Below are 72,089 nucleotides of genomic sequence, written 5' to 3' on the forward strand. Positions count from 1 at the left end.
AAGAAAAACAGCCAGAAAATTATATACTGAAGTAAAGATATTCTGAAAGCTTACTCAAGTACAGTAACACAGTATTTCTATGTTATTACCTCACAACACTGAAATTTAGATATAAATGTAACTGTCCTACAAGGAAAAGACATAATCCATTCTGGAAGTATAGAGAAAGGACATCCATTTTCATCTTTTATGTCAAAAAATGGTGACAACAGCTAAAGGGTAAATTGTTTTAGAGTTTTTGTATATTTCAGTCAAGATATTATTTGGCTGGGCTATTTTGGAAGGAGAAGCTTTGTCTCCAGTCACTCCCCACTTTGTCTCTCATGGGCTCATTTCCAAAGATTCCTTCACCTCCTTGCTGTGTATTCTAACTAGGACTGTCTCTGTGGGCATATCATACCCATAACACAATATTCATTGGAACTCATCCTAGGAGTTAGGATTCCTTCTGTATTCTAAAAATCACATGAGGTTGACTGATGTCTCTAAATTGCCTTGGTGAGTGTCCATTTTGGATGGAAGTCTACCCTGTTCCGGTCAGGCTTCTGCCTTGCCCATTTTGCTGATCCTCATGTCTGTATGGGTTTCCTCCCACAGTCCAAACACATGCAGGTTAGGTGGATTGGCATCGCTAAATAACCCATAGAGTGTTTGTGGGGTGTGTGAGTGTGCACAACCTGCGAAGGAGTGGTGATCATTCCAGGGGTTGTCCTTGCTTTGCATCCTATGCTAGCTGGGATAGGTTCCCACTCACCATGCAACCCTGGTCTGCACTAAGCAGGTTAAAAAATGACATGACATGACAGTAGGGTTTACGTTACCACAGATCTGACAAGAACTTCATTAGAGAGTGTGGCACCCGGCTGGGATTCCTACCCGGCTAGGACGCCCGGGGAGACAGGAGGAGGGCTCATGCCTCCTCCAGACCACGAGGGGGCAACCGCCCTGGTTGTATTGGGGGCCACAGGTACAGGGCTTAGAAGCTCAACCCTGTAGGAGCCTGTGGTCACCGCCAGGGGGCGTCCCCGTGCCTGATGGACCCTGGACCCTAGCACTTCCGCCACACCAGGGGAAGAGGAGAGGGAACACCCGGAGTGCTTCCGGGGAGACAGCTGGCACTTCTGCCACACTGGGGTGTGTCGGGTGGACGATTGCCGGTGCACACCTGGAGCACATCTGGGTATGGATAAAAGGGGCCGCCTCCCTTCATTTGAGGCTGGAGTCGGGTGGAAGCAGGACGAGGTTAGAGAGAAAGAAGCGGTCCAAAGAGGAGGCAGTGTGGTTGGCCTGGACTTTGGGGAAGATTGGGGTTTGTGGAGCACTTAAAGACTTTGTAAATAATAGTTGTGTAAATAAACGTGTGGTGGTGCTTAAAAACATGTCTGCCTGTCTGTGTCCCGGGCTCGTTCCAGAAGAGGTAGATGGATATATTTTTAATTAAACAATAAAATACAATACAATTTATTTTCTATAGCCCAAAATCACACAAGAAGTGCCGCAATGGGCTTTAACAGGTCCTGCCTCTTGACATCCCCCAGCCTTGACTCTCTAAGAAGACAAACACCTTGAAAATTATCTTCTAAATATTCTACACTTCCCACCTACAAGCCAGATACTCTGATGCCTGAAAACCAGAACATCAGGAGTTTGTCTTTCTGAAGATCAGAACACCTAACATTTATTTTTATGAAGATGGCCTCCACTGGATCTCTTATGTAGAGGATCTGATTGCTGTTGGGACTTCTACTCACTTGTAAATGTATTACAATACATCTTCACCTGAAACTTACCTGAAAGCTGGCATTTTGACCGATGCAATGGTTAGTTTGTAATCCTTTCTTAAAGCACTACCTTGACGATCATCTTGACAAAATATTGGTTTAAGCTGGGGAGGAGGTGAGACCATGGATGGTTGTTAGGAGTCACAGAGTGTCAAGTGTACAGGAACAGTGCGTCAGAGAGTCAGCAGGCACAGTCCTGCCCCCCTCATCCTCCTGCATGCTGCTCTACAATCATTCGACAGCTGCAGGCTGTCTCCTGAGGTGGCTGCTTGGCAACTGTGGAATACCGTGGCAACGCCTTCCCTCCAGAGAGGGGAGTCATGGGATTGGGAGCGAATGAAGGATCTGGAGCATTGTCCTCGAGTGCCCACAACGTGTTCCAGAAGAAGCAAGTAAGGTAGGTGATGGAGTTACTTGAAAATGGGAATTCTTCCTCCTCTTCCTCTTCCTCCTCTCTTCACCTTTTCTTAAACTCTCCATCCATATCCACTCCATTATCATTCATCTGTTGCTTCCTTAACCTGCCTTTTCAGCCTCTCTTTAACTTCTCCTGTCCCCAACTCCTCTTCTATACCTGCGGAGTGAATTTTGATTCTTAGTTTAAACTTAGAGGAAAAAAAAACTCTTTTTTCTTTCGCCGTTTGAGATGTTGTCCTACAATAAACTATTGTATATTACTTTTTTTAAACAATAGAACTAAAAAAAATGTTTTCTGCCTTGTGCCCTGTGCTGGCTGGGATTGGCTCCTGCAGACCCCTGTGACTCTGTGTTAGGATATAGCGGGTTGGATAATGACTGACTGACTGATTAAAAAAATCAATTTGTTATGGGACTCCAACTTCATACTAAAAGTAGAGGGAGGGAATGTGATTACAAGCGGCTTACAAGTGAATCACTTGAAGTTTATTGTGACGCTCCCTGCCTGCAGAATCAGAACTTGGGCCTAATTATTATTATTATTATTCTGCTTTACTTGGTAGGCATGGTGGCACAGTGGTAGCACTGCTGCCTCACAGTTAGGAGACCCGGGTTCGCTTCCCGGGTCAACCCGGCATGGAGTTTGCATGTTCTCCCTGTGTCTGCGTGGGTTTTCTCCCACAGTCCAAAGGCATGCAGGTTAGGTGCATTGGCGCTCCTAAATTGTCCGGTGTGGTGTGGGCTGGCGCCCTGCCCGGGGTTTGTTTCCTGCTTTGCGCCCTGTGTTGGCTGGGATTGGCTCCAGCAGACCCCTGTAATTAGGATATAGCTGGATGAATGGTAGATATAGTTATCCATGGCAATATACAAAATCAATATGTATACATTTATACTTGTGACGAACTTTTCTTCTGGTGTGAAGAGGTCACTTTTCCTGATGAAAATTTAAAATGGTGTATCTGATTGTAGCAACTCAATTATCAAAATGTGCCTGAACCTGAAGTGGAGGGAGAAGACCACCAAATCCTCCTTTTTCTCACTAAAATGATTATCTGGGTGTGGTCCTGAATTCACTACAATGTCAGCAGTGGTTTAACTGGTGTGATGCTAAATGGTACAGAGCTATATTTATATCTTTATCCATTATGAATACACTGCTCTTGGGACTTCATTGATGCCCTGCTCCCAAACCAGGTCTGAGATGAATTGCATTTAGATTGGGTTAAAATTACTCAAATCAGCCACGAGGGCTGCATACTCTGACTTTTTGTCAAGTCATCTTACTAAATGTAGCACATATTGTGACGTGAGAGTAAGAAGAGTTTATTATGGATATTAAAATGCTGGGCACCTGAGACGGTGCTGCCAGGGTTATGTTGCCATCTTTTAAAGCTCACCCTCAAGGGAGGCTTTGAAGCAGGCAATTATAATTAGAACAACAACAAATATGATGTCATAACCAACTAGCAGAAGACCACTGATTAAACTGACTACTTTGTTTTTGTTTAACCAGAAGGTGCTTGTACAGAGGCGGCACGGTGGCGCAGTGGGTAGCACTGCTGCCTCGCAGTTGGGAGACCTGGGGACCTGGGTTCGCTTCCTGGGTCCTCCCTGCGTGGAGTTTGCATGTTCTCCCCGTGTCAGCGTGGGTTTCCTCCCACAGTCCAAAGACATGCAGGTTAGGTGGATTGGCGGTTCTAAATTGGCCCTAGTGTGTGCTGGGTGTGTTTGTGTGTTTCCTGCGGTGGGTTAGCACCCTGCCTGATATTGGTTCCTGCCTTGTGCCCTGTGTTGGCTGGGATTGGCTCCAGCAGATCCCCGTGACCCTGTGTTAGGATTCAGTGGGTTGGAAAATGGATGGATGTTTGTACAGAGTGCAACTGGATAGGCAGGGGCTACAAAGCCCATGTAAGTTGGGACATCTTTTAATGGTGGTGTCTGGATGGAGACTGTACTTTTTAACGTAGGCTTTTCTGTCGTAGCTTTTGCTTTCCTCTTACAGCAACAGCATTTATCTATATAGTGCCTTCCAATGCAAAATATATTCAAGGTGCTTTACAAATGATAGTAAATGGATAAAAAGAAAAACTATAATCAAATAACCTAAATATACTATACAGTAATATGGTCAGTGGGGTCAAGACAAAATCTTTGGTTCCGCCACCAAAAGCCCACCCAGGCCCTGCTGGGCATTCTGTCATATATCTAAGATACAAAAAAAGGAAGTCAGTCAGTGTAGACGTCAGAACCTCAGTTTTGTTGTTCCTTCCACCACCACAGGGCTGCCACCAGATACTAGGAAGAGAAAACAAATGTGATTAGTCACAAATTTAACAAAAAGCCAGACTTAAAGATGTGTTTTTTAACAATTCTACCATGCTGGCCTGGCGCATCTCCACATTTTTGGAGCCATCTCGCCATTTCTTTTATGTTTTACTCTTGGGATAGCAAGCAAAGCTGATTTTTTGGATCTAAGGTTACGAATGGGAATGTAAGGGGACACACCAAGAAGGTGCAAGGTTATTCAAAGCCTTATAAACACTTAGCAGTATTTTAAAATTGACTCTGAAAGACACAAGCGGCCAGTGTAGAGGCACTACTGTGGTGCAATGTGGTCAGACTGTAGCTGCGTTATGAACCAATTGTAATCAATTGAAATCTTTTTGTTTTTTTGGCAGGCCTGTTAGGAGTGCACCGCCTTAATCTAAATTTCTAAAGACCAAGATTATGTATAGGCATAACGAATGAAACACGTGCTATTATTTTTAAATGAAAGAATCAGTTCTGTTGACATAATTAATAAGAGATTTACTTTAAGTTCTGAATCTAAAATAACTCCCGAGATTTTTTTTTACCTCACAGTTTCTACTTATTTCTAGTTTTTCCATTTTTATTGGAGCGTTATGGGAAGAAGTAGCTCAGTTATCTCCCTATTTAATCTAAGAAAATTACAACTTACGTTTACTTATTGGGTTGACGCCTTTATCCAAGGCAACTTACAACATTTATGATACAATTGCTTATACTTTTTTTTGGTTTTTCAATTGGCATACAGGCAGGTCTAGTGACTTGCTCAGAGTCACAAAGTGTCAGTAGTGGGATTTGAACCCACAACCTCAGGGTTTGAAGTCCACTCACTACACCACACTGCCTATTACCAAGAGACATGGTGGCGCAGTGGTAGCACTGCAGCCTTGCAATACGGAGTTCACATCCTGGGTCCTCCCTGTGTGGAGTTTGCATGTTTTCCCCGTGTCTGCCTGGGTGCTCATGTTTCTTGCCACAGTCCAAAGACATGCAGGTTAGGTGAATTGGCGACACTAAGTTGGTCTTAGTATGAGAATGCATGTGTGTGTGTGTGTATGTTCTGCGAGAGACTGGCACTCTGTCCAGGGTTTGCTCCTGCCTGGCTCCCTATGCTGGCTGGGGTAGGCTCCAGCACCTTGTGTGAGCCTTGTGTGGATTACATTAGACAGTGACATGACAACTGTTACCACAATGCAACAAAATTACATCCTTTGGTTCCTGTCTTACACTCGATGTTGCAAGGCCAGGCTGTCTCCCTGTCACTGTGAATGAACACATGCATTGCTGAGGTAATGGACAAAATGGAGTTGTACTGCATGGCAGGAAATTAAGATCCTGGATATCTGATATACTGATATGAGTAATCCAAGGTGATAAACAGTTATATGTGTTACGTCAGAGAGACAGGCCACATCATTTAAGCACAGCCAGCTGCTGGCTGGATTTTAATTTCGTAGTTATTGTATTTATTTTTCTTTTCTGTTACTTGTACTCTCAACCCTGTTGCCCCAGTGACTTGTCTTGGCTCTTGTTTGTTATCAATGCCTCCCCAATACTGCAATTATCTCTGCGGGGTAAGCTTGCTGCAACGATGATGACCTTCTTGTGAGTGTTAATTAGAAATCCCCAGCTGTTCGCCACGGTGTTAGCTGAGCAGAGGGGTCGTGGTGCCCATCACCTGTTAGTCAATCGGCCATCTGCTTGTCCGACACGTCACCCTCCTTCCTGTCTTCCTCAGTTTAGCTATGGGAGACAACAGAGACCCACCTAAAACGTAAGTGCACTCAGCTTGGGGTAAAACTTGGAGCAAGACACAACACCCAGACAGTAATAATTTCATTAAAAACAAAACGTTACTGAATGTATAACACGTTTAAAAATAATGCAAATAGTTTAACCCTTTCAGACCCAAGATTTCTGTTGCAAGTGAAGGACAAAAGTAGAGCACTGAGCACATATAAGAAAGAGCGCCACATGTAACCTCAGTGCAGAGCAAAGAGTTTAGGCCTGCCTGCAGATGAAAGCTAGGAATTTGCAGCATTTTCATGGATCACATTTATCATACCATTTGGAAGTTAAAATTCTAGGTCATGGCTGGAATAGACTTTGGAATGGAACTCATTTAAAACATTTTTGAAGATTAGTGAAGGTTGTGTTTATTTTAAAGAGTGGTCTGATTTTTTGGAAGTGAAAATATGATTCATGAAAGACTAATTTTTTAAGCACCTGATCCTGAAAGATACTAAAAAAATGTTCTAATAGAGGTTGATAATATTTTAAACAATTAAACAAAGATGAAGCCAGTGTATTTATACATATAAAAGACAAAGACCTCACTGACTCGTCACTAATTCCCCCACTTTCCGTATAGGTGGGAAGCTGAAATTTCGCATGCTCATTCCTGGCAGTGTACTTACAAAAGTTAGGTATGTTTCATGTCCTATTGCAACACCCAAGGGGGGGAAACGGGTGTACCCCTAAACTGTATATATAGATAGGGGAAACCACCTCCTCACTATTTCTGCGAATTCCAGTATACATAGGAAGCCCACATTTCCCATGCTCATTCTTTACACTGTACTTACAAACGTTAAGTATGTTTCATTTCGCGCCGTGCCCCGTAAAAAACTTTCAAAAATAACTTCTTTTTGGCGGTTCTCACCATTATGCCATAAGGAACTTTTGGAACTGACCTCTCCTTTTGGTGCTTTCATTCCTTATTTCCATTAACAGATGTTTTATTTCACGGCAGAGACACACAAGGGCCCCCCTAGTCCCTATTCCTTCTTCCGCACAGCCGCTGTCCGTGCACCTACCACATGGCTGGCTCCCTGCATTAACGACTTCCCCCCTCATGTGCCCCCTCACTCGCTTCCTTACTTTCCTCAGCTGTTCGTCATGCTCACTGCTCCCTTCTTCTTTACTCCACCGCTTCAAGCCTGTTATCGTTCGCCTTGCTTTCCGTCTTCCTGCTGGTGACTCCTGCCTTTTCATTTAGTTTCTTCACACTCTTAATCCTCCGGGCATGCCTCCGCATACTTTACTTTTGAAGGTCGGCACACCAACTATGTTACTACAACCCCCAAAACTTTGTAACGGCACCGAGCTTCAGATCAAATCTCTGCACAAGAACCGCATTGAGGCAACTGTCTTCACTGGAACTGGCTCAGGGGTAATTGCATTTATTCCTCACATCCCTCTCATACTCTCTGACCTCCCATTCCAATTCAAATGCCTCCAATTTCCAGTAAGGGTCTGCTTCGCTATGACGATAAAAAAGTCACAGGGCCAGACTCTAAAAAAGGTCAGCATTGACTTGACACAAGTCACATGGCCAACTGTACGTTGCATGCTCAAGAGTAAGCTCAGCAGACAGCTTGGTCATTTTACAGCCCGAGGGCAGAACTGCAAACGTCGTTTACAAAGAGATCCTTACATCCTAAAAATGTGCATTTCTCATACACAACATTTACAATCATAAATTAAACTCTTTACAATCATCAAATTCACTCTCAATACTAAAATAAGCCTACGACAATTACATTGACAATCATGTTACTGTATGTTATTTTTAAAATGTTTCCTTTTCTTTTTCATAACTTCTTTAACACACTACTTCTCCGCTGCGGAGCGCGGGTATTTTGCTAGTTAGGTTATAAGCAGAATCCACAAGTATCTTTTAAACACATTGAGAGGTTTCAGGAGCCAACATTAGCATCTCAGGCAAAGCATCATTGACACAAAGTGAGCCAGACAGTGAGTGTGAAGAGGACGTTGCTGTAAAGGTTCTTTCCTTAACTGTTCCTTGTTATGTAGGTATGTTACATGACTCCATTTGGTCAGGTGTGGTCAGCGTTCTTGGCTCAGATTGGAGTCATGAGTTTGATTACTGATTTTTACTTCAAAGCAATGGTATTACTCAGTCAAGTGTTAATTTAGTCAAACAAACCCATGTCTGTATGTGGCAGCAGTGGTTAAGATTTATTAGAGTTGATGACACTTTCCTAGACTTCAATTGTACGGTTTTGCTTATCACATGCCTCATCTTCCATTCATTATTTCACCTCTTTTGTAAAAGAGTACTTATTTGAGAATGTGTGGCCTTTCTTTTAGCTTGAACAAGTCTAGCAGTTCTCCTCTGATTGTATGTATTTACATGGTGTGTTTACTTACATTGAATATTTGTCATACCATCCTCTGTAAATTCTAGAAACGAGAGACTGGCAGTTGTTTCTGAGATGTTGGAAACACCATGTCTGGCATCCACAAACTTACCACAATCAAAATTGCTTAGATCATCTTTGTAATGTTGGATCAAACAACAGCTAAACCAGTTGATCATTCCTGCATGTTGAATGTGCTAACTTATAGTCACACGATGGGCTGCTGGGAGGAGCATGCTCCTCATGTTAAGGAATAGGTGTAATGTACCTAATACAGTGGCCACCAAGTATATACAGCTACATGCTGCGCAAACGTTCCATTTGGGCACATCCAATTGCGTATACAGTATGTCCAAGGTCCCACAAGATTATAATGGAGTTCAGAAATCCTGATTGGAGAACAGGACATAGTAGGCATATGTGTATGCTTTGACTTGTAGAAGCAGCACCCACTCTTGCAAATAAATATCCATGGGGTGTTGTAGTGTTATCTCTCTGTATTTGGTCAAAACAGGTACACTACATTATCCCATACTGCTTTGATGTGTACTGTATATACAATGTAATATGGTGCATAACGTCCTATTTCACAGAATGTATTATGGATGTTAAGTGCCACATCCCTGTATATATCTAATGGTATGGAGTGATTTGCAGACTCCCAAGATAGTTGGGGTGCCAGCTGGGCCATCCCATTTAACTGCAAAATAACTGAAACTTTCAAGCATCAAGGAAATAAATGGGTGCCTGGTGGTGCCAAAACACAAAGTATCTCTTGTAGCGAAAAGGAGGGATCTAACTCATAGCTCCATTCTGCAGAAAGTTTGCATCACAGATGAGACCTTCTGGGGAAGACAGGTTTTATGTGTTCTTAACCGGAAGGTATAGGGCTTGTGGATTCAATGGGATACCAAATACCACAAAAATGTAGTAAGTTTCCTGGGGCTTCTTCACAGAACTGTGGAGGAAAGAAACGAGACAGTTAATGGCAGCAACTCCCCACTCTTCGGGGTGGTACGGCATACTGTACCTGAACAAAGTCGACAACATGTGCATGCTTTACAATATGTACCAGAAACATGGGGACTTTTGGTCCTACCAAGATCAAAGTTCCAGCTCCTGTAGTTTGGAAGTAGCAGCAGGTTGCTCTGCCACATGTGCTTGACACTTAGTAGATGCTGGAGATGTGAACCTTCGTCTTCCAATCACATAATTATCCGCTGTAATGTGCCTCACACTCAGCAGCTCTCACTGCTTTTGTTTTTCCTTCTGCCATGTCACCTTCTCGATCAGTTTCCCTGTGCAGTTAGGCGTAAAAAAGACACAAAACCCAATCATTTTGTGGAAGTTGCTGATAGTCACAATTTATGCCACCCTTGGCATTTCACATATTTAGTTATACAGTATATAATGGTTATTTTGAGCGGCTTTTACAACTATACTGAGATTTATCACAACAGGAACTTTATTACTGATCAGTTGATCAAGCGAACACAAGTTGCGCACTAATGACTCCGTGGAGTTCTGGGTCACGAGGCTGGATTTACGCCACAAGTTCACTCAAAATGTGCTGGAAGTGCTATATTGTTTGGCTTACAGCTTTCTGTTTGAACAGGCATTCAGCACTCCAAGCAGAAAATGTCTGTCCACCAACATTTGTATGACATTCCTAAAAATGAATGAGTCCAGGATCAGTGGAGATTTCCTGCTGATCTCAGGGACTAGATGGGTCCCTTGTTTGTCCCTCTCTATTGGTCTCCCTCCAACTCCTACATGCACTGGGGCTTGTGGGGAATAAACCTCAGTGAATTCATGCTTCCTGCTCCCGTTGTTTGCAATAAATTTTGCTGTTCTGATATGAAATTCAATCACTGTTGTCTTAGATGTATCTGTAGCAGGGCAAGCCTTACTGAATTCATGCTTCCCGATTAAAGTTCCAAGTGTCTGCAAAAATTTTTACTGTTCTAATTCTACTAATTTTATCTCAAAGAGGCACAATGGCACAGTGGTTAGCAATGCTGCCTCACAAGCTCAGGTCACATTTATGCCCACAATAAACGACCCAGCATATATAGCGGCTCTCTATTTAAAAGATCATTGCACTTTTATAATCAACTCAAAACTAATTCAGTTCCTCCTTCACCATTGACTTCTCTGCATTTCACCAAGTTCTGTGAAATTCCCAGACTTTTCTGCGACTTCACTGATCTCGTGGCAAAGCATACTGAGCGGCGTTTGCTCATAACTACTCACTAATTGTGATGCCGGAGGGCGGCAATGTGTTGCAGGTTGATTAGCACATGTAAATAAGAATTTCACTGGATTCTATACAAGTGACCATAATGAATGGTTAATGACCATGAATTGGTTAAATCAACTTCCACTGCGTTTAAAGATTTAATCATGAGGTTTATTTATTTATCTTTAGTGTAAATCTTGAATTAACTGGGCACAGTAGCATTTTAAACATTAATAACAATGCTAATGTTATGATAGGTGTATAGGGAATGAAAACATTTTGTCTGGCATCTGTTCAAGTTACCTCAATAAGAAAAGTACAGAGGGATTTTAATTATTCATCTTCTGGCAATACAAAGAAAAAGGAGATTTAAACTACAAAGCTATACAACAATAATAATACCAATAATAATACTAAAAAAATAGTGCTTTACATTTATATAGCACTTTTCCTACAATGTGCAGCATTTACCTGAAGGATGTGGCGGTAGGCATTTTTGCACCAGTACACACACCACACATTAGCTCTTAGGTAGTGAAGGAGAGAGAGACAGTTGGAGATACAGGAGGTGATTAGGGTGCCAGAATGACTACGCCATGGGGAGCAATCTACCCAGGACATTGGGATACACCCTACTCTTTATGAAAAATACCCAGGGATCTTTATCGACTGCAGAGTGTCAGGACATCAATTTTGTGTCTCACCCAAAGGACAGCACCATTTTTACAGCACAGTATCCACGTCACTGCCCTGGATCCACATTCAAACTGTAGGTTAAGTGACCCCATTTGGCCTCGCCAACACCCCTCCTGAAGAAACCCAAGCTTTTTCTAGATGGTCTCTTATCCAAGTACTAGGTAGTCCTGAACTTGAGTTTTAATTTCAGGATATGTTAAAGTAGCTCGGGGCCTTCATTTATAAGATTAATCCTTAAATTTTCTCTCATTCAAGAGAACAACTGTGGATGTCCAGTTTTATGTCACAATGATTTAATATTTGCTTGATATTACGTCTCAATAGATTGTACCATTAGAGTTAACATTCAAGTCACACTGTTTTTTCACATGCAATTAATATTGCAATTGCTATCTGTTTTTGTTGTAGATATAGCACATATAAATATAGAGAAAGTATTGGAAGTGACCCAATTTTGACTTTAATCTGGATGTATACAATTTATTTTGAAGTGTTATCTATCTGTCTGTGTCTAAGGGTACAAGTCTATAGATATAATAACTCAAAAATGAATTACTCTGTCTGAATGAAACTTGACACTTTTTGTGCTGTAAAATGCTGTAATCCAACTGATTTTGAGTAAAAATATTGCAGGTTTTGCAGTACTGATATTACAAGTAGTTTGGTACTATATAGTCAAACTATTATGACAAGACCCACATTTTAATTTTAAACTTTCAAAAGAATTACAAATTTTAGCCATTCTTGCACACAACTCTACAACTTTTGATATGATGGATCTATCTCAGGATGTGAGTCTGTGAATAAAAGGACTCAGGAAAATGGACACGTGAAAGTTGTCACAGCTAATACTAGAAATGTAATGATTTTTGAACAAAACTTTCCCTCTTAAAATAACATTTGCTTCCGCTATATACATTAGCGAGAGTAATGCAAAGGAGTCAAATATCAAAACTACAGTTTTCAGTCTGAAAAAATCACATCAAGTGGACACATCTGAAACATATTTACTACTCCTGTCAGTTTGCGAGATTGTGCACATTTTGGCAAATAACACTTGGGCACAGGATTAGAACCCAGGATACTGGGGCAGTAGTGCTAACCACCTGTATTAATGTGGGGATAAAGGATCTTAGTAAGATCATCTTACCATGTTCATTATGGGCTGGCCTGCTCTTGCACCCTAAGATAAACACACACATTCACAGACACTATCCACTTATCCGCTGATTATGAGTGATGCCTGCACAACCTGTCAATCCTCAGTATTCCGCATAGAGACTCACACTTCTTCAGGCAATGTTCTTCCAAAAAATGACAAATGTGTGAAAACACAAAATATGGAAACATAAAGTAGGGGTTCTATTGTAAATGCCTTTTTTCAGGGAGAGGCCTTCACTTCTGTTACCTAGTCACTTAAAGGCTGACGCACCTTCATTGCGGCCCCTATTATAACCTAGTCCTGAAGGCTACCATGTTCCCTGAGAATAACCTAGACCTATAAAGGCTGACACACTTTGACCAATGCCACTTATAACTAATGATGCCTTACTTCAACTGTGGTGCCCTCTGTTGGAGGTGTCCCCACTCTAACTGCTAACCCTTGTGAGAAAGAAAGCGTCAGTCTCTCCACACCAGATGCTCAGTATCCAGTTTGTTATGTCAGTCAATCAAGATGTGCAGACAAAGTATAGAAACTTAAAAAGCAAAGCAGTACTTATTAAGAATAGAATAACAGCAAAGGAACAAAATGAAATGAATCTCTCTATTATAAAAAAAAATCTTGCGACGGTACGAGACTTTTTTCACGCGACGAGATGTGATCTTTGGAAGAAAGACAGAGACACTTTCACATCCCACGAGACGGATGAGTCACGTCATACTTATTACCTTTGGAAGCAAGTCCTGTGATACACATGCAGAGCAGGTTAGAGATAATGGAAGTAGGAAATTTCGAAAGTCTCAAAAAAATGAGAGTAAAGATTGCATTAGCGCAAACAAACGGAAAATATTACTTGGTGAAATAACAGAACAGCAAAAAAGGATTGCATAGTGTTTGAGGATGTCTGGGGGACAAGAGAGACAAGGCAGTGAGAGAAAAGGACAGCTGCTGTACAGGCTTTTAAACATTCGAAGTGCAGCACGAAATGCAGATCACATGGCATGGCAGCAGCAGCAATTCAGCAGCTGATCGAGCAAAGAAGAGGTTAAAAAAAAAGTGTTTGTTTCCTATTGTATCACCTTTTAAGAGAGGTTTCGGAGGAGTGGCCGCGTCACCATGGGGTGCGTTCCGCCCCCATCTACACAGGCCCCCTAGTTATACAAAATAGTAAGAAATTATTAAACAATACCTTCTCTGAACATAAAGTTCAGTTGTTGGGTGTCTTTTAGACTTAGCAGTTGGACTGATACTTGGACAGCTCCTTTAATTGTCAGGTATGTGGGGGTCTCTCCTTCTCTCTCTGTGGTGTCTCTTTTGATTCTTTCTCTTACCCCAAGATGTTACACACAGATAATTGGCCATCTAATCTGGTGATGGACAGCTCTGCCTAAAGCTTTGATTAAGAAAATGTATACAAAACACTTTATTGTATGTCAAGGGTGCTTAATCTGTGTAGTCTTCACTCCTCTTGACTCCTATCTGACACTGGAGTTATATACTTAGATAACAAAGAAAGGAACAGTAAAAAATGACATATGATTAAATCAGTGCCCCAAACCACTGGTCTTCACAGGGTTTCCCTGTACTGTTCTGTGTAAGACAGTAGTGATTAACGTCCCAGAGTTTATTTGCATGTAATCACAGTCTGTCTAAGCAAAAAACCAGATTGCAGCTCACTTTTATTGTAGCGTCTGCAGTTTCAAAATGATAATTGTCCAATCCAAAGCACTACTGCACTAGTCAAGAATAAGTTGATGGAAATGATTTCTTCTCAACATCCATCCATCACCAAAATTCTCTTAATCCAGTTACGAGTTTGCAGAAGGCTAAGGGGTATTTGCGTTCCTCACTAAATGTTGTGGTGTTTTCCTTCCTCTACTGCTGTCAAGTAATTACTAATTTTTGTATCTGTAGGGGGCAACTTGGACCACTTACAATTTCTTTCCCACAAGGAAAACAATGATAATATTGTCATCTGCATGCATGGATATAATGTGTTACTAAGTATGACTGTGCTCCATCTCCATGAGAGCTAATAACATAGCAGAAACAAAAGAAGCTGAAATAGACGTGCTGAGGAAGAACCAAGATAAAACCAGCTGCGTCTCTGCTTGCCAGGCGTCCTGCCTGCTCACCTCCCCACTCACCCCCTCGTTTGCCTACACTTGCTCTTTTACCTTTCTGCCCACTTAATCGTCCTTTTCTCTGATCTCCTGGATTTTCCAGGCATTCAGTTTAATGCAGTTGATTTTTGTATGTCACTCCTCACTGAGTTCAGGCACAGAAAGCTGTTACAAGTTCTCAGGTATAATCCATCCATCCATTATCCAACCAGCTGAATCCGATACAGGGTTACGGGGGTCTGCTGGAGCCAATCCCAGCCAACACAGGGCACAAGGCAGGAAGCAATCCCGGGCAGGGTGCCAACCCATTGCAGGACACACACAAACACACCCACACACCCAGCACACACTAGGGCCAATTTAGAATCGCCAATCCACCTAACCTGCATGTCTTTGGACTGTGGGAGGAAACCGGAGCGCCCGGAGGAAACCCACGCAGACACGGGGAGAACATGCAAACTCCACGCAGGGAGGACCCGGGAAGCGAACCCAGGTCCCCAGGTCTCCCAACTGCGAGGCAGCAGCACTACCCACTGCGCTACCGTGCTCAGGTATAATGCAAGTATTAATTATACAAATTACTAAATACAGAATAGTACAGGTGAAGGGACAGATTTCTTTAAACACATAGGAAAACAAAATAGTTTGAAACTGATGAACATAAATGACAACATCCATTTAGCAACATCCCTGGAGAAAATAAACCTCGGTTAGGGCCCACAGTCAACTGTAAGAGAGAACGTCAAAGACAAACTCGGACACAGTCCTGGACACCTCAGCCAAATGGCCACCCACCCCCCTCCTGGGCATTCCATAGTGGAGACTGTGCTGGCCATCTGATCTGATGGGAGAAACTTCTCCTGCGATGATTCCATTCATTGCTTATCAAATTCCCTCATCCTCTCACATTGTCTCCCCTCTTAATCTACACAAACATCATCTAGTAACAAAGACACGAGGAGTATAGGGATTACTCTTTATTTAAATCCTGTCATATAGATATGCCAAGGACTGACTGCATCAATCCATCTTTATAGCAACTTGTCAAAGGAAACACCATCAAAGGTGTTTCACAAAGTACAGTATAATTATAAAATCCAACAAGACTAAGCATTATGTGATGAAAGTATTAGTAGTAATGCTAAGTTAGTTTTTAAAATGCAGCAATATTTTATAAAAGTTGGTCATTTACTTTTTTAAAACTCAGAGGCTATCTGGTCATCATCATTTGCAGGCACATCTATCGGTTTCACCTACACAGGGCCAGTTTAGCGGTGCCAAGCACACACTTTCAGAATGTGGCCAGAAAACACCCTGAGCAAACCTCCATGGAGACACAAGGAGAACATTCAAACCCCACACAGATGGTCATCACTGAAGGCAGGGCAGTAGATTTTAAAGCGCCATGGTAAAAGTTAATTCACTTTAAATTATCTGTTCTGTATGTGTTTATTTCTTAATAAATGTGTATACAGCTCATAATCAGACTGACAGGGCAAATGAACAAATCTTGACTTGACCTGACGTGAGCTTACACTGTCAGTAGGTGGCCAGATGAATTCTCTGCTGCTTTTTTGAAAGCTCTGACCTGATATTATATTGTCCTGCACCTCTAGGGTAATACATTTGAAACTATCTTTCTCGATTTTCTAACCTGCTTCTGTGTTTCCAAGGTGCCTATGCTTAACTCAGTGACATTAAGTGCAAAGCAGGAACAGAACTATCAGTGGGCACATTCAAGACCCACAATTACACTCACTTATACTGGGCCGTAAACTTCACGTGCACATCTTAGAGATGTACGTGAAAAACAGATGCAGTGGATTGAGAAAACATTCAGATCCCTTCATTTTCTGCAAAATTTATTATGTTGTAGATATTTTTTTCCTTCACTCCACACTCAATAACCCCTAATGACAAAGTGAAAACATGCCTTCAGAAAGGTTTAAAAAATGATTAAAATCTCAAACACCGAAATATTTTATTCATATAAGCATTCTGACCCTTTATTCAGAACGTAGTAGAAGCCACATTGGCAGCAATTCCAGTTTTGAAGCTTCTTGGGTAAGTCTCTACAAGCTTTGCACACTTGTATTTGTACAGTATACTTCATTTTTCCTAGCAGATCCTCTCATGCACTTTTACATTGGATAGAAAGCGTCCGTAAACTGCCACATTCAAATTTCTCCACAAATGTTTTATGGAGGTGTGTTATGTGGGGGCTTTGGCTGGGCCACATTAGGACAATAAGGGACCTGCTCCAAAGCCATTCCAGCATTGTCTTGGCTGTATGTTTCAGATGATTGTCAGCATGAAAGGTGAATCATCATGCCGTTTGAGGTCACATAAACTCTGGAGCAGGTTTTCTTTAAGGGTCTTTCTGTATTTAGCTGCATTCATCCTTCCCTCAGTTCTGATTAGTCTTCCTGCCCTTGCTGCTGAGATACTACACCCACCACCAATCTTCACAATAAAGATAATATCAGGCAGGTGATGAGCAGTGCCTGATTTTCACCAGACATAGCACTTGGAGTTCTGCCCAAAGTGTTACATTTTTGTCTCATCAGACCAGAGAATCCTTTACCTCATGCTGTCAGAGTCCAGATGGGCTTCCGTCTAGCCTCTCTCTCTACCATGAACACCTGATTGGTGGTGTGTGGATGAGTTGGACATCCTTCTGATAGGCTTGTCCATTTCAGCAGAAGACCTCTGAGGCTCTGTTAGTGTGACCATAAGGTTCTTGGTCAACTCCATGACCAAGGTCCTTCTTGCCTGGTTACTTATTTTGGCCAGATGGCCAACTCTAGGAAGAATACCAGTGGTTCCAAACTCCTTCCACTTCACAGTTATTGAGGTCACTGTACCCATGGGAACACTCAAATCTTTACAAATGGTTTTACAATATTGCCCTGATCTATGTCTTACCAGGGTTTTATTGTGGAGCTCTACAGAGAGTTCCTTGGACTTCATGGTTTGGCTGTTGTCCTGATAAGCTGTTTGAAATGTGGGACCATCTATACACAATGACACGTGTGCCTTTCTAAACAACGTCACAACAATTCAGTATGCCACAGGTGGACCCCAGTCAAGTTCTAGACACATCTCAAGGAGAATTAAAGCAAACCAGATGCACATGAGCACAGTTTGAAGTGACACAGCAAAGGGCCTGAATGTTTCTAAAAATGAAAGATCTCCATTTCTATTTTTTAATACATTTATAAACCTTTCTGAGAACATGTTTTCACTTTGTCATTATGGGTTATTGAGTGCAGATAGAATGGCAATAAAATACAAATGTAGACATTTAAAATTAAATGTACAACACAATAAAGTTTGCAGACAGTGAAGGAGTTTGAAAACTTTCTGAATCCACTGTACATACAATAAGAGAAAACTCCACACTGACAGAGACTGAGCCAGCCTTCGAGTTTGCTTTCCTAGAGCTGAGAGACAACAGCATTAATTAAAGTATCACCATGTCTTCCACTACATATACTCTGCCAATAAACTAATGTAACCTCCCCACCAGTATTCAGTTACACATACTATTTTTGAATTTGTCCATTTAATGTCAAAAATAGAGTACACACCTTTGTATCTTCACTATGTTTTTATTGCTCAAACTTTTGTCAGCTCCACAAAACCTGAAGGAGGCAGTGCAAAGTCACTAATATCGTAAAGTCGATGTTATTGGTGTATAGAAAATGCATTAGCATGTCAGACCAACGACGACGACAAAAGAAGAAAGCAGACCACCTCATATGACGCAAACCACTAAAGTTTAACCTCAAAATTAGTCAGTGATATTTCTGACAGTTCCTCTATAATTTACAAAACCCAAGTTTAAATGTTCTTTCTTAGCTGAAGATACTGGGCTGGTCATTCTCTCCTTGAGGGTGCATGTTTCACTGGAACTTGAACCTTTTGCAACGCTCATTAACAGCTAAAGAAAATGAGCTTCACAATCACAGGAAAAGGCACATGGAATAAGTTACAAAGTAGTGTGGTGGAAAGGAGCACTTTAGGGGCCTTCAGGTTTGACTTGTTATTAGCTTGGAAAAATCAAATGAATCCAAAGGTCATTAGATAGATAGATAGATAGATAGATAGATAGATAGATAGATAGATAGAGTAGCTGTCATAAGTTCCTGCAATGACAACCTAGTGTTGTCAAATACATAGGAATAAGTAAGATTTTAGAGTTAGTGTAGGGCTACGTCATCATGCATCTGCAAAGAAAAAAAAGGTTAAAGGTTATTTCCAAAGTGAGAATGAAAAAAGGTTAAAGAAACAACATTTTGGCTGTAGTCTTCATCAGGGCCGGATTTATATGAAAAGAGGCCCTAGGCTATTCCACTTATGAGGCCCTTTCACCTTCCATTTTTAAGTTTGTAAATTACATGAGAGATAATAAAATTTTGCTAACAATTTGAATGTAGGCCCCTCTTGATCTTGAGGCCCTAGGCTGAAGCCTAATTAGCCTATAGGAAAATCCGGCCCTGGTCTTCATCAAGTGTGCCAATTAAGATTTTGAAAGAATAAGCAAAAACAGGTAAATTTGTTATATATGGAACTGCCGTGGGTAATTTGCAAATTCTGGTCACTCTAACTATAAGCCAGGCTACAACCATTAACTATGTCTTCTCAATTCAACACTTTAGGCTTAGCACGATAATACGTTTAAGATACATAAGATGTTTCATTACAGAATCACAAGAGAATAAGAATTGTTCCACAAGAAAAGAGAGTCGTTAGACTGATACTCAGGTAATGACTCATTCACAAATCAGATGAGTCAAGACTGATTGACAGATGATTCAGGTGGTTCTTGTGCATGTGCTTCAAACATCTATCAGCAACATCACACAGAAAGACACACATACAATGCAGTGCCAGTCTCTAGTGGTGGATGCGCCATGGTACTACTGCACAGCCTGAAGTAAGGATAGGAGGGGGCGCATGCATGACTGATTATACCATAGAGCACGGCTGTTCAATTACCAATTCAGTTGGATTTTCAAACCAAGACATTTTCAGAGGCCGGTAAGCAGCAGGTAATGACCAATTTGAAACCAACACAAATGAATGTATTGAAAAACAAGTAATGTTCATTCATTGTTTCCCTTTTACATTTGGTCACATCTGACACAGGCACATCATACAATATCTACGGTACACTGAGGGGAACATAGGTTCATTTTAAATCACCACATGAGTGTTGATATAGTGACGTGTCTCACTACTGCATGGGCTATGGGGGGAGTGGAGTGTTGGGGGAAAGCACTTTGTGAAGGGCCAGGGCACCATCCTAGAGAGAGCTGAGTGACAGGGTCAGGGTGAGAGGGCAGTGAATGGTAAAAGAGCAGGAAGAGATCCCCCCAGAGAAGTGGCTCCTTTGATAGGTCGTCACAGTGTCATAGACTACTACCACCACTGGTAGTCACACAACAACACGCTGCACTGTGGGTTGAATGTTGCTAAGCTACATGGGGTATTGCATTCATGGTCTGTACTACTGTAGGAATTTCTGAAGGCTCGCAAAATGTGTTTTTCTTGGTTTTTCTCTGCGTTTCTGGTGGGACCACAGGAATGGAAGGCTGCTTTTGGGTCTTCTAGATTGCCATTAGAATAGGCCGGTCCTAAAATATTGTGAAGTTCAGATAATATGTTGAGCTAGGCATTGCTATGAGTTTTTTTTTTTTTTTTTACCTTTTAAGAAGTCCTCGGATCCTTTGCATAACTTGGAAGGAGGAAATGGAAAATGACTGAGATTTTTGGTGTTTTTATTTATTTTATTTTTTTTGGTGGTCCTTTCGTGCAGCCTGAAGGGAGAAGGGGACAGGACTTGGGTCATTATGTTTTTGTAATTTTTATGGAATGTTTTTCTTTTTATTTGTGTTTCATACTTTTTCACATATACGAACTAGGACTTATTGGTGTGCTTTTTCACTTCAATGAATAACTTCAGCTTTTGGAAAAAACTGATATTTTTATATCACCTGTTTTTAATAAAGAACAGTTTATTTTGTAACACCTTGCCCGTGTCTCTTTAACTTTTCCTAGTTTATCCTCGATACAACAGTTGAACCGTTGCCAGGCCCATGGGGCGTATTGAGCATCACACTGACTTGTATTTTGACTTTGTGTTGCAACTGACTGTGGATGCCTCAGAGGTTTATTTTCTCCAGGGATGCTGCTGACTGGAATTTTTATTTTCTTCTCCTGTAATTTTACGCTCCATTGATGTTAATTAGTTGGAATTGCTTTGTTTTGTTGTGTGTTTAAACACATATTTCTGTGTGTATGTATTATGTACTTAGTAATTTGTAAAGATGTAATTGCATTTTACCTCTCCACTTGTTAACAGCACACCAAGCCTGCGCTCAGTGAAGAGGGCTGTGCACAAATTAAATGAATTAAACTGAAATAAGTGTTCCTCTACATTGCCTCCCTCACTTTTCTTTCACTGGATTGAGCCCTAAGTTGTTTATTTCCACATCTGTCCCCAGTTTTGTCTTTCCTTACCCTCTGTTTTTATTTCTTACAGATCTGTTTTGTAGCAGCTGCCTAGCTGTAAAATCAGACGCCTATTTGTTCATGACAATGGACAACGCACCATATACCGAGATGGAGGAGTTGCAGAGACGGGCCAACCAAGTAACAGATGAGGTCGGTGACCAAGCATTATTCTTAGCTCTGTCTAGTGACAACTGAAGAACCAGAAGAATCACGGGTTGTCTTTCTAGTAATGAGGGGAGAGGCAGAAGCCAAGAGGACTTACTGTATCTATAGTCTGAAATGAGGGCAGCCAATCAGTTTAGGCCAATAGGGCACAATAATGGAAGGTAGCTAGTGATGATAGAAGTGGGTCACTGTTGTAGTGGTGTTGGGTGTAGGCCTCAAAATTCCAAAAGAGCCAGACGAGGAACCTAGAAACAGGTCTCAGCTGAGGCAGCCAGACCCCAAGCTCAAGAGGTAGGCTTTCAGGCCTGCATAGACCAAATACGGGGCACTGGATTTAAAGGTTTAAAAAAACTTTTAAACATTCCAAAAAACAAAAATGCTCTTCAAGGGAGAGGAAACTGTAAAACCCTTAGTTCAAGGATAAGTCCAATAAAGTCTCTTTATAAATGAAGATTTTGTTTTTATGAAAAATCAATAAGTAAATAAAAAACTATGAAAAGTCAAGAAAATTTGGAAAAGGGATACCCAAAAGGGTAAAACAAACAAATTCAAAACCATAAACCAATAGCAAAATGCAAAAATCCAAAAATACTCGCAATAGATCTTTACTCCACAAACTTCAATGGCACTCTACTCTCCTCCACCTCAATGTAAAGGTTGAAGGTGGTCTCAAAGAGTGAAATCATGTTGGCCCTACCTCCCACCACAAAACACAAGGGAATAGATTCAAACCACTTAAATACACAGTACATACATCCTAAAACATAACAATAGTAACACAAATTACATAAAAACAAAAAGCACATGAAAATTAATTCAAAACTGACAAAAATAACAATTAAATGGAAAATAAGCATAACCCTGACTGTAACATAACAGCTACTCCAACTGATGTAGTGCAAACAGACAGCAATCACATTTTTAATAAAGTCTCTCTTTCTTTTTTAAAAACAGCCTCAAGATCCACCATTTTATGTCCTGTCATGTATTTTGTTGTTTGTCTGGGCTTCTGTGATTTTTGTTACCGATTTCACATATGGTGCACTCAGAACATTTTCAGACCCCTTCACTTTTTTCACATTTTGCTATGTTACAGCTTTGTTATAAAGTTAACTTTGTCGTACCACATCTAGCAACACTCAATACAAAACAAAAACAGTTTATTTATTAAAAATAACTGAAATATCACAGTGACACAAGTATTCAGACCCTTTGCTTTGACATTTGAAATTTGGCTCAGATGCATCCCATCGTATTGATCATCATTGAGCTGTCTGGAGTCCAGCTGTGGTAAATTCAGTTGATTAGACTGTCTACACCTGTCTATAGGAGGTCTCACAGTTGATAAGGTGTATCAGAGCAAAAAACAAACCATGAGATCAAAGAAATTGCCTGCAGAGTGTGGCCTCCTTAGTGTTTTCTTGAAAAAACATGTAAACAGCGTTGCATTTTTGGCTTGAAAAATGACATATTTATTAAAACTCATCTTTCTATTGTCAAATGTGGGAAAAAAAACTAAAGGTACAAAGTCAGAAGTATACAAAGCATAATAATGATACAAATAATAGCAATAATGAATAATAATAATAATAATAATTATTCCGTATATGCTGTCAAAACGTGTTGTTTGTGTGGTATATCTTGAAGCACAGTGAAATACACAATCCAAAGCCATATTCGTGACAACAGTGGTGTGATTCCTTGCGGATTTTCTTTCCAGACTGATCACAGATTTTGATCAGCACACTGCACGTGTGCGATTGATACGAGCGTCACTTTTGGATTCATCAGAATCACTTTCGATTTTGCTGTCTGTTTCAGTTTCATTACCTGAAGACAGATTGACTTCATATCACTGTCAAGAGTGTGCAACACCTTTTCACATTTCTTACAAGACACAATTATGAGGCTAGGAGTAGACATGTCTACACCACTGCCCAGGTAACACTCGGGCCTGCTGCATATGCAAGGCACGCCAATATCGTGTCCTGAGCAACGCTCGGCACTAACGCTGTTGGCACTTTTACAGCCTGAGTAATCCTCAGGTCTAACGCTTCCACAAGAACTGTCTATACAGTCTATAGAGGACTAATGCTTTTAGCAATGTTTCCACAGCTCAAGTGTTGCTCAGGTCTAACATTAAGGAGGTTAAAGACAAGACTGTGTCAAGGCACAGATTTGGGGAAGGCTAAAAAAACTTTTTCATAGTACTGAAGACTCCCAACAGCATGGTGACCTCTATAGTCCTTACATGGAAGTTTCTAGAGGTGGCCACCTGGCCAAAATGAGCAATTGGGGGAGAAGGCCCATGGTAAATGAGGTGATCAAGAACCCAATGGTCACTAGGTCTGAACTCTACAGAACCGCTGTAGAGATGGTTCCAAAAAGATAACAGTCATTGCAACACTCCACTGATCTGGACTTTATAACTTAGGAGTGGCTTAGGGACAACTTCGGGAATGTCCTTGAATTGCCCAGCCAGAGCTTAGAAGTGAATCCAATGAAACATCTCTGCAAAGACCTCTAAATAATTTCCATCAAACCTGACAAAGCTTAAGAGGATCATCAGAGACAAATGGATGGCAGGAAAGAGAGACATCCAAGCTCCTTCTTGCACCTGTTACTTGTGCTTTTTATCACTCTTGTTTGTATTTGTACAGATCAGCTGGTATATTTGGTACTTTCCTCTTGGTTTCACTACACGTTTGTTTATGATGGTGCATGCTGTGAATATCAATATGCAAAATAAACATTGACTAATTTAACATCCATCCACCCATCCATTTTTCCAGCAAAACCAAATGAAAAACAAAAGCAGCTATGGAAGAGAAACCCGGTCCTTCACTAGTGACAGAGCCAGTCCTTACTCATTAAACTGCTGAACTATGGAATAAGCGCAGATTACGTGATACAAGTCAAAATACCCAAAACAAATGTGAGCAGAGCTTACAAAATTCACACAGACAATGACCAGCCCCAAATCTGAATTCAGGACATGCAGCTGTGAGGCAGAAGGATCACAGCATGATGGCTTATGATTAATTACTTTCACAGTTTGACAGACCAATTAATTTACAGTTTAATTTTACACATGTGTAGATTGGAAATCTTATCTCATTTTGACATTGGAGTGTTTTAATTTTATATGAATGCAAATTTTAAATAGCTCCTGTAGTCATTGTCAGACAGATCCTGCCTTATACCCAGCAATACCAGTTGGCTCCAGTTTTGAGGACCCTGACCTAAAACAGCGGGTTAGAAAATACATGCATGGATGGATGGATAGATTTAGCTCTCGATACTAACACCCATGTTGATGGATTTGTGTCACTTTTTGTATTTTCAGTCTCTGGAGAGCACACGCCGTATGCTTCAACTTGTGGAAGAGGTGAGAAGACCCTGAAATGCCCTCTGGTGGACACACAGCATATATCCACAGCTCTTTGCTATACTGTTTTAGTCTTTTGTTTTGTTTTGTTTTAATGTACTTTGTGAGAATGTGGTTTGTGGATGTGCTGTTCTGTGGATGTGTTTGTATATATGAGCATGTCTTCATTTTAAAACAGATGTAGCGGCTAAGACAATGGACTTTAAATCTCAAGATTGTTGGCTCAGTTCCTGTCTCTGCCTGTATGATCCTGAGAAAGGTACACAATCTGTAAACAGATGCAGTGTACTGTGACCTTGTACATTGCCTTGGAGAAAGAATATACAACAATAATAATAATAATAATAATTAATAATAATAACTAGGGGGCCTCACCCCCTGCTCGCTTCGCTCTCCAACCCCCATGACTGTGCCTCTTTGCGCTTCTGTCGCTCATGTATGGGGATGCGGATATACAATTTAAACAGATTTTTATTTTTATGGGAATTGCTACATATGCATTAATGCAATGTATAACTACCCATGATTTAATTTTGTTTCTTTCTCTCTTTTAAATAAAACAACTTAAAAAATACAACTTTTTCAAATGTTTGGCTCTGAGATTTGTTAATTGTCTTTGCAAAAGCTATTCTAACTGGAAACTGTTAACGTTTTAATATGAATGGCATATCAAGATCTCCTTTTTTGTCTAATGTTATCCACAAAATATGTACTACATTACCTTTCTTGGATACATCCTTATTCTACAGTAATAATACATTGTAAGACCGGATGATGTTAACTGTTATAGATATTCTTTGGGCTATTGTAAGCTGTTGTTTTCATCTTCCACACGATCACCACCAACTGTTTCAGCATAGTCTATTGATACGTATTTAACCAATTTGCCGTGTAATCGCTAGACATTTTTGGACTCATTTTACCGATTTGATGTGTAACCAAACAACATTTTTGGACGCATTTAACCAATCTGATGTGTAACCGATTGACATTTTTGGCGTTAATTTGTTTGACTTCCTTGTTTCTCGGTGCTAGGATTGTGTGTGTACTCAGCTTTTATGTTGATAGCCCTTCGTGATGAAATTATTCAATAAGATTTGGACATAATGCACCTTCTTTAACTGGAAACTTTAAGTGAGGAAAACGTTAAAATGTATAAGAGCTGAGAGCACAGGAAGTGTGTCTGACAAAAGAATTCACATGAATGAGAGGTGAGATTACCATGTGCGTGGTTAAAGGTTAAGAGGAGGGCGTGACTTGAAAAAAGCTCAAGGCAAAAGTTTTGGCTCGCAGGACTTGAGAAAATCTCTTCCAAAAAGTCTTGTCACTTCGAAGGATTTTTTAATATAATAATAATAATAATAATAATACACTTACAATTCCTCTCCAAAGATTAGGATTTAGAGCTTTGTGGTCTTGAAGCTCAGCTGGCAGTAGACTAGTTATCTTTACTTGTATTGCAGGCCCCATATATCCTATGGCAACACTTCAGTTACATTCCCACTTTGGTCAAATGTGTTTGTCTAATTTTCTTCCCCAGAGTAAAGATGCTGGAATCCGTGCATTGGTCATGCTGGATGAGCAAGGGGGTAAGAGACACATTTCACCCAAGTCTTGCTACTTTCTTTATGAGGGAGATGAAGTTCTTGCTTCTTATTCTGATGAATGATGGCCACTGCATGTACAGTAAATTTAGAAAGTAAGACCCATTTCACAGTTTATTATGTTGCATAATGTTGAAACCAGGGGGCATTCCAGATCCCCAAATACCCAACATAAACAGGCACAGACACAAGTTAAAAGTCCAAAGGGTCTTTATTTGTGGGAAAACTCTAGTTTTTAAGTATTCCTCACCACCACAGCCACAAGTGCAACACAGTGTTGCACACAATAACCTTTTGTCTTTCTGTGTCTTCCACTACCTCCTTCATTCCTTCACGCAAGCTTCATCCTTCTTCCTCCCAAATTTGGCTCCCTGATATTAGGCAGGCAGCGCCTTTTATCCAATCCCCAGGAGTGCTTCTGGTGATATGATGGTACATCTCTGAAGCACTTCCAGGTGAGTTTGGAGCCCTACAGCATAGGGACTTCCAAATCCTGCAACTCCCCCTGGCAGCCTCAGCTAGACTGTCCCCTGAGACTACAATACCTGACATGCCTTGTGGGCACCCACCCAGGGATCCGAGTAAATTTCTGCTTAGGTCACCCATTTGGCCAGCAGCGGCCCTGCTAAAATGATTTAAATGCATTTTTCCCCTCACCAAACAACGCGCAGTTTCCCACAATGACATAGCAAAAAGAATATTTTAGTTTTTTTTCACATTTATTTAAAAGAAAAAATTAAATATTACACTGACACAAGTATTCAGACCCTTTGCTAAGACACTTGAAATCTGGCTCAGGGGCATTCTGTTCTACTGATCATTACTGAGATGTTTCTACAAATGGATTAGAGTCCACCTGTGGTCAATTCAATTGACTGGGCAAGATTAGGAAAGGCACACACATGTCTTGTAGAAAGTCCCACCATTGACATGAGTATCACCTTGAAATCCAAGAAATGAGGTTGAAGGATTGTCTGCAGAGCTTTGAGATAGCATTGTATCGATCTGGAGAAGGCCACAAAAAATTCCTGCAGCACTGAAGGCTCCCAAGAGCACAGTGACCTCCATAGTTGTTAAATGGAAGACATTTGGAACAACCACAACTACTCCTAGAGCTGGTCACCTGGCCAAACTGAGAGATTAGGGAAGAAGGGCTGTGGTAAGAGAGGTGGCCAAGGACCCGATGGACACTCTGGCTGGGCTCCAGAGAATTTGTATGTTGATGGAAGAAATATTAGACCAACCTAGATGAACATGGGCCATGAGCCCAACAAAGCTCGCCAATCCTAGCCACTTAATTCTTCCAAAAGAATGTCAAGTCTGGTTTTGAAAGTTCCTAAAGACTTAATGTCTACCACACTACTTGGTAGCTTATTCCATGTGCCTATGGTTCTCTGTGTGAAGAAAAACTTACTAATGTTTGTGCAAAATATACCCTTAACAAGGCACCAGCTGTGTCCCTGTTTTCTTGATGAACTATTTTAAAATAACAGTCTCAATCCACTGGACTAATACCCTTCATAGTTTTAAACACTTCAGTCATGTTTCCACTTACTCTCTTTTTGCTTAAAGTAGAAAGGCTCAGCTCTTTTAATCTTTCCTCATAATTCATCCCTTGTAGCCCTGGAGTCAGGCTAGTCGCTCTTCTTTGGACCTTTTCTAGTGCTGCTATGTTATTTTTGTAGCCTGGAGACCAAAACTGCACACAGCACTCCAGATGAGGCCTCACCAGTGAGTTATAAAGGTTAAATAGAACCTCATTGGACTTGTACTCCACACGTCACGGCGCTATATAACCTGACATTCTGTTAGCCTTCTTAATGGCTTCTGAACGGTCTGGAAGTTAATAGTGATGAGTCCACTACAACTCCTAAATCATTTTCATAAGATGTACTTTCAAAATGAAGACAGGATTCCAGAAGCACAGCCATCACAATGACACTCCACAGATCACGGCTTTTTGACAGAAATGGAAGCCTCTCCACTTGAAGTTTATAAAAAGGCACCTAAAAGACTTTTATACTTTGAGAAACAAGATTCTCTGGCCTAATGAAATCAAGATTAGTGTCATGTCTTAAGGAAACTGGGCACTTCTCATCACCTGTGCAATACCACTCCAATGGTGAAGCATGGTGTTGGCAGCATCATGGGGTGTAGTTGTGGACTGGGAGATTAGTCAGAGTTTTGGGAAAGCAAATTAAAACTCACTTCAGAGTGGTCTGGACTACAAACTGGGCTGAAGGTTCACCTTCCAGCAGGACAATGATCCTAAGCAGAATCCTTAGGGACCACTCTGGGAATGTTCTTAAACCTAATTGAACATCTCAGGAGAGACCTGAAAATAGCTGTCAACCAACAGACTGCATCCAACCCAAAAGAGCTTTTGAGAATCTACAAAGTAAAATGGCAGAAAATCCAGGTGTGTCATGTCATACCTGAGACGAATGCAGACTATAATTGCTGCCAAAGGTGCTCCAATGAAGTACTGAGTAAAGGGTCAGGATACTTGTGTCAGTGAGATATTTCAGCCTTTTATTTTTAATATATTCATGAAAATTTCTAAAGTCCTGTTTTTGCTTTGTCATTGTGAGGTAATGAGTGTTGCTTGAGGTGAGAAAAAAATTTAATTTAAATGGTTTTAGCACAAGGGTGAAACATAGCAAAATGTGAAAAAAATGAAAGGGTCTGAATACTTTCAGAAGGAACAGTAAACGCCATACATCATTCTAACAGTGGGCTACAACATGTATAGGTAATGAAAACCCAAAATCCACGTGGTAACAACATGGCTGCTCACTTTGCTTAGACGCCATTGTGTCTCCTTAATCTTATAAAGTGGTTTGTTTTGCCTTTGAAATACACTATTTACAGTTATCATTTTAAATCATTAGCTTCAGAAGTTTTAATCCACTTATTATTTAAGCAACTGATTAACGATGATGTGTGTACAGTTTTCATGTTCTTCTTAAAAATGTGCAAGATTTCTAACCCTTCATATTTAGTTCATACTATTGGGATAGACTCTAGGAACCCCAAAATTTGATTAACTGAAGAGAATGTATGCATGTTAATTTTTAAAATTACTGACTTAAGAAAATGAAGACAAACCATCTGTTTTAGTAAATTAAAATAGCAACTGCAGGGTCTGGAAATCCAGCCTTTGACAGGTTTGAATTTCACTGTGGGATTCCATTAAAGGCATAACAAGAATTTAAAACCAGTAAGCTTTATAAGTTTCTCTTTCACACAGAACAACTGGATCGTATCGAAGAAGGCATGGACCAGATCAACCAAGACATGAAGGAGGCTGAGAAGAATCTTACAGATATGGCCAAATGCTGTGGGCTGTGCGTGTGCCCTTGTGAAAAGTAAGTACCTGCCAATCGTGCAGTGGCATAGCATGTAACTGGGCAGCAGAGTGACTGCTGAAGTTTCTGGAGGCCACAACTATAAGATGGAATGTAGGAAGTGGGTCATCAGGTGGCCACGGTTGAATAGAATGAGCGGAGAGTAAACACTATGTCACATTAGGTAATATTTACAGTGATTTTCAGCTGTAGCATTCATTTACATAATCTTAGCGAATTAAAGGGATTCACCAGTGAACTCTCAGGATGCTGGTCACATAATATGACATGCCCAGTAAATAACTTCAACTAGTCTGCGACTTGCTCTGATAAAAAATAGGTTTGATTTTGCCTTCAGTTGCAGTGGTGCCTCTGTGTGCTTGAGAAGTGACAACCAATGAATGCTCATCCAGAAGTATAAAACATAGAATGCAGTGACAAGGAATAAGGAAGGTGGGTGTTTTGAACCTCACAAACAGAAGAGAAGCTCATCTTGTCTGATGTGTCATATTTTTTGTACCACAACAGAATGGAAAAAACAAATGGCTGAGATTGTGGCTGAACCCAATGTAATTGGCTGTCAGAAAAAAGGTTAAGCACAACTGTGCATGTGATCATGAAATGTGATATAGCCAGTGGTTTGCAGTCACTTAAACTAACATGGTTCACTGAAGAGATCAGCAACAGCTGTCAGCAAGTCTGACATACCCTTGACAAGAAGTCGCGTAGTGTGACATCGGCTTTCCTGGAAAGAGTCAAATCAGGGTGAAAGGTGTTTATTTCTGCATTGTTTTGTTGGTGGCAGGTATCCTGTAACAGAGATTACTGAGGCCTACCAAAAGCGGTCCAAGAAGAACAACCAGTTAATCAACTCATTGACGCTCATGTGGAGTGAAGGCTAGCCAGTCTGGTCCAATCCCACAGAAGAGCTACTGTTGGACAAATTGCTGAAAAACGTAATGCTGACCATGAGGCAAAGATGTCAGAACTCACAATGCATCGCAGCTTGCATAGCCATGGACCGATCAGAGTGCCCATGGTGATCCCTGTCCACTACCTACAATGGGCACATAAGTTTCAGAACTGGACCATGGACCAATGGAAGAAGGCCTACTCTGATAAATCACATTTTCTTTAAGATGAAGTGGACAGCTGGGTGTCTGTACATGTCGTTTATTAGGGGAAGAGATGGAAGCTGGATCCACAATAGGAAGAAGGCAAGCCAGTAGAGGCAGTGTGATACTCTGGCCAATGTTCTGTTGGGAAACCTTGGGTCCTGGCATTTATGTGGATATTAATTTGATATGTATTATCTACCTAAAAAGTGTTGCAGATCACATATACACCTTCACGGCAATGGTATTCCCTGATGGCATTTGCCTCTTTCAGTAGGATAATACACTCTGCTGCACTGCAAACATTGTTAAAAAAATGGTTTGAGGAACATAACAAAAAGTTCAAGGTATTGACTTGACCTCCGAATCCCCCAAATCTTAGTCTGATCAAGCATCTGTGGAATGTACTGGAAAAACAATCTCGTAAGTTGCAGGATTTAAAGGATAAATGTAATAAATAAAAGTTTCTGATTCAGAAATCCATGCAAGCACACTACAATTCTGAGAAAACAAAGCTACCCAGATTCTTCAAGTTGTCACAAGTTGTTGATTTTTCACCTTAGTCAGTTGTATAAAATAAAAAACATAACCTGTTCAACCAGAGATACCATTTTTGTGGTCAAATTGCATTTGGAGCAACATGGTACAGATTTAATACATTTACTTTGCTCTTTATTTTCACAACAAGTACAGGTTAATTGGTTTTTTTGCAGACCAACTAACAAATGAATAGTGATATCACGTTTCTCTAAAACGTCCAACCAGAAATCTACATGAATGCACTGAAGCAGGAAAGTGAAACATCACAAGTCGGTGCTCCGAAAACTGATATTATGTGGATGCAGGACCATACTTAATCACATCAGTCAAATGGTATTCAACAGTTAACCTTCCATGATTTCTTTAGCAAGAGGTAATTCAAATCTTTTACTGTGGAAAGTTCTACAGCAGCGGTGCTCAAACTGTGCTCAAATGCAGGGAACAGGATTACTTGGCCACTAACCTGGCCACGACCCTGCCTGATAGCTGTGTCTGTGTATAGGAGAGTCGTAGATCCTGCTACAATAAATCACCTTGCTGTTCCTGTTTCAAGTTGAATAAAGCTGATTTTGCTAAAATACTGAGACTCATCCTCATGTTTTGGGGTGCAAGACAGGGACTCACATGTCACAATGCGTTTTCTGTAAAATATTTTTTTCAATTATATGGGATTGGACGCAAGATGCCCCAAAGCACTTACTTTGCCTGGCTTTCTCTTTACAGTACATTCTGTAGAACAGCGTTTCTCAACCTTTAAGTATTTGCGACCTGAGTTTTCATAGCAGTTTTAATTGCGCCCCCCTAACATTTTTTGAAAGGAGCCTACTAATACCAATTTGTTCTTTTTTAATTAATGATATATCATAGATGCATATTTTATTATACCTACTTAACTTTTATCGACATTTATCTCACTCTATATTTATTTTTCTAGTATCAGAATGTAGTTTAAGTTAATTTGTTTTGGTTTCAATAGATGTATTTTGCATATTTTCGATTCTTGTTTTCTTTTTTTCACATCTTCGCGCTCCATTTTTTGTTACTTCGCGCCCCACAGTTTGAGAACCGCTGTAGTAACACCTAGTTGAGTAACAATCTTGTGTCCAGCCAAGGGGTGCTGAAAAGACGTCTGAGCTCCCCTCGATCAGCAATAGCAATTCCGCTTTCTTGGGTGTCAGTTAAATCATCCCCAATAGCGACTTCAGTCTGGGGGACTGCTGCGGCTGTGACCAGGACCTTGTGACAGTTGTACCACTCCTTTTAAAGATTAAAATGCAAAATTAATACAGGTTTCTGCCACCCGGGAATTCTGACTTTATAATTCACTGGGGACATATGCACTTCTATCACTGTTGGCCCTTGCCATTCGGACTGAAATGTATGCAGATCGGATGGGAACAACACCAGCTTGCGATCCCCCTTCTTAAACTCGTGGAGTTTACTCATCTTGTCATAATTACGTTTTTGTACCTCCTGCTTGCGCTGCTAATGTTTCACCGCAATAGAGGACAATCTGGCAATCTGCTTTTGCAGCAGAATGACTTTTTTAGCAAACCTCCCCCCCAAGGGGTGTCTTGCGAGTCCCTGTCCATTCATCCTGAAAAATGTCCAATATCCCGCACGGTCGCCATCTTTTAATTTCTCATCTTAGCATCATGACTTGCACATTAATGGGATGTAACAGCTTATGGTTAACAAAAGCAGCTTATTCTCATCAGAGGTCCTTATCACAATATGAATGCAGTAATGTCATCCGATTACATATGGAGAACTGGGCACTGCTACAAATTGACATTTTATTTTGGCAAAAATATTTTAAGTTTTATATATGTACGCCTGGATGGAGCACCTCCTCAGTCAGCTAATGGCTTCCAGCATGGTGAGCATGATGGAGTGAAGCTTGGCAAAGATATTCATGTCATGAGAAGTGACAAAAAGTTTTTCAGTGCAAATACGCAGCATTTGCCCTCTTAAAAGGGAGCTAAAATAGAATCTGTATATCAAATTCAACACTTTGCGGTTTACTATGTTCATCACATCAATGCACATTATAAGAACGACTTGGTAATTTAAATTACTTTATGCAGGATACGTCATTTAGTTGGTCTGGCTACATTTCTCTGTTTGATAAAAGGTGTTGTCATTTCCCAGTTTATCAGAAATGTTACGTATATGTGGGTCAGAGTTTCCTTAAATATATGCAAGCTTTCACATCAAGTTATCTGTTTATTTCTGGTTGTTCTGTGGTGGCAATCTGTGCCACCCCCACCTGATCAAGGCACCATGCAGCACCCTGTGTTGATATACTGAAGGTGGGGGTCTCAGCTGTCCACAAGACCAGCATCATCAATTACTAGCATACAGTGCATCCGGAAAGTATTCACAGCACATCACTTTTTCCACATTTTGTTATGTTACAGCCTTATTCCAAAATGGATTAAATTCATTTTTTTCCTAAGAATTCTACACACAACACCCCATAATGACAACATGAAAAAAGTTTACTTGAGATTTTTGCAAATTTATTAAAAATAAAAACATTGAGAAAGCACATGTACATAAGTATTCACAGCCTTTGTCATGAAGCTCAAAATTGAGCTCAGGTGCATCCTGTTTCCCCTGATCATCCTTGAGATGTTTCTGCAGCTTAATTAAGTCCACCTGTGGTAAATTCAGTTGATTGGACATGATTTGGAAAGGCGCACACCTGTCTATATAAGGTTCCACAGCTGACAGTTCATGTCAGAGCACAAACCAAGCATGAAGTCAAAGGAATTGTCTGTAGACCTCCGAGACAGGATTGTCTCGAGGCACAAATCTGGGGAAGGTTACAGAAAAATTTCTGCTGCTTTGAAGGTCCCAATGAGCACAGTGGCATCCATCATCCATAAGTGGAAGAAGTTCGAAACCACCAGGACTCTTCCTAAAGCTGGCCGGCCATCTAAACTGAGCGATCGGGGAGAAGGGCCTTAGTCAGGGAGGTGACCAAGAACCCGATGGTCACTCTGTCAGAGCTCCAGAGGTCCTCTGTGGAGAGAGGAGAACCTTCCAGAAGGACAACCATCTCTGCAGCGTTCCACCAATCAGGCCTGTATGGTAGAGTGGCCAGACGGAAGCCACTCCTTAGTAAAAGGCACATGGCAGCCTGCCTGCCTGAAGGACTCTCAGACCATGAGAAAGAAAATTCTCTGGTCTGATGAGACAAAGAATGAACTCTTTGGTGTGAATGCCAGGCGTCGTGTTTGGAGGAAACCTGGCACCATCCCTACAGTGAAGCATGGTGGTGGCAGCATCATGCTGTGGGGATGTTTTTCAGCGGCAGGGACTGGGAGACTAGTCAGGATAAAGGGAAAGATGACTGCAGCAATGTACAGAGACATCCTGGATGAAAACCTGCTCCAGAGCGCTCTTGACCTCAGACTGGGGCGACGGTTCATCTTTCAGCAGGACAACGACCCTAAGCACACAGCCAAGATATCAAAGGAGTGGCTTCAGGACAACTCTGTGAATGTCCTTGAGTGGCCCAGCCAGAGCCCAGACTTGAATCCGATTGAACATCTCTGGAGAGATCTTAAAATGGCTGTGCACCGACGCTTCCCATCCAACCTGATGGAGCTTGAGAGGTGCTGCAAAGAGGAATGGGCAAAACTGGCCAAGGATAGGTGTGCCAAGCTTGTGGCATCATATTCAACAAGACTTGAGGCTGTAATTGCTGCCAAAGGTGCATCGACAAAGTATTGAGCAAAGGCTGTGAATACTAAATGTACATGGGATTTCTCAGTTTTTATATTTTTAATAAATTTGCAAAAACCTCAAGTAAACTTTTTTCACATTGTCATTATGGGGTGTTGTGTGTAGAATTTAATCCATTTTGGAATAAGGCTGTAACATAACAAAATGTGGAAAAAGTGATGCGCTGTGAATACTTTCCAGATGCACTGTATGAAGCCTGAAAACAAAGAGGACTGATTTACAAACATTTATGTTAAGTAGAATGCACATTAGGGGCTGGGTGGTCTTTTTGGCCTTGGAACCCCTGCAGATTTATTTATTTTTTCTCCAGCCAAACTGTTGATATTTTTTTTTGGTCCTCCTGGCCATCTGACCTTACCTTTCTGCCTTTGTTACTTATTTTTTAATTTTATGTGTAATCTTATTTGGTTTTCATTCATTCTTTTGTTGTCTTGTAAAGCACTTTAAGCTACATTGCTTGTATGAAAATGTGCTCTAGAAATAAATGCTGCTGCTGCTGTTGTTGTTGTTGACATTTGCATGGGAATTTCCGTACATACATTTTGAGACTTTTTTTGTGCATATGCAAGCGTTATAAATGAAGCTCCAGGTCAGAAATAATATAGGTAAGATCTTAGGAAAGACCTGTTAAAAACAAGTTTGCCCTAGCCGGGGACTGAAGTGAAAACACAAACTCGGTGGTAAATATACTACAAACCTCAAATGGTCCAAGAGGTGTGTCAAGGAAGCAAAAGACCATAATAAATTCAGGCTAACAAAGAAGTCTAGTGTCTTTGTATTTCCATCCATTCAGAGGCCAAGCTGGATCAGAGCCCAAGCCAGACCAGAAACCAACCATCACACTAAGGCAAAAAGTCACCTGGTAGTTGTAGAAGAAGAATGTTCTCCTCAGCACCATGTATTTTGTGTGTTTAGTAAATTAGAATTTTTATAATAACTATTTTGTAACTTGCCAGTGAGAGACGCTTTGGCTTATGAACTAACAAAAAATATGTTATTCCAGGGTTCAGGAGAAATAGTGTCCACATGAATAAAATCTAAGCTGTTTCTTGTTTTCCCTTTCTCAGAGTGAATGTTTCAGGGACAAGGTCACAAGGCTGCAGAAAGTACATGTAGTTTATGCAAAGGCGTCTCTCCTGTGCTTAGCTTTGAGAACACAGATAATGCTTAGCTCAACAGACATATTGATTAACTTTACTGTTTTGATAAGGATGTTCTTTCTGTCTTATTAACATGAAATGCTGAATTATAAAAACCTCTCCTAATTTTTTCTCGGTGTTCAATTGAGCTTTGCGGCAGTAAGTTATGCTCTTTTGAATCTCTACTTACTGTGATTCCGAATGAATAAAAAAGAGAATTGAGAAATATTATCTGCCTGTTGTCAGTGTGCCTTTTTCGTCCATATAGTGTAAGCACATTTGATGTTTAGACACCTAACAAGACAAACTGCTACTTTTCCAGGTTGTATTGGCAATATGTTGGCACGCTCATTTGCTAGTTTTTGGGTATATTTAGGAAACATTAGTCAATCTATAATTCACCTTAATAAAAGGAGAAATGTCTGTGTGTCCATACGGTTGCTATGTCTCTGCTATCCAACAGATGGCGCACCACAAACATTGGCACTGCTTTTATGAATCCTATGCCAAATGATACTGTATGTAACAGTGACATGGCAACCATACAGACACACTGCGCTGCAAACATTAATGCTGATTTCTTTTTATTATTTCACCCCATTATAAACAGGCAGTTGGAGTTTTCACATTGTTCTCTCGTTTGTTTCATGGGTTTTCATTGTGTTTTTGGCTTCCAGTCATATCCGAAAGACATGTGTCCTAAATGAATTGGCAACCCTAACTTGACCTGATAAATGTATGTGTGCCCGTCTGTGTCCCGAGATGGACTGGAGCCCCATCCTCATTTGGCTTCCATCTTGCATTCATTGCTGTCTTTATTAGCATAATCAGAGTTGGAAGGTGAGGAACTGAATAAAAGAATAAATGCAACAGACTGGTATTCCATCCAGGGCTGGGTCGTGCCTTCCATCCAATGCAATTGGACAGACTCCCCTCACTATTCTAACAAAACTAAAACAGTCTGAAAATGAGTGAACACAAAAATGGCCAAGCAGTAAGAATGTGTGTAATTGTCAGTCTGTGCTAAAGACTGTTTATCTACCTGTGGTTTGGGTCACTAAGTCATAAGCTGGCCATCCACTCTGATACACTCAGATAATAAGTGAGCAAGCGACTCTTCAGTTTGAGAAAACTGAAGGCTATAAAGCAGTACATTAAAATAATAAGTGGATGTCTTGATCTCCTTCCAGGTTTGTCATCTTAGCTATAAGATGTTAAAACTATATTTGATATGTGCCATTAAGGTGCAATTCATCAGTAGGTGCAATTCTTTTCCCCGGCATTCTCAGACCCCAAGTTAAAACACATGATGTCTTCCATTGCAGACTGAAAGACTTTGATGCTTCAAAGAAAGTGTGGGGAAACAGCCAGGATGGAGTGGTGTCTGGTCAGCCATCTTCACGAGTGATGGATGAGAGAGAGAGGATGACCATGAGTGGCGGCTATATCCGAAGGTAAACACAATTTGTTCTTATCCCAGTAACTCAGTGCCTTACACAGAAAGCAGGCATTCATGGTTTACGAGGGACTTTAATATCAACACAGGTGATATAGAATTTCTCTTACATATAGGCATCCACACTGTTTCTAAGAGTTTTTTGCAGTTAATGAAAAATGCCAGTGTCTTCTCGAGTGGGGATACTGATCCACAAGATGCATAGTCACACGGATTGGACCACCAAAAGCAAGTGCATTACAGATTAGTGAACTAAACTGACATTCCTTGACATTTTGCTTTGCAGAGTGACCAATGATGATCGTGAAAATGAAATGGATGAGAACTTGGAGCAAGTTGGCAGTATTATAGGAAACTTACGTAGCATGGCACTGGACATGAGCAATGAAATCGATACACAGAATGTGCAGATTGATCGCATTATGGAGAAGGTGAGGCTCTGTTGTGGAATCTACCACCACTTAAAGGGGGCTGGCAGCTGGTATGGACAATTCATCCCCGTGCTTGGGTAGTATGATTTCAGTTCTTAAATGTTATAACATTTTGATGTCTCAATCTTCCCATATACAGATTGGGATGAAAGTGAAATATTATGACACATATTTTAAGGGCAACTCAATGAGAACTGTTAGGTGTAACATGTATGGTCATAAAACAAACAAATGGTTGATGCCTGAAGCTGTTCCATTAAATTGTTTAGGTCTGGTCAGGCCAGCACTTACCATCCACAGTCTAGCATGTGACTCGTCTTGTCAGCTGTTTGCTGACTTGTTTTCAGATGGTTCTGGGTTGCACACTTTCAAGGACATCATCTCCCAGTATAATGTCCCTTCCTTCTCTTTTAGTCTTCAAGCTGTCTTACAAGTAGTTGGGACTAACATCGATTTCAACTTGAAACATCCACCTATGGTTTCAAATTAAAGCTTTCCTTTGCTTCTAGGCAAGTGACTGGTATCACATCTTCATATATGGGGGGACTGGGGCAGCGGAGGTTTATTTTGCATGCAGTTTTGCAAAGTTGAATTCTGAAATTTGTTTTGCCTGTGATTCTCAATTACAAAATATACTGTGGATTTGTAAAGGTTTTTTTGGGCGATGAACACAAGAAAAATTGGTCAGTCATGTACTGAGTGCACAGGGTAGCAGTAAGATGGAATCTGAAGATGGACTGTAAATAATAATAAAACCAAGGTCGAAACTGGGAGGGCAAGAATTAAATAAACAAAGGCCAGAACGTGAGACAAAATCCTAAATCGAGGAACGTAGCAAGTATCTGGCAACCAGAATATTTCATATTATCAAAGCCAAAACAAAAGAATTCACAGTGAGTTATCTTAACCATAATAATGCAAGAGTTTTTTACTCTGTTTTGAATTATACACAAACATGAAAAGATAGGAAGTGTATGATGCTGACCTTTATGCCATCATGATAAATATGAGGGTAATCAAAAAAGTAAAGGTAATTTAAAAACGACGTGGTAACCTCAATGGATAGAAGCTGATGCAACACAACATGTTTGCAATGGCTTATGGGTAGTTTGAACGTGCACAGCGCGGTAGTCTGCCATTAGTCTAGTTGAAACCAAGGTCAAATGAACATGGACACTCAACTGCAGGACTGCACCATTGTTGAACAACATGCCGTAGTGAGATTTCTTTGAGCAAAGTGGCTGCAGATCGGTTTCTCACAGGCACCTCAAATTATATCCTGATTGTTCTCCTGGAGTTTACTTCTTTTGAATTCAAATGTCACTCTAACACATCAAGTGTTATTAGGTTCCATCTTGATTGTGTGGTCAACATGATTTTCCTCTTTTAGACTCTTGCGAATTTTCTCTTACCCCTTTAAAAACAATTATACCTGCTTAGCAATTTGGCTACAAAGTTACTGAGTATATTGAGTTGGAAGTCTCCAGAGCAGTTAATACTTGGGCGTGGGTGCAATAGACTCTATGGCTGTGCCCACTTTCGAAGTCTGCACTGCCAGAATCGAGATCACTTTTATCAAAACTCAAAATATATGCCAGTATGTTATAGACATCCTAAACAGATTGTAACATACATATATTTCAATTGTGTATCGTTCTAACATCTTGTTTTTTCTGTTTATGAGTGTTGATTCTCTGTCTGGTTTTCCAGAATGGGATAAGGAATGGGAGGAGGGTTGGGCAAAGCTGGTGAGCATCTTTTCAACATGTTATCATTGATTTATTTCAGGGTGCTTCTTGTTTCAATAGTTATTAAAAATGATAAAAAAATCATTTAGCTCAAGAATTCGATTTTTTTAAACAGTTTGGATGCCGTCTGACACCCAACTTGATCTTAAATAAGATGGTCTCCATGACATCACACACACACACAGCCTTCATGCCCAGCCTATTTATTTCTCTATAAATAACATAATATTTTTTTTGTTGAATGTTTTCATTTTGAGCAACAGCACATCTTCAGCCATGGAGTTGCTGGAGTGGTCCCAAGGTGTGGTGGTGTCAGTGTTGGGGGATTAAATTACAATCTGATTGCAGGGTACAGATACAGTTGAAGAGTGCAAGGCTGACTGAATAGAACAGAACAAGCGGAGATCCTTTTTGAGTGGAGGGTCTAAAGTGGCAGGTAACTTAGATTAAAGTTTGGCTCTAAACAGAGCCATAACTACACCAAGATCAGGAACATGCCACGTTTAAAACCAGAACCCTTATGAAAATAAGATGTATTGCAATATACACAAATAAAATGGAGAAGTTATTCAATAAAATCGAATATATACAGTATGTAGATCAAATATATATTTTTATAATTATACCTGAAATACAAAAAAAACATAGTCCTGTTTATTTATTGTAGCAGACACATTTCTAAATACAGTCCATTCCGCTTAATTGGGCCACCGGTTAATTGGGGCAGCCGCTTATTTGGGCCAAATCTCAAGGAATGAAAACCAAAATAATAAACTAATACATAATTTAAACGCTTAATTGGGACAACATTCCGCTTAATTGGGACAGTAGCAACTGCAAAGGACAAAGTACAAACTTACAAAAACAAAAGACAGACTACACTTGATGCATTTTTGCAGCATTAAATTGTATGTACAATACTGTGCATACCTAATTATTTTACTTTAGAATTTATTATTATTTTTTATTCACAGCTTATATTATTTTCTTATAATTTATATTTGGGTTCAATAATTTTATTAAAATATTGAAAGAAAATTATTTATTGTTTAATTTTATGTGGAATTCGCTTAATTGGGGCAGCCGCTTAATTGGGACAAAATGTCCTAGTTCTAATGTGTCCCAATTAAGAGGAATCGACTGGATACTGCGCATAAGATACACGATATACTGTGTGTCCAGATCTATGGCTTACCTTTATTTACCTCAAGAGCCTAAACACAGTCTTCCCAATGATTCAAGTTTATTTTTTACTTCCTGTAACTCACTCAAAGTTGTTCAAAGCGGTCACATTACCAGTATCTGTAGGCTGCAGTTTAGAGCCTTACTACTTACTGTACTTGTACTCAGTAATACATTTATTATTTGTGCTGTGTCACACTGTGGTTTGGTCCAAAACTTATCACAATATCAAAAACACAGAGGAGATCTATTTTGGATGACATTTTCAATGCCAGGTTATTATATTTTTAAAATATGCTGCAATATACAAAAATGACAGATACTGTATGTTGAAATGTAAACTCCAAAATATATTGTACAGTATATTAAAACTAAAAAACTTGCAGTATATTTAAAAATATATTGTAATACTTTTATATAAAGTATTTTACAGCATATTGTTTGTAGTAATTTAAAATAAATAAGGAGGTATATATGTATATTTTGGAAAATATATTGCCATGTACAAAAATTTGCAATAATTTAAAGTCTACAATAATTTCAGTATACTGTGTGAACCACTAGGGGGTGTTGCAGCACAACAATAGATGTATTGCCCCAAATACCTTAACACACTCTCCATGCTTCATTCCTTCTCCACTCCTCCTAGGTGAGCTTTGTCTGGATACTAACCTGACTCTAACTCTCTGGGTGAAGCGGAGTGTGAGGTGGAGTAGCTTCCTTTATACCAAACCTGGGAGTACTTCCTTTGCTATCCCGTTGCATAAAGGAAGCACTTCCAGATCAGACAGCGCCTACTTGTGACAAGAGCACCCCAACAAAACTGCCCACCAAAACTAGAACTCCTAAGCAGTCCTGCAGGTGTCCAAATGAGATGTACGCCAGAGGGATACACATGGCCCTAGGAAGCACATGGCCCTAGGAAGCAGTCTCCCCCTGTCCATCCATTATAACGGCTACCCAACCAAGGAAAATATCACTAACCAACCTGGTTGAGATGCTGATCCACCCTCATCCTTCCAATAAAAAGGCCTTCAGGCCAGTTAAGGAGCCATCCATCTTGGCCGGAATGCCAGCCAAGCCATGCCGTCTATTGCAACAGCAAGATATTGTAATATACAAGTATTTCATAAGATATTGGTAAATATTCATATAGTGAAAATTCAAATTCCCTTTGAGACAACATGAACCTTGTCCAGTCCCCAGAAAAAGTATAAAAAAAGAAAAATTTTTATGTTTATCTTGTAAATGTATTTTTTCAAACTGACTGAGTCTCATCTTGCACTAAACAGCACACTGTGAGTTCCTTCTGTCTATATGCAAAATGGCACCCATGAAATTATACATGGGCATGCATGTGCAACTGACTTCAAAATGAAAGCCAAAGGTCAAAATCTGAAATTAAAGGGTGAAACTACAAAACCAGAAATGCTAACCCAAAAAATGAAAGTCAAATTACATAACCTACAATTCACAAAAAAAAAATTGAATGTGAGCGTCAGTAGGCTTTGTACCCTAAGTTACCCAAACTATTCTAGAATATTTCAATAATTATTTACCGATCTGATGCTGAACTTTCTGATCATAAAATATGTCATTACGATAGCAATTGACAAGAAGAATTACGGTATCTGAGGGTTCCTCTAGAGTGCCTCTTTTTCTTGCACAATTTGACTCAAAAACTAATCAGCACATCGTCATCTCATAATAGGCTTAAGTTTCAAGGTTAGTATTTTTCCGTGCAACCGTTTTAGCTCTAGACTGTCATGAAGAAACTGTGACACACAGACACACACACATCCATCATCGAGATATTGATGTTTTCGGGACCTAAAACGTTGAGATCTGTCAAAAAACGTAGATCTAAATTTTTCACGAATCTAAAGCTTTCACTTCTCCCCCATAGGCGATAGGTTATGGTGGATGGGCCGATCATAGCATTAATAAATACACTAGTGCTGTGAGAGGTGACTTTTATATAGTCACACCGATGATGACATCATCACACCGTTGTCCCAGTGCATTGTGGGATTATGAGCAGCACAAGATCCTCAAAATGGTGGCATTTGTTGGAGGCATTGAGAATAACATTAAAAAAACTATAAACTTTTCCAAATAAAAACAGATAAGTGTTCTGGGTCAGAAAATCCCCAAAATAATGTGGTTATTTTTAAAAATTCAGGAATGCTCAAGAAAAAGTAAATGAAAACATGAATTACAACAGCCTCTTCTCAAGTGCTGGAAGTGATTAATGTAATTTTCTCATGTCAGCTTTTTTGTTTCTAGTGATGTGACGTCATTTCTGTTGTGATTTCAATTCTTGATAAAACAAATTTCCTGGCATCACAGATTTCTTTTTCTAGTTTTTTTTTTTGCACTATTTTCCAAATTTTAGAAAAAAAAAAGATTTCAAATATTAGATTTTTGTTATGAAGCACGAAAAAAGTTAGTTATTACTTTTTAAAAATGTTTTGCTATGCATTTGTTTTTGTTACAGGGCAGCCATTTTCTCCATAAACGCTGCCTTGGCTTGTTAGATGACGGCTCCTGGAAGTCACAAGAGTGATGTCATTGACAATATAGTTTATAAGCTACTGTACTGATGCAGTACATTCATATCTCAGGTCTCACAAATTCTTATTTGTGATTTAAAGCGCTTCACGTTACAGATTCAAGGCAACAAATTTAAGACTGAGTTTTATGGACAAGGAACATCACCCACAATACACCACCGTAATTAAGCAGAGGAGTCTGTTTAGGGGTAGGCTGTTATCACAGAACTGCCTTACAGAGAGATACGAAGAGCGAGAGCCATTGGACTCTTTAACTGTTCCCAACAGGGCCGGGGTGGCCGAGTTCTGGTCCTGATGCTCCTTCTCTGCTCTTGTGGGATTATTTATAAGATATATCAGCTGTGCACTACATTTGATTATCTCATTACTTGGTCATCTCCATATAACCTTTATTGTAATGTGTCACTTTAAACATGTTACCTTATTAGCACAGACCATGTCACTTCATTTTATTTTAATATTATGTCACTTTAGCATCTGTCACTTTAATATTATGTGCCACCTGGTTAGTATTATTTGCACTGACATTATTGTATGCACCGTCTATATTACCTGATTGGATTGGAAGATTCCAACCCCTGTGTACCGAGATTGCATTTGACAGCCTGTACTTACTTAGTGTTTTTGGTATAGTGTGCACTTATTCTTGCTTACTGGTACTTAAATTTCCCTCTGGATCAATAAAGTATCTATCTATCTAAGTCCAACTTTAATTACATTTTGGGTTTTTCTGTTAGGATTCATTTTGTTGTGTTGTCTACTTTTAATTTTTGCAGTATCTCCTGTTTTCTATCCCTTTGTTACTACAATTTCAAAGGGTGTGTGAATCCACGTATTGACATGTGATGTTATGACAGTTATTTTATAAAAAAGCAAGCTTCATTTCACGGACACTTTAGACCGTGCGTGTTTAACACTCTTAAATATCCTAATTCTACATTCACAGTATTAGAAAGGTGAATTTTATGGACAGATCTAAATGGTTACAACGCACGTATACACATGTGTATCCACTGCCAAGGTACAGCAGCCCACTAAAATAAAGCAAATAAAAGAGGTAAACAAAATGGCAATACACAATGCAAAATAATCAAAGGAAAACCATTGCACAGCACCTAAAGATGAAGTGAATGTGACATTGAGTGAATATCTTACTGAGGTTAAAGCAAGCGTGATGTCCTTAGTTAATATTTATTCATTTTTTGTTTCAGGCAGCTGTCAACAACAGCCGCATCAGTGAGGCAAATCAGAGGGCCAACAAGCTGATATCCAGATAGAACTGCAAGACTTCCGAGACTGGACTCCTGCCTTAGGCCAGTAGGGTCTACAGCTCAGAGTTCTCTGCTGTTTGAATATTTCGGTGAAAGTGCCCTTATGACCAATTTAAGTGCCCTTCTTTATATGGGATTCCTCCCTACCACAATAGGTGAAGGCAGTCACATGAATGTCCTGGTTGGTACAGCACCAGTTCTACTGAAGAGATCATCAGCACTCATGTGGATGGCCAATATGTCTGCCCTAGCAAGATTTACCACCATTGTCCTGGAATACTGAGCGCAACGTGCTGTGTGAGCAGGCAGCTTAACTGGCAAGTTCAAAGTGGGCAAAGCAGTAATTTAAAATTGGCATTTTGTTGACATGAAGATGGGATGAGTAAAACTCACAAGAACAAGAAGTGGAGAATGACTAGGATGACAAGTGGAAATATTTCCCTCATGTGTCCTTTCACCCATGTGCACCCACTGAAGAAGACATGCATGCCCTTCACATATACTCACAATCCCACACATATCTATGGCCACCACCACCACCCACTACACAGCCTCAAGAACCTTCTCTTCCCACAAAAAACAGTGAGTGTGAAGATACTGTATATGAAACCCTGCATTCCTGGTCTAACCTTTGCTTTTTACTTCACGGTAACTGCAAGATTCCTGTTTATAAGTGGATGTCTTACCACTTAGTGATTCATGATTTAAAAGTACTGTTAGATTCCTTCTTCCACCCAGGCATCAGTTCCAGTGTCTGTAATAGTCAGCACATCACACTGCTGTCTGGTATGCCTTGTAAATTTAATATTTAATAAAGATGTGGCAATATGAAATAGGACAGTGGAGATTCATTTAATTCATAATCACCTTTTTTGTCATGACATAAGGAACTTTACTGCTCCTATAGCATTTAATTAAAGTGAAGTGGCTTTATTGTCATACCATCCATAAACAGTTTTTCAGCATGCAGTGGTACAATAACACATTCCTCAGGAATGCAACATATACATAAAAACAGGCCAAGCAGAGAACTGTACTATTCTATACTATAAATAAATGAGATAAATGGATAGTAATAAATTAAAATTGAGAGCAATAAATAAATAATATCAACTAGTCATAAAACAACAGTTGTAACAAATGTACTGCATATAAATAAACTACTAGGAGGAAGTCTGAGTGAAAGGGGGGCAGCACAAAGTTTAGAGTCTGAACATCCAAGTGGTGTTGAAGCTGAAATGGTTCAGAGGCTCTGGTATCTTATGCCAGATAGGAATGGAACAAAAAGATCATAGGAAGGTTGGAGTGATCCTCCACAAAACTGCACGCCTTGCAGATGCATCACTTAATAAGAATGTCTTCAATGGGGGGTTAGAGGGATCCTAATGATCTTTTCTGCAGTGTTTACAATAAAGTTGCAGGACATTGAGGTCAGAAACACTGTAATTTGCAAACAAGATGGTGATGCTGATAGTCAGAACCTGAAGAATGTGGTGAGAATGGGGAGAGCTACAGTACATTTGGCTTCATCAGTCACTGAAGGATATAGAGACACTGATGTGCCTGTTTGGCTATGGAGGTGGTGTTAATTGACCAGATAAGGTCAGCTGCCAAGTACAAACAAAGGATTTCGGTGCTCCTGACTAATTCCACCACAGAACTCTCAATGGGCAGTGGGGTGTGAACAGCATGGGCCTTTCAGAAATCAACAATCATCTTGTTCATGTTGCCCACATTAACACAGATTTTTGCGCTTCCATCAGTCTTCCAGTCTTCAGAACTCCATTCTGTAAAATGACTCGCCCTAACTGCTGATGAGACCCTCCCACCATTGTATCATCAGTAGACCTACTGATGGTGTTAAGAGTTATACGCAGTCATACAATTATGGGCTAGCAAAGTAAACAGAAGTGTACACATCCCAGTGGGGCTCAAGTGCTTGTGGTGTTGGAGCTGGTGATGGTGTTTCCAAAGCTGACTGTCCACGATCCAACTGCATAGGGAAATGTTACAGCCTAGCCGATTCAGCTTTCTTATGAGCTTCTCAGGGATGATGAGTTGAATGGTGAACTTAAGTCCCTGAACAGCATTGTAACATAAGTATCTACAGTATTTTGTTCAGAAAGGACAGGGCCAGATGAAGAGTAGATGATACTGATCCTCAGTAGGACGATGATATACCACATACCTTATGGAATTTTTTAAATATTTAAACAAAAATGAAGTCAAATTAAGATACATATTAAGAGATGTTTTACAACAGGTGACATGATATTTAATGTTGCTGCCACACAGCTCCTGGCATGGTTACTGTGTGAACTTTGCTTGTTTTCCCAAATTTTGAAACAATTGAGTTAGAGTGTGAATTTGCACATTTCGCCTTTTCTGTCAGCATCTTTATAGCTAGGAGGAACTAAAGTTCAGTATTTAGAAGAATGAGCACTTTAATCCTCTCTGTGTCGTGTTAGGCTACCATTTAGGATGACATTAAATCTAAAGGTAACAACTCCATTTTAAAATTGTAAAAAAGAAGTTTACACAAGATCACCACCATTCTCTGACTGAATAGCTTAACCCTTGTTATTTGGTAAACTGAAACCAACAAACAATGGAATAATAAACTTAAAATATATATAAAACCTTGAAATGGAAATACTTTTAAAAGAACTGTCATTAACATGTCTTCAAGGATTGAAACATACATTTGTTATGGTTCATTTGAGAACATTTTGAAATATTATAATTTTGAATTTATTTTATACCTTTAAACTCCACCATTTTGATTTGGTTTGCAATGCTTAGGCATAGGAAGTGGCCATGTTGTTTATAGATACAATGGCCTGTGCTCGTCAAAAGACATGACATCACACCTACATAAGACACACTTTTGAAGTCCTACTAGAACAAACCAAAGTTTTCGCAAAATCTTGATTAAATTAGGGAAAAACCTTTTAGTAATGATTAGGACTATTTTGGCACATTTTTATTGATTTTTTCATTTAGTTGCTAGCTTTTCTAAATGGCTTACTAGGGCTGAACTTTGCCTAAACTCTGATGATTCAATATGTGCCCTCTAAGGTTTATCTTCAATCTTCTGGTCCTAAATCTGCCCATTTTCTATTCATTTTGACAATGCAGCTCTCACCTTGACTATAATAAAAACCATCTTCCCACACTGGTTTATAATTATGGAATTTCTATAGGACAGTCATTAACTTGGTTGTAAATTGAACAAGCTGACAAAAAAAACAGAATAAGGATGAGTACACATATTATCTCGAAAAGGATGACATCTCTGCTCCATTAGTTAGATTAATGTATATGCTAGTATTTGAAACTGTAAGTCTGAAGACAAGGCCCCACAAAGTAATGACACAAATCTCCTGAGAATAATGCAACCCTTGTTACATTTAAAATCTCCTCCTTAAGAAATAAGGTTGTTTTGATTAATGGTCATGACAAACACTCAGTCTTCTCTACTTCTCTTTCTGGTTCAAACTAACCACTGTTATTATGACTTCCACTATAATATCTGCAAGCAGGCTGACTTTGAGAGTTAGCTAGGAAAAAAGAAGAAACCCAAAAAATTTGGACATGAGCACCAGTAGGATTTGTACCGTAGGAACCAAGTTATCCGAACTATTCTATAACATTTCAGTACTTATTTACTGCTCTGATACTGATCTTTCTGATATAAAACAGGTCATTATGATAGTAATTGATGAGAAGAATTCATAATTAATTGTAGAATTATTTGAGGGTTCCCCTGGACTGCCTCTTTCTCTTTCATGATTTGGCTCAAAAACAAATCAGCACATCGTCATCTCATAACAGGCTTAAGTTTCGGGTTTTGCATTTTTCCGTCCAGCTCTTTTAGCTCCAGACCACCCTCAAGCAACTGTGACACACAGACAAACAGACACACACACCCATCATCGATATGTCTGTGTTTTCGGTATCAGGGAACTCTAAAACATCGAGATCCATCGAAAACTGGAGATAGAAATTTTGGACGAATCTAAAGTTTTCGCTCCTCGCAAGATTCTTAATCTTTGTGGTTTGTGCTTTGACTTTTTTTTGGCTAAATGTTTTTGGGGTTTGCTGACTTGCTCAGCTTTAATTTTGAGGTGTTATAAACTTTGCCTGCATGCATCTTGAAAATATTTAATGTCCGGGTCTTTTAATGACTTTTTAGATCTCTTGCTCTACTCATTTTCTGAGAGAATTTCACACATTTTTTAAAAGACATTGATATTTAGTTGATCCTGGCTGGTGCATTCCTTTTAAATTGGACTAGCCAACCCGCAGCGTAACATACGCCGCATAATTATGTATTGGTGGGTGAACACTTGCTGAACGACACAGTTGTCCAAATGGGGTGGGTTTGTGGATACCACTGTGAGTGAATGAAAAGATGGACCTCTGGAGAGAGCAACATACAATTGTCCGTGACTGAAAGCGGGATCGTCTGTGACGATGGAGGCCACGCTGGTGAAAGTTACTTCGTCGGTAGGGATAAGTTTCAGAACTTGTTCATTAAGGTGTAGTGAGTCTTTGTTGTTGACGCTTAATATAGCTTGCGTACTGAGATGTTCCGGAGTCACAGTTGAGAAACACTTTTTTAATGTCTTTTAAGCACAGGGAAAAAAATGAACATGTGAAACATCCGTAATGTAATAAGCCACCAAGAAAAGTAACATTGCAACAATGCACGCTACGATGCGATTGCTGTAAACAGAAGTGAAAACAAAATCGAGGCCGGTGCATTCTTTAACTGCCTTGTAGCGCAATGGTAGTGCTGCTGTTTTGCAGTAAGGAGACTGTGGAATATTTTGGGTTCGCTTCCCAGTTTCTCCCTGTGTGGATAGCGCTTTGAATACTGAAAACACCGGTATATCAATGTAATGAAGTATTATTATTCTTATGCGTTCAGCGCTCTGTCTCTCGCGCACCTGTATGCGTGTGTGTGTGTTGCTCGCTCGCTGCACGTATTCCTGCAGGCATACCAGTAAGTGAATGAAAAGATGGAACTCTGGAGAGAGCAACATACAACTGTCCGTGACTGAAAACTGGTTTTGGCAGATACATGTACATCTTTTTGAAAGTTTGGCCCTGTGCCTTAGTAATTGTCATTGCAAAGGCAAATCTAACAGGAAATTGTCTTTGCTCAGATACACGTGCAGGCTCTCTCTCAGCAGCACGCGAGCCCCCCCCCCCTCTCTCTCTCTCTCAGCAGCACGCGAGCCCCCCCCCTCTCTCTCTCAGCAGCACGCGAGCTCCCTCCCCCTGTCTCTCAGAAGCACACGAGCTCCCTCCCCCTCTGTCTCTCAGAAGCACGCTAGCCCTCTCCCTCTCTGTAACATTGCAGCAGTTGTATAAACACTTTTTTTTAAAATGAGTTTTAAGCACAGGGGGAAAAAAAGGAACATTTGAACAAATCCGAACTTTATGTAAAAGCCAACCAAGATAGTAACATTGCAGGAGTTCACCATTTTTAATCAGGCGACTGACAGTAGTGGAGTCAGGCACAGAGAAGGTCAGCTGCTGAGAAAGCGTCTCGACTGTTGCAGGGCGGTGAAGCAGGTGAGACGCTAATGAAAAAGAGGCACAGGGCTTATTGGTTTTTAAAGACTGCTTCCTTCGTTTTGTTTTAACCTCAGTTTTAAAGGATTGCGCGGCTCTCTCTGTCGCGCTGCCTGTGTGTGCCTCTGTCTCTCTCTGGCGCTGCCTCTGTGTGAACCAAGGTTCCACTGAGGTTGACTAATGAAAAGTCAACATGGCTCAGAGCTGCATGTGGACTGTGGCACAGACAAACAGAAATGACGGCATGTTTTCTGAGGCGTTGCGTCCGGGTTGGTGGGCGTGGCGCTGCGAGTTGTCGTCGTATCCAATGGTCTTAGAGTTGGTGGGCGTGGCTCCTTCCTGCGTGCGCCATGGGCGTCTTACTTGTCGGCAGCTTAGTGAATCCACGCCCCTTCCGGCGTGCTTTCCATGGGTGGCTACTTGTCTCCCGGCTTAGTGAATTATATATATAGATTATCAAATTTTCACACTTTAGAAAGCACAGAATACTAAGAACAATGAAGAGTGACAAATAAGTAAATAATAAAATATGTGGTGGTGCAACTTTGGTATACTGGATGAAGAATTTTATTAGAAAACTAAGATGTACAGTAGGTCTTTATCTACTCCTGAAAGAAATTGTTCAGAACCAAAAAGATGTGTTGGATAATCTGTGTATCGTCTTATGGTAAAGGAGTGGACTGTGAGCCCAAAGTTGTCTACCATTTGCAGTGCTAAAAACTGATTTATTGATATGAATGTTGAAAGTCAAATACTGAATGAAAAGGAATTTAGAAAAGCTAAAAAGGTGCAGAAGGAGGGAAGTACAAGCGAGATATGACATTCAGAGACTAAGCAGACTAATAAACCTTTTGTTTAGTCACCTAAAGCTCAATGATCATTTATTCAGCTGCAAAATCCTTTCAGATCTGCTATTGTTTTGTAACATCCTGCCTGTTCCCTAGAATTTACACCCAAAGTGTCAAAAGTTGGAATAAGGAGTAGTTCTTTTCCAGCATTTTCCGGACTCATGAAAATGCATTCTTGCGATTTTAATTCTTGGAAGTTAACTCTGACTCAAAAGAATTATGTAGTGAATAATGAATTATCAGGAATTAAATTAGCTTTAGAAAAAGAGATGTTCCCTAGAGGGCACTCATGTACTATTCATTTTTGGCATTGACCATAAAAATATTACCCTTTAAATACAGCTTAGTGTTTTAATTTATGACAGGCAAGATGGGTCTTATTCATGATCAGATTATGTTTTGTAAATTCTTTTTACTCTGGTAATTAAAAACACTAAGTCAGATACTTTATTTCATCATAAAGAAAGCAAGCAGGCTGAATGTGAACCTGAGTCCATTCTGTCACCAAAAAGAATGATTTGTGTCTCGCAGGTAGATTCAAACACTAATTTAGAAGAAACTGTGAAAAAATCAAGGCACTGAATTCATCTCAAAAATCTGAATCTGGTAAATGTATTATTTGTTCATTATTACATTGCATTTTTGTTGGACCTGAAGAAGTTTTGAGTTAAGATTAAAATCTATTAAGTATACTAAAGCAATAGGACAAGCTTCTCACCATCTCGGAGCAAAGCTACAGAAAAGTCATGATTGTGAAAATGAAACAAAAAGTCCATGCCAGCTCAGTTTAAGTCCATATATTGCTTCAGGCTACTAAAGCTGCATTCAGACTGCAAGAAAAACTGACTTAATTCTAATTTTTGGCTCATGCCCAGCTTTTGGTTTGGCTGTTCAAAATAATTTTGCATGCAATTCAAATCCAATATGATTGTGTACCAATATCTATCCTGAATGGACATAAATAATAAAAATCATTTAATCAGATAGAGGTGACATAATAAATTACAATGTGTCCTGGAGGGTGAAATTGCCATTTTGAAACTGTAGGCTGACTCTCTTATTAAGTCTATTAATTTTACTCTAACTATGACAAACTATATTACAAAGAAATGTATAGGGCACTTAAAGGAACTACATCTGCATTCTTTCTTCCTTTTGATCAAGAATTGTACATGGTAAACTATTGGTCCCAAAAGACACAAATAGTTTATAAGTATAATGCATATGTCTTGTTATCTAAGTAATTTATGGTAATCTTAGTTTAAAACAGTCAGACAATTTATAACTTAATAGTTAAAGAACTGGAGACAAGAAGAAATTGCAAAGATAAGAGGATCAAAGCTGGGCAGAGTCAACCTTCTCCAGGATAGCTAACCATACTGTGTGTGTGTAAAATCACATGGTCCAGAATGTTATGTGTATTTTTGACATAAATCATGTCCAAACCAAGGGACCAAAGAAGAAGAAATGCCAAAGACAGAGCAGCTGCTAATGTAAAAGCCACCAATCTTTTGACATTTCTGCTAATTATCAGTAGATTGATACACACACAGACACAGATATTGATCTATTTTCTTCTAGTACAATTGTTCTGTACTCTCCTTTAAGTTTCTGCACTTTGTTTTTTTTTATCTACAGTGCCTGAAGTAGTAAAGTACAGTAGTAAAGTAGTAAAATACAGGGCACCTAGTGTGAGGAACTTGACACTCTTCTTGCACAGGGCTTAGCAGACTAAAGGAAACACCCAAAGAAGAGTGAATCTTACTGTTATTGATTGGTAAGTGGTTTTAACAAAGTGTGTCTAGATTATTCTCGGGGGTCAGGGTGCGTCAGCTTTCGATCTAGGTTATATCCATTGACACTTATGAAAGTGTGTCAGTCCTTTTGTGTCTAGGTTATACTGGAGGACATCCATCCATCCATTTTCCAACCAGCTGAATCCGAAGACAGGGTCACGGGGGTCTGCTGGAGCCAATCCCAGCCAACACAGGGCACAAGGCAGGAACCAATCCCGAGCAGGGTGCCAACCCACCGCAGGACACACACAAACACACCCACACACCAAGCACACACTAGGGCCAATTTAGAATCGCCAATCCACCTAACCTGCATGTCTTTGGACTGTGGGAGGAAACCGGAGCGCCCGGAGGAAACCCACGCAGACACAGGGAGAACATGCAAACTCCACGCAGGGAGGACCCGGGAAGTGAACCCGGGTCCCCAGGTCTCCCAACTGCGAGGCAGCAGCACTACCCACTGCACCACCGTGCCGCCCTGGAGGACATTAGTAGCCTTATTTATAGGGTATATGTAAAGACATTTATGTGTTTAGGTTATTCTTGGGGATCGAGCTGTGACAGTCTTAGGTTTAGGTTATATTCGGGGACACGCTGAAGGTGTGTCAGCCTCTGTGTGTCTAGGATATTCTTGAGACCAAGGCAGACTTAAGTCTAGGTTATATAAAGGGACACAGATGTGTTGTTCACACAGTAGCCAGTCTTTATGTAAAGTTCTGAAGGGTGAGAAGCTGTGCAAGCATCACTCATAATCAGTGCTTGTGTGCATAGTGAGTGTGTGTACGGTAAGGTTTAGGATCAGAGAGTAGGCCAACTTAAAAATGAACTAGATGAGTTCCAGTCAATCAAGAATAATACAAGTAAACACCAGTCAGATTTACATTGCAGGACATGCAGATTTGCCAGCTCACAATGGAGTGGAATCATCACAACCGATCATCATGTAGGAATGTGTGAAGACAGCCAGCTGGCAAGGCCATCTGAAAGCAATACAGCATTTGAGAACACATGTATCAATTGGGCTGTATTGGAAAGCTTTCTTTCATTTGTGTATTTAACATTTCTTCTCAAAAGATTAAAACTCTTTCTTTGCCACATGAGTGAAAAAGAAATTACTACAGTATTTAGCAGCATCGTAAACAAGTGTTTCAAAGGGACGCTTTCTATTTAACCTGCCAGCATAACCAGGTAGATTTTGGTGTTTACGACAATATCATCATAATCTTACAATTTGGCCCCATAAATATATAATTTAAATTTTGGTCCTTGAAATAAAATTACTAGCCTAACATAATCAAAAAAGTCAATGGAATTGAAGTATAATTGTTATTTTAAAACATTTAATGATAGACTAGGACACAGTAAGGTGAAGTTAACTATGCAAAAAAAATGCAATATCACCCCCTAAATCACCATGTAGGGAGAGGCCAGTGTGCCAGAACTGAATTTGAAAATTGTGATCAGTCAAATCACAGGTAATGGTGAAAAACAGATGATACTTGTGGAGTTTTAAAGCAAGTATTAACGTAAGTGTACTTGAAAGGTGCTTATACTTTAAATTAAATCAGCCTTTAGTGATGCATTTAAGGCCTACAGTTGCAGTCCTGGGTGGCACGGTGGCACAGTGGTAGCACTGCTGCCTCGCAGTTAGGAGACCCGGGTTTGCTTCCCGGGTCCTCCCTGCGTGGAGTTTGCATGTTCTCCTCATGGTTGCGTGGATTTTCAGCCGTGTGTTCTGGTTTCCTCCCACAGTCCAAAGACATGCAGGTTAGGTGCATTGGCAATCCTAAATTGTCCCTAGTGTGTGCTTGGTGTGTGGGTGTGTGTGTGTGTGTGTGCCCTGCAGTGGGCTGGCACCCTGCCCAGGGTTCGTTTCCTGCCTGTGTTGGCTGGGATTGGCTCCAACAGACCCCTGTGACCCTGTGTTAGAATATAGCGGGTTGGATGATGGATGGATGGATGGATGGATGGATGGATGGATGGATGGATGGATGGATGGATGGATGGAGTTGCAGTCCTGTTGTCATCCTATTAATCATTTAATTTTATTTTGCCACATTTGTGTCAAAGTGTCTACACATGTCATAATATGGAGTCACAAACATAGTGAAAGCATCTTAGGGCTTTCAGAAATACCCATAAAGCAGGCCAGGACATTTACTGGCCAGCCCAGAAGAGGATCACCCCAATCCAACTAGTCCCACAACTGCTATCTGCTGGCTTCTGCCCTAGTAGGCCCCAAAATGGGAATACTGAACTGCTGTTTCGTTGTGTGGTGGGTGAGGCAATACACTGCACCAGTGCATGTTCCCCAACCTGACCTGACCTGACCTGTGAGGAAAAACTAAAATGATAAATCTTTATAAATGAATATATTTATTGACAAAAAAGAAATCATGAAAAGGGCTCATAAAAGCACAAAAAGGGAGTTGCCTAAAAGGTAACCAAGTCACAATTCACAATCCAATAGAATAATCCAAAGACCAGCGCAGAGATAATTGAAAAACCTCAATTTTCAAATGAAAAATATAATACTTACAAAACTATAAACAACTTTAATGCACCACTTCCTGGACGCCCTCATCTCTGGCCTTAAATAACCAGAGAGGGGTCTCAGGAGTGGTGTTGGGTAGCCCCAATTTTTTGGTTACCACCCACAGAATACAAGGAAAATACATTTAAAGTGACAGTACACAATTTCAGAATAAGAAACAAAACCAACAGCAATCACAAAAATACATGGAAAGTAATCACGTGAATTTAACTAAAACATAATATGCACATCTGCGGTGTTGGCTGGGATTGGCTCCAGCTGACCCCTGTGACCCTGTAGTTAGGATATAGCGGGTTGGATAATGGATGGATGGATGGATGGCTGGATGGATGGATAATATGCACATAAAGTTAAGTAACTGCATAACAATGCCAGTTTAACAATTATTATGCAACCTATCATTTTTGGAACACCTCCCCAAATATTTATGACAAGTCAGCACCCTAAGCTGTCCTTTACAATTCAGCTGCATGTTTTAAGTCCCTATTACATTGTTTTGCTTCTGCTCAAATGTGACAGTATGTCTTGTTACAGAGATGACGGTGATTGAGTTTGTCAAACAACCTATTCAGTCCAGCCTCAACATTTCTTACTGTACCTACCCACCTTTCCTACTTACCTACCTAGAGTTCATATTTTTGCTGTTTTACTTCACAGGACACCCACACACAAAAAAAATATATCACAGCAATATTAGCAAATATGCTTTATAAAAATTAACATTCAGTTAATTATAAATGCGGCAGTAATACATGAACGGTGCTTTGCCAGGCGAGCTCATGATTCTGTAACTCTATGTAATAAAACATGCACTAGCTATGATCTGACCCTACACAATTATAATTACCCCCTCATAAAAATCTTCACAAAGAAGCACAAGGCACCTAAACATCAGGTGGCAGATGCTGTTTATCCTCGGTCTTGATGCTTTACTGTAAAAAGCCTTCAGAAATAAGAACATAAACTTTGTTCATATCAGAGCAGCCAATTTAAGCCATCAAGCTTACCAGGTTATCTTATATCCTATTAATAACACAAATGCTGTTTCAGCGTTTCCTCCACGTTTTGTTTTAAACTGTGTCTCAACTCCTGTTATATTAGTCCTTACTGTTTTTCTGATTCTACAGTAGTGTTCCTTCATGTGAGGATCACAATGCTGCTGGCATTAACCTCTGCTCTCTGCTGCCCTGTTTCAGAAAAAAAAGCTGATGTGAGAAAACGAATGGAAGTATGTTTGTAGGAAAGCAGAAGGCTTTCAGATCAAGAGTAAAGTTATTCTGGTCACCTGGACAACAACGTCCCTTTCAAAAAAGCATTTTGCCACTAATCTAAGTGGCTTTCTCAGTTCTTGTTGGAAATGGCTTCTTCCTCACTGTTTAAGATGTTAATGATCAGGCTCATAATTGAATAAACACATAATGGATGAAACGTATTTGTAATGAAATACCTGGAACAGCCCAGAGATGGCACTTTTGTAAGCTGGGAACATATGCTGCCTTCATCCACCTCCTTAATTTAGTGATGGCTGTTCTTTCTTCACTTAAATTGTGCCTATCCAAAAAATATTTGAAAAAAAAAAAAACAGCACAAAGAATCAAGGCCGTTACTGAGACAATCAAGAGCATGGGGAAAACTGAACTTTTGAGGCGGGGGAACATCACAGTGGCTTATGTGAGTTGTGTGTCAGAAAAAGTTAAGGAGATTTTCACACATCACCACATGCCAGTTTTAACTTACAACATAATAAAGCAAAACCTTGTTCACCCCAAGAGCCCAGTACCATGTGACAGACAAAGTAATAACACAGTATAATATTGATAGGATTACAGTGAAGTGTACACTGGGGAAACAAAGAAGCCACTGGCTAAACACATGACGCAACACAGGTGAGCAAACACATCAGGACAGGACTTGGCAGTCTTCACTCACATAAGGGCAGCAGACCACTCCTTTGAAGATAAGGATACATCTTTTGAATCGTTGGTTCAAAAGATGTATGAAAGAGGTCATTTAGGTGAAGAAAGAACAGCCATCACTAAACAAAAGAGGCAGATTAAGAACCATCTGTCCCCAGTTTACAATACCATTATCTCTGGGCTTCCCCAGGAATTTCACCATGAATAAGTTTCATCCATTATGTGACATTGATCTTGGACTTGATTGATCATTAGCAGTGTAAATACTTGGGAGAAGCCATTTCCAACAGGAACTGTGGAAGCCACTTAGATAAATGGCCAAACATTTTTCAAAACAGAAGTTGTTGTCTAAGTCACCAGAATAACTTAACTCCTGATCTGAACGCCTTCTGCTTTCCTACAAAAAGACATCCAAGCGTTTTCTCAAATCAGCTTGTTTTTTTCTGAAACAGGGCTGCGGAGAGCAAACGTGATTGCTGGCAGTGAAATAAGATAAGTAGAGAAATGTTTTTTTAAAAGAGAAACTGATGTCCTGGTGACCAGAGTAACTTAACTCTTGATCTTGTACCTCCCTGGATGACCGAGAATGTTTACAGGGGGAGAAGGCTTCAGTTTCATTTAATTTTTATAAAATGATTAGATAAAGATTCATTCTAAAAAGTACTTAAATTCTGCTGATACCAGCATAGGAGAGAGTTTCCCCCCACCCACAATTACAGCAGCCCAGGTAAGCAGAGAGTGGAGGAGACTTTGTGCCAGCAAAGCAGTGGGTCCAGATAGAGTATCATCACGACTGCTGAAGGTCTGTGCATTGGAGCTGGGGAGTCCTCTACAGCGCATCTTCAACCTGAGCCTGGAACAGGGGAGGGTCCCGAGGCTTTGGAAAACATCTTGCATCACCCCAGTCCCAAAGGTATCACGTCCTAGTGAGCTGAACGACTTCCGGCCTGTCACTCTGACATCACATGTGATGAAGACCATGGAGCGGCTGCTGCTTCACCACCTGAGGCCACAGGTCCACCATTCCCTCGACCCTATGCAGTTCGCATACCAGGAGAAGGTGGGAGCGGAGGATGCCATCATCTACATGCTACACTGATCCCTCTCCCACTTGGACAGAAGCAGTGGTGCTGTAAGTATTATGTTTCTGGACTTCTCTGGCGCCTTCAACACCATCCAACCTCTGCTCCTTAGGGACAAGCTGACAGAGATGGGAGTAGATTCATACCTAGTGGCATGGATCGTGGACTATCTTACAAACAGACCTCAGTATGTGCGTCTCGGGAACTGAAGGTCTGGCATTGTGGTCAGCAGCACAGGAGCACCGCAGGGGACTGTACTTTCTCCGGTCCTGTTCAGCCTATATACATCGGACTTCCAATACAACTCGGAGTCCTGCCACGTGCAAAAGTTCGCTGATGACACTGCTATCGTGGGCTGCATCAGGAGTGGGCAGGAGGAGGAGTATAGGAACCTAATCAAGGACTTTGTTAAATGGTGCGACTCAAACCACCTACAACTGAACACCAGCAAAACCAAGGAGCTGGCGGTGGATTTTAGGAGGACCAGGCCCCTCATGGACCCTGTGATCATCAGAGGTGACTATGTGCAGAGGGTGCAGACCTATAAATACCTGGGAGTGCAGCTGCATGATAAATTGAACTGGACTGCCAATACTGATGCTCTGTTCAAGAGAGGACAGAGCCGGCTATACTTCCTTAGAAGACTGGCGTCCTTCAACATCTGCAATAAGATGCTGCAGATGTTGTATCAGATGGTTGTGGCGAGCGCCCTCTTCTACACGGTGGTGTGCTGGGGAGGAAGCATAAAGAATAGGGACGTCTCACGCCTGGACAGACTGGTGAGGAAGGCAGGCTCTATTGTAGGCATGGAGCTGGACAGTTTGACATCTGTGGCGGAGCGACGGGCGCTCAGCAGGCTCCTATCAATTATGGAGAATCCACTGCATCCACTAAACAGTATCATCTCCAGACAGAGGAGCAGCTTCAGCGACAGACTGCTGTCAATGTCCTGCTCCACTGACAGACTGAGGAGATCGTTCCTCCCCCAAACTATGCGACTCTTCAATTCTACCTATTGTCTGTTTTTACCTACATTTTTATTACTCTTTAATTTAATATTGTTTTTTGTATCAGTATGCTGATGCTGGAGTATGTGAATTTCCCCTTGGGATTCATAAAGTATCTATCTATCTATCTATCTATCTATCTATCTATCTATCTATCTATCTATCTATCTATCTACAACAAAATAAAATAAAAATAAAAAGAGGAATGACCTTAGAGGTCAATCATCACCCTGAAAGCAGATAGTAGACGTCACGTAGTATTTGTGTACCAAATTTCAGGTCAATAGGTCAATGGTTTGTGAGCTACAGGTGATTTAAAATCTTGGACAGACAAACGAATAGCCACAGTAGCATATTATATATAAAAATATTGCTTTGCCACATAAAATTGACTTCTAAAGTGAAGTGTTTTTAATAAATTTTAAAAATGCTTTTTCTATTCTTGCAGCCTACAGTTGGGTGCTATGTAACAACACATCCACAGGCGATAGAAAAAGCCTTAAATCTTAAAAAAAACATCCAATTTGAAGCAGCAAAAGTTTCCAATTAAAAAATCATGCCTTCCGTGTTTGAGGAATGAAAGAAAACTAGAAATAATTATGTTGTCACAGATTCTTGGTCCTGTTTTCTCAAGGTAAGGGTATGTTTCTTACTCATTTGTGCGGTTGTAGCAGCTGTGAAGTTATTTCAACACAAAACAAATCTGGCCCCACATTACAATCTGTGTGGTTAGGCCATAAAGTGAGATGGCGAGTGGGAGCCTAATGAAAAGAGCACGTAAGGTTTCACTGTACTTTTTACTCATAACAACAGATCTGAACTGATTGCACTCCATTGTGTTTTTAATATTAGCTTTAGATGCTTTGTAAACCACTTCTGCCATGTTGTCTCTTGCACACACACAATAAAAAAAAAAACTTCAGAAAAAGGCAGAATGTACGATAGAGCGGATTGATGCACCACAAACCAAATATTGATTTTTTTAATGCATGATGAGTTGCTCCTGCTTACGATATAGTAATCAAAAATAGTACAATTATTTTTGAATTAGTAAATTCACTGACCCGGAAGCCAAACAATTTGTAAATACATGCAGAGTCCATGTGGACCCCGGCGCTGTGAGGCAGGAATGACAGTCTGCTCTGTCTACGTTAAAACAACTGTACTGACCTTATGAAACTTCAACCTGATTATACTTCGGTAGGTTGGCCCTAGTGTGTGTGTGTATATGCGTGTGTGAGTGTGTGTGTTCGCTCTGCAATGGATTGCCGCTCTATACTCCTGCCTTGCATCTGATGCTTGCTGGCATAGGCTCCAGCTGCCTACCCCTGCCCTGGATGAGAGGGCTAGGAAAATGGAAGGATGTATGTATACAGGGCTTAAAGTGGGACATCACACACCGTTACACTGCATCAGCTTTCTCCTATACAAACTGGATGTATGCCTATAATGTGTGATAAGCCGAATATTCTCTATCACTGAAGCACACATTTGCTTTATCAATCCAGATGGAGCAGGTGGTATCTACCATAGTGAAAGAGTACTTGCAATCACAAGTGTGATTTTTGCACTTTATTAGTATTTAGCTGTCTACACAGTGGAGAGAGCAACGGTACCATGAAGCAAGAGAAACAGGGAAATTAGTGAAGCCACAAGACTCACAGACAGTCGCTTTTTAACAAAAGCTGACTTACAACAGTGGTTTGCTTTTTGCTTTTATCCTTAAAACGACATAGTTACACTGTTTTCCAATATGTGTATAATCTCAATACCACAGATCAATACTCAGTAATGTTTTTGACTTTAAATAGTGACATATTTGATCATTTTTAATATTGACAAATATTGACATATTTAGAAAGGCTTTTTCCATTATGGGGTTCCATGGAGCCTGATTGTAAGCTGCAAGAACAGACAAAATATTTTTAAAATACTTTAGAATACATTTTATGTGTCAATTAATATACGCCAAGACTGTGAAAAAATAACTGACTAGAATAATACTGAACTTTTAATAACTTATTGTCTTTATATACCCCTCGGAAATAAAAGAACAGAACAATACCATTAGTGTTTCTGTATTTTGCTATTATTGTTGTCTATCCATTTACAGAACCAGCCTAATGCTGTCTCTAATGCAGTGTCAGTACGTGGGGGTTTCTCCACTCCATACCAGACCAGACCAGACTTCAACACAAGGGAATGAGGAAAAGGTGGGGCCTGTAACTTGTTTCAAGTTTTGTCATCAGTAAAACAAAACAGTCCAGTTTCCTTATGATATTTGTGCAGCATTTCTTAATATATAATACCAGTGAAGAGGCAAAATAAGGGGGAAACTGGGGAATTTGGAGAATAAAATTGTAAAGCATTGCAGTGAAGAGTTCTTCAGTAATTAAAGTCGTAGATAAACAGAGAGAAGTCTGCAATAAATAGGCGACTTTTAGGTGAATACTTACAGAAAATAAGGGAAGCTCGTAGCTAGAATACTTAGACAGACTTAGATGCTTTTTAAGGCTAAACACCCTGAGACTTTAGCAGATGGGGTTACACTGATCTTTTGAGTGTGTGCTGAATAATCCATGCTCAGGTGTCTGGTAGCGTCATGGACGTCTTGTCAGGTGGAAAATGCAGAATTAATTGAATGTTTGCAGAACCATTATTACAAACTAGAGCGCTGAATCAAGGAGATTATCAGATCACTGTGAGCCTAAGCACCACCTAGAGGATATGCTGCAGGACTGAACTGGAATACACAAAGGGAGGTCTTAGTGTTGGAAGCACATTTCATGACAAGCATCTAGGAGGCAAAGTGAACTCATTACTATCTACATCAAGGCAATGTTCAAAAGCAGTCAAGAAGGCTAATTGAATATTAGGTTATACAAGTCACGGCAGGTTAGGCTTAGATCATCTAACACACTAGTGAGGCTTCTCCTGGAGTACAGCATGCAGTTTTGCATTAGTGAAAGACTTGAGAAGAACAAATAGGCTGCTTCTGAGATTAGTAGGTATGGGCTATGAGTAGAGACTGAAGGAGCTGATCTTTCTCAGTTTAAGCAAACAGAGATTAAGAGGTAACAGGAATGAAGTGTTTAAAATTATGAAAGGAATGAGTAGAATGGATCCCAGCTTTTACTTTAAAATAAATTCTTCGTCAAGGACATGAGAACAAATTTGGAAACTTGTTACGGGCAGCTTTCACACAAACGTGAGATTAGATTATTTAGATTAGAAATGTTATAAAGTTTTTCTTCACGCAAAGAACCTTAGACACATGGAATAAATTAGCAAGTAGTGTGTTGGGGAATAGGCCTTTAGGAACCTTCAGATCTCATCTTGATGTCATTTTAGACAATCTAGGTGAATAGGATGGATGAGTTTGTTGGGCTGAATGGCCTGCTCTCTTCACAAATATTCTAATGATCTATTAGATTAATGTGTGGTGTTTGTGGTAAAACACTGCAATGCTGACTACTCACAGATCCAGCACTAACATTTACAATTAAGGAAGAAAAAGCACTAACTTCATTGGGCAAAATGTTTTAATCTTTGTGGTCAGTTTAAAAAAATAAACGATCTGCTCCCTCAACACACTCATGCAGCATTTGTTAAATATTGTAAGATATTATTCAAGGGGAAACCTTTTCCAACATTGATAAATCTAATTGGCCACTGCCACTAAAGAAGCACCAGGCAGGTGTGGGAATATTTACAAATCTGTGACTGCAAACCGTATAGTTACAGTTTTTATAATAACAATAATTCATTTTATTCATAAGACACTTTACATTTGTAGTAAACCTCAAAGTGCTACATAAAAAATTTAAACAAAGACACAACAAGATAAAAACAAAGATAAAACAATAATTAGAGACAATTTTGTTAATATGCTTTCTTAAATAGAAAAGTCTAACTTTTTTAAAACAGCCCACAATCTGCTGTGTTCTCAAGTTCTCTGCCAGGGCATTCCAGAGCCATGGAGCAGCATCTGCAAAAGGCTCGGTCACCCATTGTATGAAGTTTGGTCACAGGGGGGTGAAGGCGGTAGGTATTTGGAAGACGAAGGTTTCTTGTGGTGGACTGTAATATAAGAAGTTCCTTAAGGTATTGTGGAACATTTCCATGAATACACTGGTGAGTGAGCAAACAAAGTTTGTATTCAATACGGAGGCGAACAGGGAGCCAGTGAAGTGACTGAAGGATTGGTGAAATATGTTCATATTTCCGCACCCTCATTAGGATCCTTGCAGCTCTATTTTGGATTTGTTGTAGCTTTTGAAGGCTCTTACTGGGGATCCCGATGAGTAGTACATTACAATAGTCCAGCCTGGACAAGACAAACGCATAAAGCAGCTTTTTAGCATCACAAAGGGAAAAGCAGGGATGGAGTTTAGCTATGTTTTGAAGATGAAGGAATGCAATTTTACAGAGCTGACATAGGATGGAAGTACAGGAAATACGTTGAGTTCTTGGCCCTTTTGTACAGTGCCACTGAATTGTCAAACCATTTTACTGTTTATGTTATCCCCCAGGTACTTGTATCTCTTCAACCCTTTCAAATTCTCTGAAAATATGGTGATTGGTCTCAAAGGCTCTTTGGCATAATGGAAGCACACCACCAGCTCTTTTGTACAAGCCTCCTGTACCCTGACTTGTCTCCATTATTAATGCCGCTTATAAAAGAGGAGTCATCTGAAAACTTTTGTAAATTGCAAGTGCTGGTATTGTGCTGGAAGTCTGTTGTGTAGCGGGTAAACAGGAAGGGACACGGGTCAGTTCCCTGAGGTGCTCCAGTATTACACACCACCATTTGTGAAGCAGTTCTTGAGGCTTACAAACAGCTGTTGGTCAGATAGTCCATGATCGACGGTGGGAGCAACAAGATGCAAAGTCAAAGTTGATGAGGCAGAATGAAGTTAAAGGAACTGGAAAAATCAAAGAACATTATCCTTACTGCAGTGCCAGTGGGAACAGGCTCTGTGGAACATGTAGAGCATAGCATCCTTCACATCTATATGTGCCTAATGGACCAACTGCAGAGGATCCAGATGTTCTGAAACCATGGGACAAAGCTCTTTCAAGACCAGCCTCTCAAAGGTCTTCACGATGTAAGACGTAAGAGCAACTGGTCTGAAGTCTTTGGGGTGGCTGAAATGACTTTTTTTGGTATTTGGGTACACACTGAATGTTTTTCCAGAGCTGAGGAGCCTTCTACAAACTCAGCGAGAGGGAGCAAAGGTGCTGAAGGAATCCCATAGAGCAGCTGGCACATGTTTTTCAGCACTCTGGGGCTGATTCCATCTGGCCCTTCAGCCTTGTTGGGGCAGTTTCCCCAACTCTCTCCTCAACAATCCAGGAGCGAGGAGAGGGGGACTGGAAACCACATGTGTCATGTCAATGTAGGGGAAACTTATGCACAGGTGAAATGGCAGGTGGGATTCTGGAATCTTCTCAGCATGAACAATGAGGCTAGCAGTGTTTGGGGAAAGCAGGACTGACAAGAATCTATCAAACCTGTTAAAAGAACAGGTTCAGTTCATTTCATTAGCTCTGCTCTCTTTCCCATCCACTGCTGGTTTTATATCCTGCTTGTAGCCTGTGATAGTCCTCATCCCACTGCACATTTCGTAGACATTGTTCTGCTATAATTTGCTCTAAGTTTGTCTCTATGGTGGACTTTCCCCTCATGAAGCTGATCCCTTGGTTCTGACTGCACCAGCTTGATATCCTCCTTATCCCCAGACAGATTGTGTTCAATATAAAATGGAATGGGTTAGCCCAAGAGAAGGGTTGTGTTTTGCTTTTAAGAGATAAAAAGGGAAAGTGAGCAATTGCTGCAAGGGGTTAAAGGTAGAAAGAAAGGGCAGCATTGACTTGGCTAATGAGCTGTTAAAGACTGAGTAGATCGTTCCTCCCCCAAACTATGCGACTCTTCAATTCCACCCGGGGGGTAAACGTTAAAGTTATTGTCTGTTTTTACCTGCATTATTATCAATCTTGAATTTAATATTGTTTTTTGTATCAGTATGCTGCTGCTGGAGAATGTGAATTTCCCCTTGGGATTAATAAAGTATCTATCTATCTATCTATCTATCTAAAGAGCCAGACTGAGTGCTGTGAAGGGTCCTTGAAATGGCTAAGCACAAGACGAGGGGTGGCCAACGGAGCTTGTTGGAGGAAGGAGGCTCAAGACGTAGCAGCAATGTGGATGGGTAACATATTTTTTTTTTTTAATAAAAATAAATTTTATTTACATAGTATAAAATACAATGCGCAAGACACATTTCTCTTGTTCAAAGCTCATACCAATTACATTTTCACTCAAAAATTACAACTCATATTATAGCATATTCTAATCCATTACAAAGTATAATAAAAATATTATTTTCGAAAAACCTATAAATTTCCATATTTTCTTTTGGTAACTTAAATATTAATCTTTCCCAAATATAGGACCAACTTCCATTTTACATACATTTCCCTTTGATTAAAGAACAATTCCCAGTAGATGCCCTTATTTCTATTCCCCAAAATCCACAAAACCTTCCATTTCTCTTTAGCAGCTGTGAATCCCCACTTCTCAATATCTCCCTTCACTTTCCCTTCTAGCTCCTTTTCCAAACTCTTTTGTACCCAAAGCACATCTCTGGTTACATTTCACTATCAGAATACACCTGCCATCCCATATCTTCTTCTTTGCCAGACTAATAACCATCCATATCAAAAAGGCTTCATTTGAGCTTCTATCATTCCCTGCTAGATCCTCACCTCTCAAAATTAAATCATAAGACAAAACAAATGAATCTTGTACATCTTCCAATAATCTTTCCACATTAACTCACACTCCTTATACCCAGCTGCACTCCCAAGAAACGGGTCTAGTCGTCTCCACCTGGACAAAGTCTGACCTTGGACAATTCCTTGTCTGTGACAAACCATATCTAAATATCCTCTCCTAACACATAATCTGGATGATGGAAGGTTAAGTCTTTTAAAGTGTTTTCCAGCCCTTTTGGTCGTACCACTGTCTATATCCCCACTTCAAATTTTATTTTCATACTCTAACCCTTCCTCCATTGTATGCCTAAGAGCCTTATACAAATCCTTCTGATAGTAGTACATGCCCTGGGAACTTCAGCAACCGTTGTGGTGCAGCTTGAATCTTTGTGCTGCAATGGGATGCCACGGGCTGCATCATGTGAGCATCATTGTGCAGCGGCATCTGTTAAAGGGCAAGAGGCTATGGGAGCTGATGCCGGTATATACATAGCCTGGAAAGTTCAACTACAAATGTATGTTCCATCTATTCAACTACTTGCTTCTGTGAACTTCTGTGATCTCCTGTGAGCATAACAGTTCTGTTGTTTTTAATTTACATTTTAATTAAAAAGGCAATAGGCAACCTAAAGGCAAACAGGAAATTCTGGATTTTAAGAAACTTGGCAGGATTCATGTTCCTAAAGAATTTAATCAGTTTGCTGAGGAAAAACCAAGTAGTCTTTAAGGTCTTAGGGATCCACATTTGTGATGATTTCTCATGGTCAGACTACACCACCTACAGCATCTTATACTGAACCCTCAACAGCATCTTCACTGTTTCAGAAGGCTGAAGTAAATCAGTGTCTCCCTGGAATCCTCATTACCTCTACTGATGTGAAGTGGACAGCATACAGATAAGCACCATTACAGTCTGTTGTGGCAACTGGATTATAATATACGATAATTTCAAGCACCATGTGGTTAAAATGACCCAGATCACCACTAGAGACACACTATCATCCACACAGGATACACAGATGCCTAGTTCCCCACCTCAGCAAACTGTTTGCTTGTATGTCACCTACAAACAATAGTGAAAACATTCAACGCTGTACCAGCAGATTTTTTTTAGTTTCTAGCCCAGAGTATTAATGCATCCACACCCTTGTTTAACCTATGACCATGCCTCCATTATGTAAGCTTTACATAAGCAGTTTGACTTTACAGTCTTACCATTAATTTTTCTATCTGATACATATTGTATGTTTATTTCTGATATATTTATTTTTGAGTATCACTGCTCTGTGTAGTAATAAATATCTGCTGTGTGTGGCAGCATGGTGATTATCCAGTTTCGGCATTGAACCAAATGCCCAGTTATTGTCGTTGTGGAGTTTGCATTTTCTCCCTGTGTCTGCTCGAGTTTTCTTCAACCTTCCCAGATCATGCAGGTTAGGTTCATTGGTAATTCCAAAGTTATACCGTGTGAGCATGTAAAGTGGGTTTGAAAATGTGTATATGTGCAGTTCTGCAATATAATGCATTGTTGTTGTGTATAGCAATTAATTATTTTATTGTACCATATAGTTACAAACAGAATTGCAATCAAGATTAATAATTAGCCATTCCATAATACCAAATAATTATTAAATTAATTAGTTATTGGTCAAATTAGTTTTAACTCTATTTAGCATAATTTGTCATTTGCAGGGCAAAAAACTGAATATATGGTTACTATGCAGTGCCATCCATTTTCTGTGTACTTTGTTCAGGAGCCAGAGGCTAACCTGGCAGCATATTTCACTAATACAGAAATACAGAGCAAAGGCACAAATTAAAAAAAAAAAAAAAAAAATTTTTCACTAAATCCTGAACTGATGCTTAAAAATAGTTTACCCTAAATATGCTGATAGTTATTCATCAGTTACTTATTTTACTAAATATAGAATTTATATAACTTTAAATTATTTCACTGCTCTATTACTCACTGATCATGTCTAAATGTGCATATTGAATAAAATGCATCACTCTCAGTTATGATAATATTATTTCAAACTAGCCCAAAAACAGAAAGCCTCCACTATACATAATCACTGCATTGGATGTACTGATCTAGAAAGATGAGTCCGCTCCGCGGATTGAAGCCTCCCTGTGACCTGCTGGCCCTTTCTCTGAGAACAAAGGCAGGCCGAGCGCTCTTCGCGCAACGCAAGATTTTCCAACGTGCAGGGCAGGATTGGTTCGTTAGTCGCTACGGTCTGCGCATGCGCCGTGAGGAATTGGGCACATTAGTGCGTTCCTGTTGGTGGAGTCTGCGCAGTGCGGACCACGTAGCTCTAAAGTGTGATCTTTAAACAAAAAGGGTCGGTCACCGGACAGTGAGAACTGTACCAGTGCGAGGATCAAGAAAGCGGGCGCCAGGAGTGCTAATAGAGAAGTGTATGCTACAGGCGCCAGACGAATCTGCGGCCCAGACATCCGTCCTGAGGTAGGCGCACGAAGCCAGCTTGCGGAACCTTTGTTGGTGAGAGACTTCGACGCGTGCGCGAGGTTTTTTTTTCTTCTTTTTTTTTACGGCAGCATTGCTTGACGGCAATTGTGAAACGAGAATAGACCGTTTCGCAATTGCATCATCAGGTCACGTGACATTAGACAGTGTCGCGATTTTCAACACCCTCTTTTTTGAGGGGCTTGCTGGCTTTAATATTATTTTTATATTAGCTTCGTGTTTCAGTACGTTTTCATCAGGAACAAAGTAATTCCTTTATAATTCCAGACATGCTACCAGGCTATCCCGGACGGCAGACTGCCTCCGATTATTTGTTTTTGTGTCCTATAGACTGGCTTTCCGTTGCGATCGAGTTTCTGGCGTATGACTTCGCCGTTATTAAGAATTATTTCTTGCCGTGATGCTGAACTCAAATGACTTGACTTTGGAAAATTTAGGAACCATCTTTAAAGCCACGGAAAATTATTTAATACTATTCTTACTCTCTGAAATATTTCAAGGAAAGTAATTAGCTGGTGTCATTTTAAATATTTGTTTTGTCACGTCATTTCTAATACACCATATGTTATTCAGAGGGTACAGTTTTTGCTAATATCTAAGATTCTAAGTGGTGGTAGAGAAAGTGATTGTCTCACAAATTATATTACATAATTTACACATCGCACTTTGCTTTTAATTGTCTTCATAATATTTACTTACGAACGCCTTTAAGTTACAATACTTCAGTTCTTTTTGTCCGGCACCACCTGACACATCGGCACGAGAAAACCCCCAAATATGAGATACCATTCGATTCATCTTGATGTCAAATTATGCAAGACACCAAGCTTTTTAGGGTCCCCTACTTTTAACCCGAAAAGCTGTCATTTTTAGGCCGTTTTTGGATCCTATTTTTTTTTCGGAAATTACACCGTTAAGATTGACGATTAAATAGTTGCCCTTAGCGAAAATGATCATAAGAACTTTTGTACATGCCACATCAACCGACCCCGGCGGTTCAGCTCCTAATACGATGTGAGCAGTCAAAGTTCACAAAATTACGAAAAAATCGGATCAGTAATATAAGGATGTGGAATGTCGAGGTTGTTGATCAAAAGTATGAGAATTTGTTTTGAGATCTGATTCTTTACTGGTGGTGGTCCTAGCCCTCGAAGTGCCACGCCCATAAGGTTAAAAATGACATTTCAAATGTGAGGTATCCAGAGCCGGTGCTAGGTTATTTTGCGCCCTAGGCCAATCTTATTAGGGTGCCAATCAACTGTTCAGTAGCTAACCCGTGCGGCTGGGTTTACCCCCCCACCCCCATTATCGGCGCCCTAGGCGAATGCCTAATTCGCCTTAATGGTGGCACTGGCCCTGGGGGTATCGTTTTAGACTATTTCAAGGTCAGAGATTACGAACATATTTTTTTATCCTTTACCTGGCATATAGTCTTCTACGGACCTCTGCCTGAGGGTGAAAAATGACAATTCGGTTACAGTCGACGATATTAAAACTTTTAATCATTTAAATTGCAGTACAACCTTTTAATAATGTATTTGACACAGCTATTCATTTATTATGTACTTATACTTAATGAAGTATATGATCACATTTCTTATAAACACCCAAATTAAGAATTCAGACAATCTTTATTGTCATTAGAGTGGTTTATGCTATTTCAGGACCATATGTCTGGGATCATTAAGTTAATTTTAAGGTCAAACCGTTTAGTGGAGAGCCTCAGTATCTTTAGTCTTTTCCGCCAACCAGTATCTTACTTGATGCTAACCATTCAATTTTTCATAAAATTAGATGTTTTGCCCAGGTTCTATGGCTGCAGTCTCACAAATTCATTGCAGTGGAACTTTTATCATGTATATTCAAATATTCTTATTGCTGCTTTTACATTTTACTGTCCAATAAATCTGTTTGGCTTGTACATTAAATTTTATTGAATTTAATTAGGAAAGTGTGGGGTAACAGTGGTAGCGCTGCTACCTCACAATAAGGTGGCCAGGATTTGCATCTCTGGTTCTTCCCTTGACTATATAAGGTTCCTCCCACAGTCCAAAGACATGTAGGTTAGGCTAGCTGGCAGTGCTAAATTGGCCCTAGTGTGTGTGCGTGTGTATATGCATTTGTGTGTTTTCACACTCTGATGGACTGGCACCCTGTCCAGTGATTGTTTCTACTTTGTGCACTTTGTATGCAGGGGTAGGCTCCATCTCCCCCATGACCTTACTCAAGATAAAGTGGATTTGGGAGATGGATGGATAAATATAATCAGAAATACAACCTAAAGTACAAAAAAAAATTATTAAACCATCAAAATAACTATTTACAATTGAGTAGTCTGATATTGGCGGAGCAGTGGGTAGCGCTGCTGCCTCGCAGTTGGGAGACCTGGGGTCCTGGGTTGAGTTTGCATGTTCTCCCAGTGTCTGCGTGGGTTTCCTCCGGGCGCTCTGGTTTCCTCCCACAGTCCAAAGACATGCTGGTTAGGTGGATTGACGATTCTAAATTGGCCCTAGTGTATGCTTGGTGTGTGGGTGGGTGTGTTTGTGTGTGTCCTGCGGTGGGTTGGCACCCTAACTGGGATTGGTTCCTGCCTTGTGCCCTGTGTTGGCTGGGATTGGCTCCAGCAGACCCCCGTGACCCTGTATTTGGATACAGCGGGTTGGAAAATGGATGGATGGATAGTCTGATATTCACAATTCAAATTATATTGAAATAATACTTTGAGAAGGAGGTTTAAGTTAAGTTCTGCAAACAAAATGGATAATTTCAGGGTGTCCTTGTGTTAGCATTTTATTGTCTGCCTACGGCTATGGCAAAAAAAAAATATATATATAATAAAAGTTGGAACATACAACTGATGAAAAATACAATAAAAAGACTTGAGTGAGCAGCGTAAACTTTTAATGATTATATACA

At 40.2% G+C, this 72,089-nt stretch overlaps 2 protein-coding genes across 3 annotated transcripts in view; both read left to right on the forward strand.

Moving 5' to 3' along the window:
- The first annotated feature begins 2,002 nt into the window (after positions 1-2,002).
- zgc:101731 (SNARE_SNAP25N and SNARE_SNAP23C domain-containing protein) lies at positions 2,003-45,954 on the forward strand. The gene is made up of 8 exons (XM_028824361.2): positions 2,003-2,178; positions 21,436-21,557; positions 24,919-24,960; positions 26,501-26,549; positions 29,815-29,932; positions 37,784-37,912; positions 38,201-38,345; positions 45,060-45,954. The coding sequence occupies exons 2-8, from the start codon at positions 21,486-21,488 to the stop codon at positions 45,123-45,125; spliced, it is 621 nt and encodes a 206-aa protein (XP_028680194.1). The 5' UTR covers positions 2,003-2,178; positions 21,436-21,485; the 3' UTR covers positions 45,126-45,954.
- Positions 45,955-68,944: 22,990 nt separating this feature from the next.
- LOC114668836 (myb/SANT-like DNA-binding domain-containing protein 4) overlaps positions 68,945-72,089 on the forward strand; it is a 15,306-nt gene continuing 12,161 nt past the window's right edge. The window contains exon 1 of one of the 2 annotated variants that reach the window (XM_028824804.2): positions 68,945-69,188. The gene's annotated coding sequence lies outside the window, so the exon portion shown is untranslated. The remainder of the gene's footprint in view (positions 69,189-72,089) is intronic. The other variant, XM_028824803.2, reaches the window with a different exon arrangement.

Source organism: Erpetoichthys calabaricus, chromosome 18 (genome assembly GCF_900747795.2).
Source record: "Erpetoichthys calabaricus chromosome 18, fErpCal1.3, whole genome shotgun sequence".
NCBI classification, from domain to species: domain Eukaryota; kingdom Metazoa; phylum Chordata; class Cladistia; order Polypteriformes; family Polypteridae; genus Erpetoichthys; species Erpetoichthys calabaricus.

Coding starts and splice junctions, on each gene's coding strand:
- zgc:101731 (XM_028824361.2), top strand. CDS start 21,486: ATGACAATGGACAACGCACCATATACCGAGATGGAGGAGTTGCAGAGA. Junction 24,961..26,500: donor TGCTTCAACTTGTGGAAGAG/GTGAGAAGACCC, acceptor TTTCTTCCCCAG/AGTAAAGATGCTGGAATCCG. Junction 38,346..45,059: donor TTGATCGCATTATGGAGAAG/GTGAGGCTCTGT, acceptor TTTTTGTTTCAG/GCAGCTGTCAACAACAGCCG.